We start from the raw sequence: 68,091 nt of genomic DNA on the forward strand, positions 1-68,091 counted from the left end.
AGTGGCAAATCTGTAGCCATAGGAGCTGCCCCAGCGGCTGGTGAGGAGGTGCCCTGGGCACACTTCCTAATTCCAAGAATAGGGTTGAGGTGGGGTGGGGCTTAGGAGGGGGGTTACTTCATCCCTGGCCAGTGCTGTAGGCTGAGGAGGAAAGGGGGATGGGAGAGGCCAGGTGGCGGGAGGCCCCGCCTCTTTTAGACAGCTCTGGGGTTCTCAGAGAGTTAAGGGGCTCTCGGGGACCCCCAGACAGGGCTCCTGCAATGCTAGGTCAGGGGTGGGAAGATGAAAGAGGGAGCAAGAAAGGGAGAGAGGTGTAGAGGACGTGAAGACTTGATCCCTAGTTAAACAAACACAACCCTACCGAGTGATGTCAGCATCGCTGAAAAAAGTCGAGTGCCCCATTGCCATAGGTGTGTGTCAACCAGCCCTGCCTCTCATCAAACAGTGTCAGCCCCTCTCCGCCTCCCATCCCCCATGGGAGCAGGGATAAACAGCAGGTGCCATGTGACAATATTGAGGAACAAAAGGGTGCCCCTGTTGCCTCCCGCTTTGTGGAGGGAAGGAGGGGCAGGTCCTGATTTACTGGAGAGACCTGGTTGGGGGGGGGGGGTGGGGAGGGCAGGAGTGGGGCTTGAGGGAAGTAGAGGGCCAGAAGGGAAGAGCATGCCCAGCGTAGGAGACGTGGGTGTGTGGACAGTTTCCAAGGCTTGGCAGGGAAATGGGGTCACATTTGGGGCAAGGGGGATCCAGGGTTCTTGCAGAGCTAAGGAGCCGGGGAGGGGGCAGGACAAAGGGGAGCTAGACTCTGTGTGTGTGGGGGGAGGGGTTATGGGCTAAGCAGACTTCCTCCAAGGCTCCTTCAGGGCCCCTCATAGAACCCTAATGCCCCCCTCCCGCCCCAGTGAGTTTGTACAACAGAAAGCCCACAGGTATCTCTTCCCAGGCGTATCTCTGCATAGGTCTGTCTCCATCAGCAGAATACTTTGGACAGAGATGGGCTCCAGCGTGGCACCCAAGTTAATGCATAGAGAGGCTCGGAGCGGTGCCTGGCCACGGTGAGCGTGCCACGGATTCTGACCGTGTTATTATTACCATTACTTTGGTTACTCCGGAGGATTCTCTTCCTTGCTCTGCAACCGCAGTCAGGTCACTCTGCCTTTCTTGGCCTTTCTTTTCCTATCCGCCTGCATACGTTCATCCAGTCCGCCCTCCCTCTTCATGCCCTTGTCCCTCCGAAATTTCCCAGGACTGGTTAGAAGAGAAGCAGAGAATCTTTTTAGACGAGGGCGGATGCTCTCGGGAGCAGGTAAGAGCCATCTGTGGGGTTTTGGTTAGGTCTGGAGGTGATCCTGTCATTGTGGCCCAGGCTGACTTCCTCCTCAGCCCTGCTGTGTGTGTGTGTGTGTGTGTGTGTGTGTATGTGTAAGGTGTGTGTGGGGGGGTTCTTTGATGGGCACATGTGCCAGGCACGGGAGCAGCCCCAGCACGGTCGACTCGCCCTGGCATTCTTATCACTTGTCCCTACCGGGGCGGTCGCTGTGTTCTGGGGAAAGGAAAGGTCACTTTGAGGTTTTCTCTTTGCTCTAGCTGCTGGTTCCTTCCCGCCTCATCCAAAGTGGGAGCCACAGGGCAAGAGCCATCTCTGAGCGGCTGGTGGCTGTGGCTGGGGATGGGAGGTGGGGACGGGAGAGGAGGGCTGCCCTCTCAGCTGGGAACTGCGTCCCTGGCAGGTGGAGGGAGGGTAGAGGTTGTAGGTCTCCCTGGCGCTTTATCAATATTCCTTTTATTCCTACTGCCCGCGTGTTTCTTGGGCAAATTTCTCACTCCGTTTTCCCCCTGGTCTGGTTTCCTCATCAGTCACATGGAGAGAAGGATGCGATATCCCTGAGTTGTGTTCCCGCTCTCTGGCAGTTCTAGGGACTGGTACCTTTGCAGGGGAGAGATTCATGGCCATCACCCCCCAAATCCCCTCAGTACACCCACTCTCTCCTCCTTCTCTGCTTTCCCTACTGGGGACAGCAGTTGGGCTGAGGGAATAGGCTCCAGCAAAAGGGATTGAGGTCAGACTTTGCAAAGCACTTTCCCGCAGTGAGCCCAGACCAAGGTCACGGGATCCCTGAAACAGACACTTAAAATAGGCTTAGTCTTACTTGGAAGCGGGCGAGTGGACAAGGAGACCAGTGAAGGGCCCTTCGGTCTGGTTCAAGGACTCCAGAGCTTGGTCAGCACCGAACTGGTATCTCCTTCCTTCAGGGAGCCGGCTGTGGTTATTCAGTTCAGATCAACACACACTCACTCAACACCCACTACTTGTCAATCTCTAGGAAGACTCTGGACATTAAAAGGCAAAAGAAGAGTCCATCTCCGCCCCCAGGGTTTTTTACAAATGGGTATTTAGAACAGTCGCTGGAGTGTGGGAAGTGCTGGGAAGGCCAAGGTGGTGGAGGGGACATGTGTGTTAGTCTCCATGCTGCCCAAGGTCGGGGGGGGGGGGTTGCCAGGTTCTGAACACTAAGACCGTGGGGCTCTGGGCGCGGGGAGGGTGTGGGGGGACATGGGGCTCTGGGTGTGAAAAGGAAGTGGGGGGACTGTGGGTCTCTGGGTGTGGGGAGGGAGTGGGGAGGACTGTGGGGCTCTGGGCTTGAAGAGGGAGTGGGAAGGACCGTGGGGGCTCTGGGAGAGGGTTGTCTCTGTGAGTGAAGCCATCCAGGGGCATGGCCCTCTCTTCATCTGCCCTACTTGGGGCACCATGCCACTCCTAGGGGCACACTCTTAACTCGGGTCTTCCTTCTGGTGGCTCAGATTCAACAGGGCCAAGTATAAGTGGGGGGGTTCATGCTAGAAAGAGAAAAGATTGGCTGGAGACCTCACGGTCTGATTTTGAGGAATGGGGGCATTTTCTGAGGGTGACTTGGAACCCCTCAGAGCTTTAGGATGGGGGGTTAGGAAGCTGGGAGCCGGGGGAGCTGGCCCAAACCACCGTCCTGACCAAAACCCTCTTGTGTGGAAGCTTTCACCTGGGAGCCACGTCCCCTGGGTCCTGTTTCCCCGGTCTGATGGACTGCTCCCTCGCTCGGTCTCTCCTAACCCTCAGTCTCCCTTCCTTCCGCCTCTTCCAGCCCCTCAGGATTAATGGGGATAAATGGGACTCCATGCAGCCCATGTGGGAGCCCCGAGCTGGTGGAGAGATACAGGAGTGCAAGAGAGCATCTAAGGGGCAGAAGGAGAAGGAGACAGCCACACAGCAGGCTGGGGAGCCCAGCATTATGTGCTTTTTGCTTGCAAGACTTGAAAAGAGGGGAGACGTGCAGCCAGCAGCTTCAAAGGCTGGTCCCCCAAGGAAGGCCCAAGATGTTTGTTCTTTCCTTTGCAGAGGAAAGCAGCCCTTGCAAAACAGCCAGCCCTTTCTTTCACCTCACTCTGTTTTGGGGTCTGGCAGGCCTCCTCCACTAGATTCCATCCTGCAAGCTCCCTGCAGCCTCCTGCCCTGCAGCCGAGGTCCTTACACGGGAGTGAGGACCCCGCGGGCTCCTCAGATGTGAAGGGCTGGGGGTGGCTCTCAGACTCAGGGGCCGCAGCGTCTTTCCCACTCGTGCTCAGGTTGGCAGACAGCCCACCCCCGTGGCCGGCTGTCTCCTGTCGCTCCTCCTCTGGGTGCCCCCCGGTGCCCACCCTCTTCAAGGGATGACCCCCAGCCCCGTGGGGTGGGCTGGGTGGGGCTTACCGGTGAGTGAGCAGGGCCGGCTGGGCAGGGCTGCAGGTGTGTCTGGGGAGCAGGGAGCCGAAAGGTGTTCCGAGGTGTGCGAAAGGGCTCTGCTCAAATAATCCAGGGAGGCGTTTATAAATAACTTTACCTCAGGGCCACGGGGTGAGCCCCGGCTTCTGATTGGCTCCGAGGGGAAGTGGTTTTGAACACTACACCATAGCTAAGCCTGAGGAGATAGGAAAAGGAGATAAGGGGAAAAAGTTCCCAAATGAACAGCCCTTTTTTTGTTTTACCTGAGGAGCAGAGCTGCTTGATGGGAGCTTGGCACTTCCTAAATCCACCCCGAAGACAATAGGTCACATTCAGCGGGGCCCCTGGCCCACAGGCTCCCCCAAGGCAGCCAGCAGAGCCCGAGGAGGGGACAAGGCAGACCCCTCTCCGAGCCTGCTGTCCTGCTGCTTGTAGGGCTGGGGTCAAGCCAAAGAGCCTCTTGGACAATGGAACCCATTGAGGCCACCCGAGGGGTGGGGTCCCGGGGCTGCTTGCTTTGAAGGTTGGAGAGCTGGGCGTGCGTTGGAGGGACGGTAGACCTCTGAGCGCCCCTGAGTAAGGGGATGAGCCCTGAGGAAGCCCTGAGCGCCCTTGGGAGGTTTGGGGCTGCAGTGGAGACCCGGTTCCCAGCTCTGTCCCGGCCCTTAAGCCACTCGTAAGCTCCGCGCCTTGGTCTACCCACCAGTGCCACAGGGGAAATATTCCTCGCCCTCCTAACTTCCCAGGTGGGTGCAGGGGGAACATCGGGGTTTGGGATCAGGCAAAGGAGCTCAAGAAACAGGACTTATGGCAACTATATGTAAGGTGACAGGAAGGCTGGCAAGTCTCTAAATCATAGGCCTCTGTCACTTCCAGGAATTAATGTCTGCCTGGTCACGGCTCTGCTCAGGCTGCTACCTGCCTTCTGGATTAGAGCCGCCTGCCCATCCCATGTCCACCGAGTGCTGCGGGAGAACCTCAAAGAGGGTGGGTAGGAGGGTCGGGGGATCTTTCTCCACATATCTCCCGGGAGGGAGAGTCCCCACCTGATGCCAAGAGCTCCTTCTCTGGGACATCTGGAGCAACGCTGCTCTGGTTCTGAATCGTCCTCCCATCTCTCCAGAAGAAAACGGATGCTCGGAGGTGGGCTGAAACCAGTACGGGGTGCTTCGGCAAGGCCTCCCTTGCCAGGGTGAAAGTCCCAGCGGGAAGGCAAAATGAGCTGGTTTCGGCACCTAGTAGGGGCTCAATAAATATGTGTTGAATGAATGAAAGAAGGGATTGTCTGTAAGCCCAACCCAGGGGAGAGTTTACAGATGCATTGCCTGTGGGGGCGAGAGAAATGCCAGAGGTCACTGAGAGTTGTCAGGGTGTAGCCAGGGGCCTGAACATGATGAAAGAGGGCTAGAACGGCAAGCCACCCTGCCACCGGGTAAGGGGCGTGCCCTGCCACCTGCTGAAGGAAGGATGTGTGCGTGGCCACTTCCTCCGGGAGCACTTCCCCAGGCTCCTGCATTGGCTTAGCTGCTAGGTTCCCATGACTCCCTTCGCTTCACCATGGTAACCATACGCTGATCACGACTGATGGTAGTTATGCCTTCCATTGTCAGTGTTTCTCCAAAGGCTTGGTACTCCATAAGAAGGGTGGGGCAGTGCCAGTTTTGTTCGTTTTGGTATCCCTACCACCTCGCCTAGCTCCTGCACTTAGAAGGAGCTTAGGATAGATTTATGGAATAAGTGAAGGCCTGTGTGATGGAGTCTTTAAACAAAGCAGAGCCAGAGGGCAGGGATTTGTCTAGGAATTTCAGCATTGCCCAGTGGCATTGACCTATTCTGAATTTTGGGCAGGCAATTCCTAGAAAGCAGATGAGTCATCTGGTTCTCCCTATAGCCCGGGTGACAGTGGCCATCAAGATCAAACAACTAAGTCCCCTTCCTGGGGTACAATGCCTGACGAGGAAACTTCTGGTCGGAATTTGGTTCCTTCAGAACAGAGAATGCATTGCCCAACTGACTGGAGCATCTGGGGCTGCCTGCAGGTACATTTGTCTCTTAAATGACCTATGGACATTCGGCTCTGCCAATTGGTCTAGTGTGAGTTTTGTTAATGTGAGTCAGTCTCCCTTGAGTGTGATTGACTTTCCGTAGTAACATGTGGCTTCGACACAGATGATCTGGTTTAATTCTCATAACAATCATGTAATGGAGGCATGTTGCTCTCATTTTTCAGATGCAGAAGCTGAGGTTGACTCAAGTGAAATAACTCGCCACTAGGTCAGAAAGATCTGGACGGAAGAGACGGAATCAAACCTGGATATTATAGTTTCCAATCTTATGTTTTGTCCACTATATCACTTTCACATTTGAACCTGAAAAGCTAGGAATGAGGCCCTATACGAGATCCTTTTAGACACTTTCAGTCTCCCTGTTAGGTATATCTCCAAAAGTAACCTCGATGAAGATGGCTGGGGCCTCCAGAACAGATTCTGGGCCTGAGACCTTGTTAGCTCTCCTCTCCAACCCTTCTCCTGCCATTTTGGCAAAATTCGAGATCGGTAGATCTTGTATAATTAGGGGAGGAGGGATTAGATGAGCCCAGAGGTTTCTGTGAAGTCACCAAGGGAGATGGATGGAGGCCTCAGAATCTGGGCCCTGGTCATGGGTGGGAGACCCGGGAAGGAGGAAGCCAGACCAGAGGTTGGATGAGCAGAGGACAGGCAAGGTAGAAGCTCTGACGGCTCAAAAGGGCATGTCAGGGGGATCTTGGGTAGAGTTAAACCACGAGACAGAGTTAGGGCTGGCGGGAAGAACACAAAGACATGGAGGGACAGACAGATGATAGCAGTAGGAGCACAGAGAAAATGGGGGCGCCTGGGTGGCTCAGCCGGTTAAGCTTCCGACTTCAGCTCAGGTCATGATCTCGCCGTCCGTGAGTTCGAGCCCCGCGTCAGGCTCTGTGCTGACAGCTCGGAGCGTGGAGCCTGCTTCGAACTCTGTGTCTCCCTCTCTCTCTGTCCCTTCCCAGCCTGCACTCTGTCTCTCTCTCTCAAAAATCAATGAACATTAGAAAGAAGAAATACGGAGAAAAAAAGACAGACTTGGAAACAAAGAGAGAAAAGCAAAAAACACTACTGTTTTGCTTCCAAAGCAGCTCAGTCTTGAGGTTTGTTCAATCACTGTTTTCACAGTGAAGACTGGTGAGCATCACCGTACCTCTCAGTGGAGCAGCATAGATTGTCCTTTGCTAGCAAAGCTACTTTACCCCACCTCCAGGACTGAAAGCTGTGTTCATTCATTCATTCATTCATTCGCTTAACACCCCTTATCGAGTGCCTGGATCCTGTTCTGGGGATACTGAGATAAATAAGACACAATCTCTTCCCTGAAAAGCTCTCGCTCTGGTGGGTAAGACAGGGGATGAAGAGAACACTGTCCTCTAGAACAAGGAGTGCTACGGGAGAACAGAGCGGAGGCACCCGTCTCAGCCCTTGATGGGGAAGAAAGGAGGTCAGAGAAGACTTCCCCTGGTGTGGGAGGTGTGGGAGCACAGAGGGCCTGCTATGGCTTGTGCCCAGAGACCTGAGCTCTAAACCCCAGGGTGGCCACTTTCACGAGGAAGTATGAACACACACACACACACACACACACACACACACACACTTACGCCAAATAAGTTTTGGGGATTTACTGAGTTATGCCGACAAGGCCGAAGTATTCACAGATTATCCTGCTGACACACGTGACCTTTGAGCTGGTTCCGTTAGGGCACAGCTAGTTTTCAGATGAGCGAACTGAGGCTAACCCCCCAAGAAGGAGGCTAATTCTGCCACCTCTGTCCATCCTTGGGCCTGTCACCTTATCTACACCTGCTGGCTGCTTGCACGTGTGCTCTGTGCGGGGCCTGTGCCAAAGGTGTGGGCAGGATCATGTTTTGGGCAGTGACTTAAGCAAACACCTCAAGGCTGGGGACAGAAAAGTCTCACCACCTTGCCCTGAGGTGGCAAGGTCTGACTTGGCCCTGCGGCTGCCAGTTTCACGAGGGCATGGGAGTGATCGGGGCTGCGGGGATACCAAGGTCAATTCTCACCTTTTCCCCCAGGGAAGCCAGGGGCTTAGTGCCCCAACTGTGAGCATCTTAGACCAGTCAGCGTATGGGAAGCAGGGTGAGTAGGGGGAAGCCAACCTGTGTCTGGCCTTCCAGTTCAGGGAACCTGGGCTCCCGCCATGTGCCCAGTACGGTCCCAGCTTCTGGGGACACAAGACCTCTCAGAGCCAGTCCCTGGAGGTCAAGACTCTGAAAGGAGCAGGTCGAGAGCTTCTCAGAGTACACACAATGACGGCTGGAGTTGGAAGGAACCGAGGAACAGGGTCTGAAGTATGGAGGGTAAAGGCTCTCAGGAGAGAGTCAGATTGGAGCTGGCCAAGACCCCCAGGCATCTGAGGTCAGAGGAAAGGGAGTGTCACAGACCTATTGAACAGGGAGAAGAGGAAGGAGCCTTAGGGTTCATCTGAGTCACCTCCCTGTGTCACAGATGAGAAGCTCGAGGCCCTAGAGATGGGAGGGACCTGCCCAAGGTCACGCAGGGATGCAGTGGCAGGGCTGAGGTCGGTGCTCGCCCCAGGACTCCAGCACAAACCAAGCTTTCCCTCCACAAAGGGAAGAGGAGATTACTTGGGGACCCCCTCCCGGTCCCCATTCAACTGGGTGTCACTCAGTTGTTACCCAGAGACATGATGCTCTTTCAAGGTGGGCACGTGAGGGGCACTGTCCTGTTCACTGAGTTCCAGTTGACTTCGTTAAGGGAGGGGTTTGGGAGAAGCAGAAATTAAGGGAGGGGTTTTGGGGAAAGCAGGCCTGCGTGTTGGGGCTTGAGAGCCCAGGGGATGCGGTTCCTGGGTGGGCCAGTCCTGCGGCTTCCAGACAGAGGAAAAGATTCTGCTCAGAACCAGAAATTGGCAGGCTGGGTGAGGGTGTTCAAGGCAGTTCACACCGCCCTGGACATGCTGAGAATGAGGCTGAAGGTGGGGAGGGGGTGAGTTCCAGTCTATTAATGTTGACTGATGGCCTCCTGGCCGTAAATCTGCTCTGGGGCCTTAAGCCAGGCATACATTAACCTGAGTACAGGGGCTGCCTCTAAGGGTGAGGTATGGAGGGTCGAGACCCACAATTCAGGGAAGAGTGTGGTAGCTGGAGAGACACGGAATTGGGAAGCGTGGGTTCCAGGGCCTAGCCTGGGCTGCAAGAGAATTGGGTCAGAAGGTGTCGTTTTTGTGACCTTGGGAGAGTCATAAGGAAATGAGCCTTCCCATGTCCCCTCTCCCAGTTCTCGTCCTCCAGGAAAGAGCAAGAATGGAAGGTACCTGCCCCCCAATACCCGGTCCAGTGTTTCCAACTCTTCCTCACCCACCATCCCCACCACACAGGCCTCTCTTCTCCCAGGGCCATGGCTGTGCTCTCTGAATCCCACTGCTGGCAGGAGTGGGGGTGTCCTAGGTCCCCGAGGTGTCGTCTCCCTGACAGCTCTTTGTCAGGGACCGTATCGCCTGCCCTCGGGAGGCATCAAGATATACCGGGAAGAACAGAGTCTTCATGGTGAAACCCTGACTCTGGGTCTGCTAGTCGTGCGACCTTGGGCAAAGCGTTAACCTCTCCGAGGCTCGGTTTGTTCATCTGTGAAAGGGGACACACGGCAAAACTGAAGTGCTTTCATAAGGTAAGGTCCTTTCCCTCGGGCACACACACACGCCCCCCCCCCCCCACGACTGTTTCTCTCCATCGGCTCTCCGATGCCCGACTGCTTCAACCTCACCCCGGCGGACACCCTTCTTCCCCCTGCACAACGAGTGCCCCTGCTCCCTTGGCCCAGGGGACCAGGAGTGGTGAGCTCTTCCCACAGGTCTTGACCTCACAGCCTCCCGGGATGCAGCCAGTTGGCAGAAGGGATTCGGGAAAGGCTCTTCTCCCGAGCTGCTGTGGTAAAGCAAGACCATCACCGTATCACCTGCACCTGGGCTTCGGAGCCCCGGCCCCCGCTGTCCCCTTTTGCCTCTGGGACGTGCCCAGGAGAGAGGGCGTGACTGGGAGTGTGAACATCTGTGGTGTGGGTGCTGAACAACAGCAGGGATGCTCTTCCGAGAGGGAGTGGGACTCAGGGCACGTATACACCCTCCCTCGCCCGCATCCTCCCCGATGACCCTCTGCCTGTGGTCCTTCACCGGCTCCTGATGCAGCTGGCCAGCCGGTGGGTTGGGGTGAGCCCACTGACCCCGCAGGTCCTGAGCCCTCCTGCCTGAGGAATAAACTGGACTCTTTAGTGTCAGACTCGCACTAGACTGGCACGAGCCTTTGCAAGAACAGAGCCTTACAGGTGCGGCTACCCTCCGTTCAAGGGAGGTCGTGTCTACCCTGAGTTCTTTCCCAGGGGCTATTTGGGGGACAAGTCTAGGACTCTGTCAGCGCCCCTCTCCCAAATAAGCGTCCTATTGCAGTTTGTTTTTCCATTTCGTTTCATTTTGTTTTTTAACCTTCCAAGGTCAGGGCGCTTAGCACCATGATTCTTCCCTCTCCCTCCTTCCAGCAAACCCCCTGCCCCACGCTATTCATAAAGGGCTAAGACAGGGGTGAGAGCATGCTCAGGGATTAGGTTCTCAGCCCTGGAGAAGGGGCTTGTCCACGCGGGGTGGGGACTGGGACTGGGACCGAGCCTGCGCTGCAGCCGGGGACATACTCAGGGTCCCTTAGGCTGCTCAGCCTGACTGGCCTGAGCCCGCTGTGCACAGAATTTCCTAAGAACGTGGTCCCAGTATGAGGGAATTAGGGGATGGCGCTCTGGGATTTCAGCTTGGGCTGCTTTTCTGGGTCTCAGCAGGCAGGGGTGGGTATGACAGAAGCTGGCTGAGTGGCTCTGGGGTCCAAAGGTTCCAGGAGGGCATTTCCTAACCCCCAGAGTGCAGAGAGCAGGCTCCAGCGTGAGTAGGTCCTGAGGAGTCCTGGGGACGCCTCGGTCGGCTGGGGCTAGTTCCTGTCAGTGCTCCAGGGACGCGCTCCAGCCCCGGCTACTCACAGAGCGGCATTGTTCCCTGGGAGCCTCTTGAGCATTTAGCTTGTCTCGTCCTGCTGGTACATTTGTTGGCTGTGATTCCCACTGAAGACATCTTCAGGGGGCAGGCAGGGCGCCAGGCTTGTGGGCAGAACCCAGGCTTCTCCACTGAGCGGGGAGCTCAGGAGCAGCAGGGGCTCATCAGCCTGTGGTGTGACCGTTAGGGCTGTTTGCCAAGGGCCGCGGCAAGTTTGCCTGGGAGGTTCTGACGCCGCTGCTGGCCCTGGCAAGGAGGCTGAGAGCAGACCCGTCAACCAGAGCAACATGGGATCGGCTCACGCTCCCCGGGAACAAGCTGTGTGCCTACGGGCAGGTTCCTGAACTTTTCTGAGCTCTCAGTTTCCTCCTCTGCAAAATGTGGATCATGACAGCACCCACGTCAGAGCGACACTGGGCAGATAAGACAAGGTAACGCATGAAACACACAGGGAAGCTCCCGAGTACCCACCCCCCCAACACTGTCCTTTCTTTCGTGCCGCCTCCCCGTTCGGCTTGACATGTTCTCCCTTCCCTTCTCAGTTGTCCCAGTCCTTCAGCTCAAGCCACACCTCCTCCATGAAGCCTGCCCTGTTTGCTCTGATTGCATCTATGCTCCTATACTACTCTCCGGTGATAACCGAAGCTAGACGCCTGACCACGGGCTGTTTGGGATTTGGCTCTAATGGTTTACAAAAATCTACCTTCCTGCAGCATAGGATTTGGGTGTTCTGCTTCTATTGTGTCCTTTTCGGACGAAAATGTGCTCGGCATACTAACACAAGTGCTTACCATTGACTGAATGCCCTCATCCTGGGTCCTGTCCCAGGGCAGTTAGAAGAATCATTTCTTTCTTGTGGTTTCAGCCATGCTCTGGGAGGGCCCAAGGGTTCTAGAGTGGGCTTTAGGTACAGCCACACCCTATCAGGTGGTGAGTTCATGGTATTGTGATCTTCCCACAATTTTCTGGCTTGTGTCCCCTGCCTCTGACTCGGAGCCTGAGTCCCTTCCTCGGCTGCAGGTTCCCATGGTCAGCCTTGGGAGGCTCTGGGTGTCTCTGGGGTTTTCTGTTCCAAATGCATTCTTGCTGCCTATTGTCCACCAGTCACGGAGGGAGGGGCCCTCCTTGAGAATTCCGGGCTGTGTCCTAGAGCTCCACCCCTTCAGGGCCCACGGTCTCAGTGCACAATGTAACTGACATCCTCGTCACGTGTCACACAGAAGTGCGGGTGGTGGCTTTTCTCCAGTCTGTGTCACGTTGCGTTGGCCCAGCCCTGGTGGTGCTGTGGTCTGGGGTACTATAGCTGTCTACCATTGGGGACAGTATTACAGCAGGACACATGGAGGCAAGCTGGACTCCATTTCCCAGCTCTCCTTGCGGTGAGGTGTGGCCACATGACGAGCCCTCAGCAGTGGAGTGGAGAATGAGGCGGAGGGGGGGGGGGGCCCGCTTCCGGGTCTGGCCTCAAAGTGTTGGGCACACCTCCCATGCCATGCTGGCGACCCAGCCTCCACTGTGCATGATGACAGTGGCCTGGCAAATGGGAGAGCAACACGTGGAAAGGACCTGAGCCCACCAATGACCTCACGAGGCTGAGGGCTCCATCAGTCTGGACTGTTCACCTTGAGACTGTTTAGGGCTGTTGGAGAAAAACTCCTCTGTTCTGGAATCCGCGGTAGCAGGGTTCTCTCCACTGTATTGGAGTTTAGCTTTCACCACACACACGGGTCTGAGTATGATGAGGACGCAGTCCCCTCCAGCTTCTGCTTGTAGACCCGCACCCAGCACTGTAAGGGCTGGACCGATTCCCAGGGCTCGGCTTGCAAAGGGCCAATGGAGGCCCATCTCCTGGCTTCTCCTTCTCTGTCCCAAAGACTTGACCACAGAGATTCTTTCTCTCCTGCAAAGAGAGGTCTGGAGGGCCTCTGATTCATGGGCTCATCAGACACACCCAGGCTCTGGATCCCAGTTTGGGGTCAGCTGGGATGCCCAGCCCTCCACATCTCTAACAGCAGAATCTTCATGATGGAGGTCCCCAGTGAAGGTGAGCCCTCCTGGGGTGACAGCTCAGCCCTCCTGCTTGAGAAGACAGGGGGAAGAGTTGGGAGTCTTTAGGGTCAGGAAAGCACCCTGTGGGTTGGTAACTTGTAGGCTGTCCTTGATAGTCTCCCTGGGAATGGCAGGCAGGTGACATATGTAGTTGTGCCACTAATGGAGGTTGAGAAAAAATAATGCTTTAATGACTCCTTGCATTTGCAGAATACTTACGGTTAAATTTTTTTTTTTTTTAATGTTTGTTTATTTTTGAGACAATGCAAGAGACAGAGTGCAAGCAGCGGAGGGGCAGACAGAGGGAGACACAGAATCCGAAGCGGGCTCCAGGCTCTGAGCTGTCAGCCCAGAGCCCGACGCGGGGCTCGAACCCACGAACCGTGAGATCATGACCTGAGCCGAAGTCGGACGCCTAACCGACTGAGCCACTCAGGCGCCCCTGAATACTTACGGTTTATAGGGAGCGTGCACATGCGTTATCTAATTGCTGGCCGTGTCCTGTGATGTGGACAGGCTACTCGTCCCCGTCTTACGTATGTGGAAGCTGAGGATGCGTTACTCACAGCTGGGAAATACCCAGGCTTGCACCAGACCTCCAGGTTCCTGCCTTCTAGCCTGTGTCCTCACTTCTGTACCCTGCCAGGCTGAAAAACGACATGTTTTGACTTATGCTCAGGAAGCGTTGGACACTGAGCGCAACGTTGAAAAGAGGGCATTGTGTAAACTTGGGTGGGCCGCTTAACCAGCTGGGGCAGACCTCGCCAGGCTGCCCCTGGGAAGTCCTCAGCCCAGCGAGACTGGTGATGGGGGGGGGGGGGATGGGGACTCGCTCTTTCACCTCGAGTGGGTCAGCCATACCAGGTGCTTGGGTGGAGCTCAGGATAAAGGGCCAGTGGGGAAGAAAGGTTGGTTTAACCCCAGTGCCCCTGTTTTTGCTGCCCCACCAATTATACAAACACACCCTGCACACCCGACATGAGAACACCCACATGCTGAGAGCCACAGACCCAGGCCCCAGGATTCGCTGGCTTCTACAGAAAAGCAGCATGCAAGATTTAAGTTAGACACAAAGGAGAACTTTTTGGGGTGAGAATCTTAAATCAGAGACTGAACAGCGTGGAACCTTCTGAAAGAAGTATGGTAGTTGTCACAAGCGTGAAAGAAAGGCTTAGCTCTCTGGTTGTGGGGATGAAGGTGGGGGTGGGGAGACCCTTAAACTGGACTCGCCCAGAGGCAGCTGGATAAATAAGTCCCTACTGGGGAACATCTTCAAGCCCGGGTGGAAAGAAAAGCAATAAAAGAGCGAAGTAAGAGGTGCAGAGGAGCTATACCCCTTACTGATTTCTGTGCCTGGGAATGGGAGAGAGAGAGAGACTCTGGGCTTGGAATACAGCAGAGAGGGGCTGCTTGCCTGCCGGCCAAACAGTTACCAAGGAAGCAGATTCCTTGGTCCTTAGAACAGGGAAGTGGTGAGGAGTCTGTGAGATGCAGCATTTCCCTGTGCCCAGCGGGCCCACGACATCCGGAGTGGTCAGCAGGTCACTGGGTCTGCCCGGGGAAGTGAACTCAGGTGACAGAGCCGGGGGAGGGGGGGGGAGCCGCGTGACAAGTGCTAAGAGGGGTGCCTTGCCTCTCTGCTCAGTCAGAAGCCACCAAGTTGAATGAAGCAAGACCCTGGGCTTGGAGAGGGCTTGGAGAGGGCTGAGAGGGTCCTGAGGAACTAGGATGATGCCGCGATGATTGGGTTCTCTTTATATCCATGTTCGATCGTGAAAATTGTAAACCTACAGAACAGGTGAAAGATTTCTACAGCGAGCACCGTAGACCCACCATCTAGATTCTACCATGAACATTTTGCCACTTGTGCTTTATCCCTCGTCTGTCCAGCTCTCCATCCCTCTATCCATCCATCCGCCCCTCGTAGTTTTGGATGTATTTTAAAGTAAGGTGCAGGGGCGCCTGGGTGGCGCAGTCGGTTAAGCCTCCGACTTCAGCCAGGTCACGATCTTGCGGTCCGTGAGTTCGAGCCCCGCGTCAGGCTCTGGGCCGATGGCTCGGAGCCTGGAGCCTGTTTCCGATTCTGTGTCTCCCTCTCTCTCTGCCCCTCCCCCGTTCATTCTCTGTCTCTCTCTGTCCCAAAAATAAATAAAAAAAAACGTTGAAAAAAAAAAATTAAAAAATAAAAAAAAAGTAAGGTGCAGACATTAGTACCCATTTGGCCAATACTTCAGCATCATAGCATTAACAAGAATTCAGTATCCTTTGCAGTTACGTCTTTTGAGTTTTACACGTGATGATGCATGAATCTCAAGTGTACCATGTATGAGTGCTGACAAATGCCTACACCTATCAAGATACGGGACTTGGTGACGGCTCCAGAAAGTTCCCTCGTGCCCCCTCCCCATTATTCCCTCCCCACCCCCACCCAACAACTGTCCTGATGTTTTTCTACCACAGATTCATTTTGCCCATTCTATAACTTCATTTGTATAATTGAAATCATACAATAAGTACTCTTGGGAAGCTTTCTTTCCCTCAGCATAATGGCTCCACCTTCTTTGGGAAAGAGTCTATGTTATATAAAGTCAGACTTTTACTTTTTTTAAAGTTTATGTATTTATTTTGAGAGAGAGCAAGGGAGCAGGGGAGGGACAGAGAGAGGGGGAGACAGAGAGAATCCCAAGCAGGCTCTGCCCTGTCATCGCAGAGTTGGATGTGGGGCTCAAACTCACAAACTGTGAGATCATGACCTGAGCCAAAATCAAGAGTCAGACGTCTCACTGACTGAGCCACCCGGGTGCCCCTCAGACCTTTTTTACTTAAACCACCCAAAACCACATCCCCAAATCTAATCTTCATTAAATGCAGGGAAGCTGTGTTTACAAGGGCATGATCAACACCTCAGCACGCCCATTCTGTTTGTCCTTGACCAGCTGAAGGTAAACAGGGCTGAGCCCACCGAGACCTGTGAGGTGCTCGAGGTTTCTCAGCTCCCCGGGCCTCCTCTCTGCTGCAAACTGCCCTTCCGGGCACCCCCGGCCCCCATTTCATAGCTTCTTCCCACTCTGCGCACTTAGGGTTCTGCCCTCTTCATGCCCTCCCCCACCTCCCTACCCCAAACCAGAGGATCTGATAACCAGCCATTTACATTAGATAACTGATAGCCAGTTACACTGTAACTGGACCGCCTTCCGCGGAGCTGCGGCCTCCACTGGGTATTGACTTGTTCTCGCTTTTATCTCCCAACGGGGCCCTGATAGGCTGCCCAGCCCTGTGCCTCTCCGACTCCCATGAGGCTCCCTAAGGACTGGGAGCACTGACCGCGTCCCCACGGGGGCCCGAAGGCCTCACTCGGCAGTGCTCAGTGGGCACGACGTTTCTCGAAAAAGGCATCATAGATTTTTAGTCATTATTAGACTCAACCCATAGATATAGCACTGAAGGCTCAAAACTTTGATGATATACAATAATGTTGTGCCGGCAGGAACAGGGAGGAGGGACGGAATGGTATGTTTTTTGAAAGCCCTAAAGGTAGCTGCCAGAAAACCTCAAATAACAGCAATTAGGGAAGAGAGCAGACCAGATGGGAGCAGCTTCAGAAGAGTCATCGAAGAATTGTGTATTTCCTCAAAAGTGCATGTGAGTGACCTAGCCCACTATGCTCTACGTTCAGGTTCATTCACAGTATGAAAGTACCCCACCGCCCAAACCTTGCCAGATCTCTGAGTAAAAGCAGGCTCTAGGATTGTACCAAGATTTCCCTTGGCTTGGGGTTCTCTGATTTCCCCTGAACCCCCCGCCCTGCCAATCCCCTAGATAGAGAGGCACAAACTTTGGCAAAGGCATTTTAGGCATTGGTAGGACATGGGAAATGGTACATGGAGTCTAAGAGGCCTAGAAAATCGCTCTCAGTCCCTCCTGCTGGACCTGAAGGGAAATCCAAGTTGGTCCTTTCATCAGGAGTTGGTTGTTGGAGGGAGTGCTAAGTGGGCTGGACTCCTCCCCTCATCCCCCTGTCCCCAGGTGCTCCATCCCCTTTCTGAGCCCTGTAAGCAGTGGATAATACCATCTTGGACTGTGATCCCCACAGAGGGAAATATGCACCAACAAACTTGAGTTAAGTTATTGGGATCTAACTCCCATCCTTTCTTTTCCAGGGCATTTGTCATAGGGGAAAAGAAGAAGAAGAAGAAGGAAAAAAAAAAACACCAAAAAAACCCTCTATAGGGAGAGGGTGAGAAGTGCCTAACCCTTAAATAAAATTTCAAACAGCAGTGAAGAAGTTTTTCTGGACTGGGGACATTGTTGGTGTCCCTCAAATTGCAACCATTTCCTACAGTCTCCACTGAATGAAGAAACTGTAAATATGTGTGTGTTTGATTGATTCACCTGAATTATAGTTTGCAAGTTATATATAACTTCCTCCTTCTCTGGCAAAGGACAAATAGAGGAAGCTCTTACTAATACTGAGGGTGTTTAAAAGAAAAGTGATCTCTGTAGAAAACTCCTTTGAAAGGTCAATAAGATCAAAAATATTTTTTTTTTGTAAATGACCTTCAAAGAGCTTCAGGCATTTTGTCCTTCACCAGGTTAACTCAAGTTCAGGCTGGGAGAGTGAGGCGGTAAAACAGAGACAGGGGCAGAGAGAAACCCCAGTTAGGAGCCTGGGACCCGTTGATGCTTACCAGTGAAACCACCCCTCGGCTCACTTCAGCCTGGTCCCAGCCTAACGGAAAGTGGGAGTTTTAGCTGGGGGTGGGGGGGGATGGGCAGCAGCACCCCAGGATCGGTGCGAATACATCAGCTCAAGCTGATGGACATTCCCCCTGGGCTGCCCTACGGCATCCCAGGAAAGGACTCACCAAGTTGAAGAGCACTCCAGCCACTGCCTGGGGCCTACAGTCAGACCCACCGCTTCTCCAGGCCCTGGGGACTTTCGACAGCTCCCTATGTTCCCCCTCCGATTTCATGCTCCTCAAACACCATGCTTCTTAAAGTTCCATCACACACGCAACATTATCTCCTTGTGTATTATTTTTTTCTGCTTATGAAAGTAATTCTTGCTGATCGCGAAAATTTCAAACAAAATAGTAATGTGCAAATAAGAAAGCAAAAGCCTCCACAATCTAATTTTCTTGAGATAACCAGCCTTAGCAGCTAAGCATACACCCTTCCAGATCTTTCTCTAAGCAGGTACAGTTTATTCATGCCCGGCTACTTGTGTCACCACACCTTTGCTCATGCTATCTACTCTTGCTTCTTGGAATGCCCTTTCTTCTCTTTGCTGGGCTTATATTTATACATTCTTCTGAACTCAGCCTACTTTTTCCTTCTGTCATCCACCAGCACAACCAGGTGCCCCTCTCTGGGCTCCTTGAGCCTCTGTACAGCCTTATCATGGCACCTAGCATGATGAACAACAAATTCCTTGTTGACGTGTTTGTCTCTCCAATTCGAATATAGGCTAGTGGTCAATTCAAATATAGGCTAGTGGCCCATCTTTCAAGGGCCAGGGTGGACCCAGCCCGTCTGGCTCTGCTGGGCTGTCCTATTCACTTTGGCATTCTCAGTGTCTAACACACTGCCTGGCACATGACTGGCACTCGGTAGGAGTTTGTTGAATGAATGAGTGAGTAAGTGACTAAGTTCTGGGTCGCGGTAGCTGTCCCCATCATGGGACTTTTATATGAAGGTGGAGGGCTACAGAGAAAGCCAACTGCCTAAGAACAGAAGATCTTCATGTTGGCCTGGTCTCAAGAACTGCCACTAACTTCCAGTAGTTGTATAACCTTGGGAACAGTCCCCTCAGGAGGTTGTGAGGGTAAGAATTTAGGAAGCGAGTTTCCCTCCCACCTCCCACCACGATGCCCACTATTGTATTCCTGCCTGGAAGGCAAGGGGCCCTTTTCCCTTAAGCCCAGATAAACTGGAAGAACTCAAGTCTCTAATAGAGTTTGTCTTAATTGGCTTCGCAGGGACAGAGCTCCAGATACACCAGCTGTGAAACTTTAGGCCAGCGCCCTAACCCCTCTGAGCCCCCTCCCACAAGATTACACCTAAAATGCTACTAAGAACACCTACCTCACAGGTTAGAGAAGATTAAACGAAAGATGATTGCTGAGCACTGTGTACATTTCCTAGCCCCTTGTCCTGTCCCCCTCCCAGTAGGGTTCAGAGTAAGAGCAGGGTGCCAGTAAGTCTGGATTCTAGCTCTGCCCCTCCCTCCCAAGGTGCTTTTGGGTAGGTCACTTCCTGTTTCCTCATCTGTAAAGTGGAGATGTGAAGGGGATGTGGGACGAAACGGTCCCCGAGGCTCCTTCCAGCTCTAACATTCAGCGTGCTCTGGAAAGTAGAAAGTATTGCAAAACACCCCAGTTCCTTGTACTGTCACTGGGCTGTGAGCAGAAAGGTCTTTCCCAGTGGCCAGCACTGCCAGGGAGGGTCTCTTCTTCACCAAAGCTGCTGAATATGAGCAATGAACACTGTCCCTGGCAGGCCATCAATGAGAACGCCCCCTGACCCTGAGTTTCCGTGCTGGGCCACCGTGACCTCACTTGATGTTGTACAACCGTCAGGAGCTTCTAAGGCCCCAGAGCGGGATGAGCTTCAGGATGGTTTGAGTGGTGTATCTTTCATGGCATTTCAATTCTTTGGAACTTGATCATGTGAGGTTGGGCTTAAACAGGAAGGCCTAGAGCCTGCTCTTGGAGGGGGGGGGGGGGGGGGGGGGGGCCTATGCGGGGGGGGGGGGCTGACAGGTGACCTGGTTTGGGCACTGATGGCAGAACTTGGCCTGGGCTGGAGTCTGCAGACTTCGGAGTTGCTTAGGATTGGGGTTTACGGAGGGAGGCTGTCTGAAGGCCAGTGACGAGGCCAGGCCAGCTGTCTAGTCAACAGAGCATGCATTTATTTGATTGGTCAAGCTCTCCCTTTCCAGAGAGTGCCAGCCACCACGCAGAAGGAGCAATGGCGAGGACATCTTTATTTGGAATTCACCTCCTTGAGCACCAGAGAAACTGAATAGGCGTCTCCTTTCATTTTTCTCCCCCAGACATGACCATGGCAGGAGCATGGAGAACATTCGGAGCGAGTGCTTCACACTAGGCTCCTCCTCACAGTGTATCTCATGGTTTGATCCTTACAGACACTCTGGGCTCCCTTTACAGACGAAGAAACCAGAGATCAGAAATGCCAGGAGCCTGCCCCAGCTCACACTGCTTGTTACTGGCACAGCCAGAATTCCCGGGCCAGGCTTCCTGAACCCCATGCTGCCTGGGACCCCCTAGAGCTCCCTGATGTGCGGCTGGGGAGGGCACAGCAAGTTCGCCCGGAGCCTGGTTGAATCTAGGGGTTGGACTGCAGGACTGTGGAAGGGTCCCGTGAAGAGATGGGATGAAGGGGCAACGGGGGAGTGTTCTTTGCTCGCGTTTAGGCTGGGGAAGCTCAAAAGCCTTGAGCTGGGCTGTTGGAATGAGTCCTAAAAGACAGAGGCAGAGACTAGGGGGGCAGCTGCACAACCTTACTCAGGTCACTGAGGGGCCACTCACCCAGTGTAGAAGCGGACCATTGCCCGGCCTTGCCCCCTTATCCAGCCATCAGATGTCCCTGTCAACCAGGCATCCGGTCTCTGCCTGTTTGGTGCCCTGGCACCCAGTGAAACCTTTGTCACTACAGAAGCTGCCCGGCCAGGCCGTGTCATCTCTCTCTTCTCTCGGGCTTATCCGCCTCTCCCTCTCTGACTTCTTGCTTCTCTGGGCCCTGAGTTGGGGGAATGGTGGGAGAGGGTTTCATTTTCCCATGGTGGCTAGTTCCAAGGTCCTGGCTGGTATCCTGCCCCATCCCTCCATCTGCCTCCTGCCTGCCGTGGGCAACAACATCAGGTCTCTGCTTCCTTGCAGGAGCCATCCACCTCTCGTTCCACCCTCTGGTCTCCTGGAGAGGTGGCCCGTGGACAGGGTTCTGGACCATCAGCACCTGGTGTTCTTGTTAAGAACAAGCTGGTTGAGCTTTACCCCAGCCGGGATTTTTGAGGATGGGGCCTGGGAATCCGCATTCTAACGGCCTCCCTAAAGCAGTTCTGAGAAATGATGAAGGTCAGGAGCCAAAAGCTATGGCATGAGATCATCACACTGTACCCTGCCGGGGAGGGACTAATCTCCCAGGATGCCAGGAAGGAGTCTGGGTTGGTGGCGGTAAGATAAGACCGGTTGAATGAGCAGAGTTTCAGAAACCCAGGCAGGAAGGCAGTCTCCTGGCTGGAGGCCCTTGAAGTGGAAAATTGCTCTCACGTCTCAGTCCCCACCCCCACACCACCCCCACCTCAAGCTTCTCCACAGGAGAGCTCTCTTCCCCGGCAGAGCCAGCCAGGAATGCTCAGGTTCAGGTCCAAGGAGGAAATGTGAGGAAGGGCTTGGAGATGGGCCAAGAGGAGAGCCGAGGAAGTGATGAAAGATATTTTTAGGACTGCTTATTCCAGCAAAGGCTGAGGGGACGCCTTATCACCATTCAAGAACTTGGAGAGGCTTATTTATTAGACTCTTGACCTAACAATCAGAGATTAAACAAGAAAGGACCGAGGTGAGACGGCAGGAAGGGACCTGTGAGGTACTGACATGGGTCCAGGAAGAAGGCTGTGGAAGCTTCTACCCTGGTGTTTTCTGAGGACAGTTCATTCAGCTGTTCCTCAGATACAGTTTAGTGTCTACCTGTGCCTCTGTGTGAGGAAGAGAACAATGAACAAGGGCATGACTCTTGCCTTCCTGAGCTGAAGGTCAGGTGGAGAGTCCCTTCTGCCTGGAAAGCCTTTGTCCTTGTGTCCACTGGGGGCCGACATCCACCCTGGCTTTGCAGATGTATGGGTTTTGCCCAAAGACACTCACATGGCTCAGATCCCCGAAGGGGGAGGGGAGAGGAGGGGAGGGGAGGGGAGGGTGTGCAGGGATCCTGGGTGGGCACAGGAAGTGGTGCTCAGAAGGCTGAAATGCCCTTCTATGGAGTCACTCTCCTCCCTGTGGAGATACCCGTTCCCTGTGGGTGCCCATTCCCCGCCACTGCCTCCATGTTTCTGCAGGGAAACATCTAGTGAGTTGGACTGGCTGCCAACTTTCAACATGGCGCCACATTTTCCCAAGAGCCTCCTTCCGTAGGACCACAAGGCCTGTGGGCAAGCTGAGCAGCCCAGCCTCTGGTGGCTGTCCCGTTGGGGAAGCTCCTGCCTCAGAATCAGTGTCCCCAGCCCGACTCGCCAGGCCTGCTAGGTATCTTCCCTGAGCTCCTGTGGCTGCCAGAGTCACCTGGGCGCTGCTCCCCGCTGCTGGATACCTGGACCGCCCAGACACGCCTGTTTGGTGCTGGTGTCCTCAGCTCACTTCGGGTTTCTCTGGGGAGCCCAGAGCAATCAGGGAACTGCTTCTGCCTTGCTGTCTGTCTGCCTTCCCCCTATTTAGGTTTTGAGGGTTTCGACAGCCCAGCACTACCAAGGAGTTAAGAGGGACACGGGAGAAACCTCTGTCGCTGTCTCCTAGGGTGGCCTGGACTTGTACACATGAGGTAATGAGAGAATGATTCAAGTCCAAAACTACAAGGAAATGGGAGTAGAAACTGGGGCACCCTAGGTCTGTCCGACTCCTGTTCCTGAGTCACCGATCACCTGTAGTAAGTTCCGGAACCTCTCTGCGTTCTCCTTCTGTAAAATGGGAGGGTGACCTCTGTGCTTCCCCAAACCAAGGCGAGGCTGAGTCCAGGGACAGACTGGAACAATGGACTGTGTTTGTCGAGCACTTCTTAGGCGCTGGCCGCAGGGCTAAATCTTTTAATCGTCCCATTTAAGCAGCTTAGCAGCCCTCGGAGGCGGCACTGTTATTATTTCTGTTTTATAGGAGAAGAAGATGAGGCAAAGAGGAACGAGTACCTTGTGCACTAAGGGGCCGGATCCAGTGCCCGGTCTGCCCAGGTTTATTGCTTACAGAAACCAGGAGACCGAAAGGGCGGGTGGGGGAGCAGGGCCAGCTGCTCTCAGGCCGGAGGGTTGCCTCCTGGGGTTCGGGGTCACAGAGACGCATACTCTGCCCTCAGACTTAGAAGCAGGACCCCCACATCTCCACCCGGCTCCTGTGATGGGGTGGCAGCTGGGTGCCTGCTGGAGCCTCGGCACCCCGCCCGAAGAACTCCATTTCCTCTCGTGGGGTGGTTCCCCTGCCCCAGGCCAGGGTCCTTTACATCTCCCCATGGAACAGTTCAGGCATTGACTCCTTGGCTGTTTCTGGAGCATTCTCTTCATCTTCCCATTTGCCAGAAAAGGGGACTGAGGCTCAGCGTTTGGGGGATGGATCAGAGACTTGCCCAAAGTCCTGTGGTTGGTAGACTCTCAACCTAGCACTTGTCACTAGACAGGGGTCTCCAGAGAAGGCTGTGAGAGATTCTTGGTCCTTCCCCACCCCAGGCATCTTCGGGACTCAGCATCACTTTGGTCATAATTCTGAGGACTCAAGGCCTAGGTATGGCCCGTACCTGCTGAATTCATTCGACCATTCATTTCTCTGCCACGCTCTAGGCATTGTGCCCCGTGTGGGCCCTGCGGTGAACTGCCCTGGGGACCTCAGAGGCTGGGATACCAGAGGGACAGGGAAGCAGACTCTCAGCAGGCACTTTTATGACCAGGCTCGAGTACTGAGGAGAGAGACCTAAATCTGGGAAGCAAAGATGGCTTCTTGGAGGAGGTGATGAGGCCAAGTTTAAGTTGAGACCAAAGGGATGAATAAAACTAGCCTCAGAAAATTAGGGCTGGTGAACGGAAAGGAGGAAGGTTCCAGGCAGAGGTAACAGCATCTGGGAAGGCCTGAGGGCAGACGAGCCACGGTGCATCTGCTGCTGTGTCTTAGGCTCCCCCTGAGGCTCCCTCACCCCAGATCCTTCCATCTTCCAACCGCCTGTGACTCCCCACCCTCCACCCCGGTGCCCAGCCCCCACTTCCTCTCTGATGGGCAAGTGGGGTGTGGGCACCATTGCATCCGCCTGCCCACTGCCTCGGCATAGAGATGTCTGGTGTGAATGTGGATTATTTCCCTCGGGGGGTAACTGGAGAAGAAGCGGCAGGTGAGGCAGCAGGTACGGTAGCCGGGAACATCCTGGTGCTGGCTCTGTCCTGGAGACCCGTGGAAAGCCTTTGTCCCCACGGCCTGTAATGGGTTTCTGGAGAGAGCTTTAATATTTGCAGCAAACAGAGGCACAAAGGACGTGGAGGGCTATTGTGGGCTCTCCAAAGAGGAGCTAATCCTCAGGCAAGCCACCTTGGCCAGAAAGGGTTCAAGTGCTGGGCGGGCCGCTGGGGGGTGTTGTCATTTATGAGCAATTGTAGGAGATAATAGCGTGGGGGGGGGGGAACAAGCTCTACACAGGTGGAGGGAGGTGGTGAGAGGCACTCCCCATGGAGGGTGGGGGAAGGGAGATAGCACCTGTCCTGAAAGCTCAGGACACAGCAGACACTCCCCCCCACCCCTACCCATCCTGGCTCCGGCTCTGTGCCCGGAATCTGCAGCTCCCTCCAGGCGGCTTGGACTGCCTTGTCAGCTGTCCTTCGCCCACGGGTCAGTTGAGTCTGGGGGTGGGGTGTCCTCCAGGGCTCTCAGCCTCTCTTTCTTCCCTTTCCTTCTCTCTAGTTCTCTCTCTGGGCCTCTTTTCGGTCCACTGCACACAGACAAGTCATTTCTTGGCTCCAGGGGGCCAAAGAAAGAAAAATCAGCTGTATTTGCATATCATTAGCATAAAGAAACTCTATTAGCATGAGTATATTTTCAGCTCCTCCCTTCTCCAAACCTGCCCCAACATCTCTAAGTACTTAAATGTCCTGTCCAGTCACTGGGACAAAGGGAAGTCTTGGGGGTGGCGGGGGTGGGGGTGGGGTGGTGAGGGTCCTGGGGGTGGCAGGGTTTGGGAAAGGGGCCTGTGGCTGGCGAGGAGGGAAGATAGCCCAAGTAAGAACTGTGCCCTCCTGGGAGTGAGAAGTTGGAAAATTCAACTCTGCAAGCTTTGCATTATTAGCCCAGGGGGTCCTGCCAGAATCCCCTCACCCCCAAACAGCTTCAGGGGTACAAAAAGCTGGGGTTGGAAACGATGAGGAGGAAATGGGACCGTGCACTGATTGGCATTACAATTTACATAATGCTTCGTAACTTGCATGAGTGGGATTATTCAATTTTCTAGAAATTTTGAAATACAATCTTTTTGCTTCTTAAAAGTTTCTCTTTCTTGGACTTTTCTTTCCTTTGCTTCTTGTTAGCTTCCTAAGACGTGGATCTGTTTCCCTCTAGGAGGGAGAAGAGGACTGGCTAGGAGCTGTGAAGGGGATGGGAAGGAGAAACCAGGCAGTTAGACACCCAAATTGGAAAAGAGAGACGGTGTAGACATCCTAGGGCTCGGCCAGGACCCAGGACACCCAGAGAACGTGCGGGGTGTGGGATGCCCTCTCAAAGGCCTTGCTCTGCCACTGCTCTGTGGGATCTTGTTTTCACTCATGAATTTGTGGATGGTGGAGCTGAGCTGCGGCTGGGTTTGTCTGTCCACTTCCCACACGGCAACCAAGGCTACACAATAAGAACCCAGAGAAGGCCTGGCTCCTAGGCCACCTTCTGGCAGAGACTGAACTGATCTGGAAATCAAGAGCCTTGCTCCTGGGGAGAAGGGTCTGATCTTAAAGAACCATTCTCCAAACTGCTCAGTAGATACCTCCTCCAGACGGCAGGAGGTGGGTCCCCTCTCCCCCAGGGTTCTGAGTCATCTCTTTCCTCGGAGTGGAAAGAGGAGGCAGAAGAAACCTGATCTCTCTCATAGTGAAACCCTGGACATTGATTTAGTTATTTCCATCTGCAGCCCATTATTATTATATACAAGATGAATGAGGCTTAATTCAGCCGAAGCTAAGGCGAAGGCAAACACTTGCCAAAGTCATTTGCTGGCTGAACGACCTTCTCCACTCCCAACCTACCTCCACCTTTCCTGCCCTCTTTTGTTCACTCTCTCCTCTGAACGCATTAAAAATGTATTGTTATAATTACTATTGGCCATTTCCAATGCTACTTATTTATTCTTTTTATTTTTAAAAATTTTATTTCTTTAAGTAATCTCTACAGTCAGCGTAGGGCTCGAACTTAACAACCCGGAGATCAAGAGCCGTCCGCTCTTCCGAATGAGCCAGCCAGGTGCCCCTCTGATGCTGTTGAAACAGTTAATAATAATATCTCTTCTAAAACACAAATCAGATCACAACTCTCTTCTGCCTGGAAACCTTGCACGCTTCCCCAGTGCTCCTTTTTTGCCGTCTCTGAGGGCCTGCATGGTATGGGTCCAGCTTCTTTTCTTACCTCACGGCTTCCTACCGTCTGTCTTTGTCACGCCTCTGTAGGCTCCCTGGCTGCCCTGTGGCTTGGAGAACATCCCCACCTTGTACCTATGTCAGCTTCGTTGTCTTTGTTGGTTCTTCCTCCACGGTCTGCTGAAGGCCAGCTTCTTTTTCGTTGCTCAGGGCTCGGCCCTGCAGTCCCCCTCTCAAACAGACCCTCCTGTGCCCCACCACCTGGACAGGACACCCAGCATATCAAAGCAGCGCCCGTCTTTTGTATTTGTTAAGTTATCCATTCTGTCTTCCGTGTGGACAGAGACCCCATCTGCCTCATCCATTTCCATGTAAAGCACCTGGAACGTATTAGAGCTCGGGGAATGTTTGTTGCGTGAATGAGTACATGTGGATACAACACCCCACGACAGCACGGGGCTGGTGACCGATTGTGGATTTTAGAGTCGGAGAGATGCAAGTTCCTGTCGTGGTTTTTTCACTCACGGGCAGGTGGCCATGGGCAAGTTACCTCTCTGAACCTCTGTTCCTTCTCTGGGAACAGAGATTATAGTCACTTCTATACTGAAGATTAAATTCAGCATTACTATGAGTGTTTGCCACTAGCATGGGCTCATTAAATAGTGATTACTAATGTGAATAATTCTGCTTCCACTTCATACCTACTCTGCACCAGGATCTGTTCCTGCCCTCAAAAATTCAGCTTGCTGAGAGACACAGAAACCTGAATGGCCAACTACGAAACAACGGCGAACATACCAACTACAGGTAGGAACCCAGTGCTACGGGAGCAAAGAGGCGAAGAACAACACAGGATACAATACCTGCACTGGATTGGCATTTTACAGTATGTGCATCAGGTAGACGTCCTGAGGCAAAGCAGGCCTCGGTATCTTCATTTTACAGGAAGAGAACAGAGGTCCAAAGAGATGACAACATTGGCCCCTGGGCACCCGGTATCCCCTTGCCCTGCTGTTTGTATCTACCCCGCAGTCATGTGTTGGATTCTAATCCCCAACGTGATGATATTGGGAGGTGGGGCCTTTGGAAGGTACTAAGGCATGAGGGTGGTGCCCTCACGAATGGCACCAGTGCTCTTATAAAAGAGATCCTGGAGAGCCAGCTCACTTCTTCCACCGTGTGAAGACACAGTCAGAAGCCGGCAGTCTATAGCCCAGAAGAGCGTTCTTACCAGGACCTGATCACGCTGGCACCCTGATCTGGGACTTGCAGCCTCCAAAGCTGTGACAGCTAAGTTTCTGTTGTTTCTTATTATTTATGCCCAGTCTGTGGTATAAGACTAAGACACCTGCTTTGTTGTTCTTCCACTGAACTTACCTGTCTAGACACCTTACGGGATTCCTTGCGTGTGGCCCGTCTCCCACGCTGGAATGTAAGCACCATGTCAGTCTGTTTAATTTCCTAGGGCAGCACCTGGCACGTAGGAAGCACTTACTAAATACATGGGGAATGAATGAATGGGGGATAGGAGAATTAGTACACGGCAGGGGTAGGCTTCCAAACTCTCAAGTAGCAGGTAGATGAGCTGGTTATCGGCCCCGCTTCTGGAACCTGATGGCCTGGGTTTGGATCTCAGCTTCGCAATACACTAGCGTGCAACTCTGGCAAGTTACGTAACGTCTCTGTGCCCCAGTTACCCCAGCTGTCTGATGGGGATGGTAATACAACTCCTAATTCATAAGATTGTTGTGAAAACTGCAAGAGTTAATATTCATAAAGTGCTCAGAACAGGGCATAGCATATAATAAGCCTCAGTACATAATTGGAAGCTTAAAAACCAACCAACCAACCAACCAACCAACCAGCCAACCAGCCAACCAGCCAACCAGTCAAGGTATCTTAACCCCAAAGGCAGTATTCTTTCTGTACACCATATTGTATAGAGCTGTATAGTTTCCGAATCACCAATATAGTCATGATTTTCTTTTGTCTTCTTTTCACCCTTGTGAAGTAGGCAAGAAATAATCACTACCCCCATTTTATCGAGGAGAAAACTAAGACGATACGAGAAATGGTACTGGTTCAAGGTCGCACAGAGGCTTAAGATGATCTGACTTCAAGTATGCATCTCTGCCCCTGATTCCACAGGTAATTCCCTGCCCCATATGCATAGCCTGCAATGGGGGGAAAACATCAAATCAGAGACTAGCAGGGATTCTCAGAAGGCCTAAGGATATCAGTCTCTCCTCTTTTCAGGGTTTGGAAATCCACTTAAATTTCCTCCGATCATGGGCTGTCATTGTGTGTATGACAAATGTAGCCGAGACTGTAAGGTCGGGGAATCTCCTATGGATTCGAGAGTGATGGCCCAAGGCTGCGAAGGTCTGGGGAGCTCCCTGCAGACCAAAGGCCTCTTTTCCCCCAAAGCAGCTGTCTCGGCGAGCAGCTGTGTGGGCCCAGAACCGTGCCAGGTGCCGTGGGGGCAGGGAGGACACAGTGAGTCCCTCCTGCAGGAATCTTTCCTTCAGTTTGGAGAGTGGAGGCCAAGTCCTTGTGGGGCTAGCTTGCCAGCTGCCTGCTTCTAGAGACTCCGGGTAGGTGTGAGAACTGTATTATAAATTTTGTTTGAAGTGACCACAATGTTAACCAGGCCATTTGGGTCCCAGAGTTTACTCAGGGGAGAAGATGTAGAGATAAGGATAGAATAAATGAGTTCATTTGTTTGCTCATTCATTCATTCATTCATTCATTTTTGTCCTCATTTATTTTGCCCTTAGCCTACAGTAGGGATGCAGAGTCCTATGCCTTTATTCACAAACAGATTTCAAACACCCCTGCAAACCACCGTTTATTGAATATTTACCACGAGTTAGACACAACTTATCCACAGTTTCAGTTACCCACTGTCAAAGGGCAGAGCAGAAGCAGATCTTCCTGACAAATGTCAGAAGGTCAATAGCAGACCAATGCTAAGTCAAAGTGCCTGCCTCTTCCCGGCACTTTGTCTCATCAAGTAGACATTTTGTCATCTCACGTCATCACGAGAAGGGGAGGTACAGTACAATAAGAGATTCGGGGAGAGAAAGAGACCACATTCACACAAGCCTTATTACAGTACATTGTCATAATTGTTCTATTTTATTATTAGTTATTTCTGTTCATCTTACTGTGCCTGATTTATCAATATGTATATTAAACTTTATCATAGGTAGATACGTCTAGGAAAAAACATAGTGTAATATACAGGGTTCAGTACTATCTGTGGGTTCGGGCATCCACTAGGGGTCTTGGAATATATCCCTCGTGGATAAAGGGGGATGACTGTCCATAACTAGTATCCTTCGAGATAAGCGTTATTGTCCCCGCTGTGCAGGTGAGACAATGGAAACTCTGAAGGTCACACAGCTGTGGAGAAGATGGTCAAGGTTCCAACTCGAGCGCGCTTGACCCCAAAGCTCAGGCTGTGGTTGTGATTCTAAAATTTGGATATTTGAGTCGTGAAAAGAACACGGGTGACATACATCTGAGATGCAAAGTGTAATGATCCAGTTACTGCCGGTGGCCCCACGACTCAGCTGGAGGATTGGACTCTCCCAACTCTGTCTAGTTGCCTTGTGTGTCTGGTCCCTACTGCACTTCCCCGCGTCTCCCCAGCCTTGACCCCCATCCAAGGTAACTGCTATCTAAGTTTGGGGCTCATCATTCCCTTGTTTGTATGTTTTTTTTGTTGTTCCATGCTGTTACTAGATGCATCGGTGACAAATATGTGCGAGGATAAACCAGCTAGTTTTGCTTGCTTTTGAACTTTACAGAAATGGCAACCATACGTCTCCGTCTGTGGCTTGCTATCTTCCACGTGCTTTTGAGATTCACCCACTTGGTGTCTGTGGTTTCAGTTTATTCATTCCCACTGCTGTGAAATTCCATTGTTCGAATATCCCATTTTATTTATCCAATTTTCTATAGAAGGGCATCTGGGTCATTTCCAGATTTGTTTTGTTTTCTTTCTTTCCGTTTGCTGATTTTTTTCTCTACTACGAACAATGCTACAAAGAAAATCCTTGATCGTGACCCCTGATGCCCACCCGTAAGGGTTGTCTGTGTGTAAGACTGGAAATGCAGAGTCATAGAGCCTGTTCGTGGTGCCTTTTATTCAATACATCCCCAAAGTAGTCGTACCGGTTCATTTTGGAGCCCATCCTTGGAGGGGGATCTTTTCTGGGGTCAGCGTTGGGCTTAGGAGAGCAGGCTCCAGGGTGTCGAGAAACTGGTTAAGTCTTGATGTTAACCCTGGGGAATACCTACCCTTAAGTGTAGTCATTCACATAGTAATTCACGGAGCAGGGCACAGACTTAATAGTTTATCTCCAGTTCTGAGCCTCTGGGGTTAGAAACACCTGTTCAGTTGTTGACCAGCATCCCAGGTCATAGGATCCTCCTCTGGGATACAGGAGAACCAAAAAACCCCAGCTGACCTTGCCCCACCTGGGAGACTCGGTGTCTTGGCCACAGCATGTGGGCTTGGGGGATTTCTTAGATGCCCATCCTTCTTCTATGGCAGAATCCAAACTTGTCAGCCCTGGATTCGAGGCTGTATGTTGTAACTGACCAAAGGCAGCTAGGTCCTGGTTGGAGTTCCAACCCTCTCCCTGTTTGTTCTTCTCCCCCTTCTGCCTTCCACCAATATTCATTTTCTTTTAAAAAACTTTTTGGTTATGTAATACATTTGAGTTCAAAATACAAAGTAGAAGATTATATAAGCCGAGTCTTACTCCTACATCTGACTCCCACTTGCCCAGTCCTCTCTCTGAAAGGTAACCACTTTCATTAATTTCTTGTGCATCTTTCTAGAGTTTTCTTTATGTACAAGCAAAAAATGAATATAAAGGTTTATTTAAGCCTCTTCTTACCAAAAAGATTGCCTCTTATACACATGATTCTGACATTGCTTTTTCACGTGACAATGATTCTTGGATGTTCTATTCCATTCCATCACACAGAACATTCCATCATTCTTTTTTTTTTAATTTTTTAATGTTTATTTATTTTTGAGAGAGAGAGAGAGAGAGAGACAGAGCATGAGTGGGGGAGGGACAGAGAGAAAGGGAGGCACAGAATCGGAAGCAGGCTCCAGGCTCTGAGCTGTCAGCACAGAGCCCGACGCGGGGCTCGAACTCACAAACTGCGAGATCGTGACCTGAGCCGAAGTCAGACACTTAACCGACTGAGCCACCCAGGCGCCCCTCCACCGTTCTTTTTAATAGCTGTGTGGTATACTCTCACATTCCACGGTATTTATTTATCATCTGCTAGGCACCAATCTCTGTGCTGAGGCTGGGGTTGACAAGATGAATCCAAACAGACCCTGCCTTTAGGGAGCCCACAGTCTGAGGGCATGCAGACAAGCAATTATGATGAAGTATTACAGGAGCTGATTTCCCAAAAGTATTTATTGAACGCTAAGCACTCGTCAGGCATGGCTCGGGTGCAGGGCAGAACGTGGGGAATAAAACTGAGGACACTCCCCGCCATGGCCCTTCCATCGGAGCTGATGTTCTGGCATTGAGCATGGGGAGCGGTGGGGGCCCACGGAGGGCCCCTAACCTGGTCTGGGGGTCCGGGAAAGCTTACTAGAGGAAGCGATGTTTTAGTTGACGACGAACAGCTAAGGAGGAATAGTCGGGTGAAGGGCCAGAGAGCGGCACCTCCGGGGAACTGAGAGAAGTTCCTGTGTGCGGAGCTGAGGGCGGCTGTGGCCCGGGCCGAGGCCTGAGCAGGCAGTGGCCGGCGGTGAGGGGCCTCGTGGGCCACAGACGGATTTTGTCTGTGTGGACGCCACAAGGAGGGCTGACAGGCGGAGTGGCTGGGAAAGGAATAAGAGGGCCGGCGGGAGCCCCACGGGGAGGGTGGTCTGGGCCAAGTCATGCCAGCCGCCTGGACCAGGTGAAGCGGAGGGGTGGGGGGAAGGGAGTGGCTTCCGAGAGGGTGAGGACCTGGTGGGCTGTGAGGGCGACAGGGAGGGAACCGCAGCCACGTCCTTCGAGAATGAGGCTCACCCCTCCTCTGGAGGCTGCTCTGGGGCCTCACTGCCACAAGGCAGGCTTCCCATAGTTACTGTTCCACCCTGAGCCCCGAGCCCCTTCCCCTAATCACTGCTTTCCTCCAATCTTACGGACTTTTTATAATTTTTCTGTATTTCAACAAGGGAAATGCACTGTCTGACTTTCTAAGTCTCTACTCCCCTCCCCACCTCTTACATAAACACCTTCCCCCCACTACACACACACACACACAGACACACACGCACACCCCATATACACACACTCCCCCCCCCAGCGCACATCTTAGAGGGAGACTCGAGGTGTGCTCACAGAGAAGGCAAGTCCTCATGTCCTCAGCCCACTGTCACCGCCGGGCCAGCCACGCACAGCGATCAGTTTTGGGTGTCGCTCCTGGCAGGGCTGTTCTGCGGCCGCCACTGGACTGTGTGCTTCTGGGAACAGGACTGCAGTGTGGGTGCCGGCCACCCACCTGCTTCTGCCGGGAGTTGCCTGTGGCAGGTGACAGGACAGTGAGGGAGCCTCTGCTGAGTGGGAGCAGACAACAGAAAAAGTCAGCTGTTTCATCATATCCTCTTGGGCAGTGTGGCACCCGGCCAGGCCCCGCCCAGGTTTATTTGGTGATAAGATTTGGGTTCGTTTTGGTTTTTCCCAAGCCCCCGGGGTGTGTGCCACCGGGAGCCCTGGCCTGGGTCCTCTCTGTTATTCATTAGCAGCCCGGAGCTGCCCCTTGGGCCAGGGATCAGAGTGGCCTGGACCAGAGCAGTCTGGGGAACTGGGGTCCTCTTTTCTCTGAATGGATGGAGATGAAGGGGCCCCAGCAGGTGCTGGCCACCCCCTCCCCCCCCCACTTCTGGGCTGCAGTGGCTTCTTCGCTTAGCCCGGAGTCACAGCCCCCCGCGTGCTGCCTCCCCTGCCGGCACCTGCCCCTACTGGGTTGGTACCGAGGGCCAGTCTCAGAATCACGAGTGGGGGCACTCTGCCCTCCCACGTGGAAGGTTCTGTCCTCCTCCTGACTCTGGAGAAAACTCAAAATGCTCGGTTTAGGCCTGGGGTGGAATCTCCACGCCGCTCTTGCAAAGATAGAACATTTTATCTTCAAGCTGCAGGGTGTCTGGTGCCCAGGCGGGCCTGGCCAGGGGCTCCAGCATTCCGGAGGGCCCTGAAAACATAGCTACTTCCTCAGGGACAGGCTTCACAGGTATGTGTACCCTGCTCTCCTAAGGACCCTGGGCTAGAATTAACGATCCACTGTTACTGTCTTGAAATCCTTCATCGGTTTTGAACAAGGGCAGGGTATTTTCATTTTGCTCTGGGCCCCTCCTGTTATGTAAGCTGTCCTATTTCATTTTTTGTTGTCTACCCTGAATTTTGCACTATGGAAACATGCTGCTATTTTTTTTTAACTTAATAACAAAATACCAAAAAGGATAAAAAGAAAGGAGGACACATTTATTATTTGTTGCACACGTTTTGAAACAGTTCACACGTCCATTGGTGCCGCATACACAGGATACAGAAGCCCAAACGCCACAAATCCCATCCACGGTCCGATGCACTCCCAGGAGAGCCTGTGTGAGGTGTAGAATGCCACTCCCAGGAAGGACACAGAGACGGCAGCGTGTTCCCAGCCACCTGCTCTCTGCCAGATCCGTGCCGCTGCCCGGGGTGAGCCAGCCCTTACTCCACAGCTGGGTGGGCAGACGAGGCTCCCCAGACTCTCCTGCTGACCCCTTCGCCCCTGCAGGATCCCCTGCCTCTGGGAGTATCTTCGGAGTCAGATGCCATCAGAAGTCCTGGGCTCACATCCCAGCTTTGCTCGGAGCTCAGGGCCAGATACTTCTGTGTAGACAGGAGACTTCCATGGAGGGCATGGATGTGGCTTGGGAGCCTCTGAGTGGTCATTTTGCCCACCCTCTTCAGGCTGGGTCCTGTCTATGCTATCTGTTGCCGGAAGAATCTGCAGGGAGAGGGAGTCCGTGAGTTTTCCAAGTCCCTCAATTCTAGTATTTGTCACTTACGTGGATTTCTTGCCTGAATCATTGATGTTACAGTTTTGGCTCAGTTCTTACTAGCTGTAAGAAATTGGGATTCTCCTGCCCCATAAATCTCGCAGGACCAAACATGCCCCCAGTCTGAGCACAAGCTTTGAGGATCAGCATAGAGAGAAAAGCCCTTCTTCAAGGGTCATGGAGAAGCCACTGGCCACTCGGCACGGGAGGGAAGGAGCACTGCTGCCCTCTGGTGGCCAGTCAGCAGAGCATCAAGGAGCCACTCAGGGGGCAGGATCCCTTTTGCTTGTCTCTGGGACAGCAGCTTTGAGTCCTCAGGTAAATGAAAGTTCTTTCACTGTTCCTGGAACACAGAAAATTTGTCCTCACCTCAGGGCCGTGGCTCTTTCTGCTCCCTTTCCATGGAATGCTCTTTGTCCAGATCTCTAATGAAAGTCATCTGTTCATTCTCTAGTCCTGGGGCCAAATGACACCTCCTCAGGGAAACCCTCCTGGACCACTTTGTCTGAAACAGCACCAACCCCAGTCTTTGTCCCTTTCTATCCCATTACCTCGGTTGCTTTGTCCAAGCACTCATCTGCTATTTGAAAATATCTGTTTAAATTCTGTGCCTATCGCTTCTCTCCCTAATCGGAAAGCCAGCTCCAGGAGAGCAGGGTCCTCGTTTGTTTCATTTGTCACTGGACCTCGGCGCATTGTACATAGCGGATGTTCAACAATACTTGTTGGAGAAATAAATAAATGCATATCAACAAGAGCAACTGAGGTTTAAGCAGAGCTTCTGGTCCTTGAAACCATATACTCTGAGGTCGGCAGGACACAAACCACCCCCATTTGACAGATGAGCCAGCTGAGGCTCGGAGAGATTTACAGGAGTTGTCTGCGCATCCAGCAGAGAGGAATGAGCCCGTCCCGGGTGCCTCTCCTGGGCTCCCTCCATCCTATACCCTGGAGGGGGTGGAGTATCGTTCCAGGCCTGCACAGTGGCCACCAGGGGTTGAGGCAGGCCCTCGCTTTCTGGCGCTGGTAGCCGGGGTGGCCTGAGCTGCACCCTTGTCCAAAGCTGTGCCGTGGCTTTGCGGGTGCGTGGCAGTATGGGCGAGGAAGGCCAGTCCCCAGGAGAACGTAACGGGACTCCAGACACAGTGGCCTGTCTGCAGAGATGTGCGTTCTGGAGCGAGAGTGTGTTTGGGGAGGGCAGGTAGCAGGAAGGCTGGAGCCAGCCAGGGAACAGTGACTCCTCCCGGCCCGAGATTTGGCTGTGACATTCTGGGTTCCATCGGGGCCCCTGAGGGCCCAGCCCTGTCCTTACTACACTCAGCCCGAGGCAGGGGCTGTGCTCTGATCTGGGCCCAGCACAGATATGAGGGTAGTGCCTGGGCTGGGCTTGGGCAGACGGGGTGGGGGTGGGAAGGGGTAGGGAAGGGCTGGTGGGGGCCGGGATGCCCAGGCCGTGGGCAGGCTTTGTCTGGGCATCAGAGCGGGAGTCTGAAAGATCAGCAACATCTACTCCTGGACTGGTCTTCCGGTGAGAGCTTGATGGAGTCTGTGAGGTAATTCTCTAAGATGCTTCGATACTGGGGAAGGAAAAGAGAAGTCAGAGTTCACATCCTGAGAGGCAAAGATGCCCACCTGCCTTCTGTTTCTCACTGGCCAACGGTGGTTGGGCTTTTTTGTCCCCTCCCCATTGCGTTGTTAGGAAACTAACAGCGGGGGTGGGGGTGGGGCACTGGTCTTCCCCACCCTCCTCTGTCCTCACCTCCTCCTCCAGCTTTTTCCCAGGAGCCCAGAGCAGTTGGGTGGCACCAATCTCCTGACCTACAACAAGGTCCCATAACTTTCCATTCTCCAGAAGGAGCATGGAAGTGGCCAGTGTCACCTAATCCTTGAAAGTGTCACCTGAGGTGACATCTGACCTCCGGCAGAGATGATGACAGCCCTCTCCTGATTTCTGCTGGAGACCTCTCCCCGCAAACACCCCCACACCCACCCTTCGTTCACCATGTCTGCCTCCCAGCCTCCCCCACGGCCACCCCTGGCACCTGAGAAGCCCAGTCAATTCTCTGTCCTCCCCCAGATAAACTCAGCCTTTCCACTGGGACTATTTGGCTCTCTGTTACCTTCCCAAACCCCTGTGTCCCAACAAAGCCGGCCACTTCTCTCCCAGGACCTCTTGGCTCAGAGTGAGGCTGAGGTGGGGCAGGGGGCCCTTCCTCCAGGAGATGAATACTAGGGCTAAAGGGTCTCTTCTTAAAGGGACCCCATGTCTTTATTCTGCCCGGCTCTCACCAGTCACTGGGCTTGGCATCCGTGCTCCCCCACAGCTGGTATTGTGTGGGTCAGTGGCCCTCACCGAGCAGCACCCATCACCACTGGTGAATGTCACAACCCTGTCCTAGGAGATGGCGTCAGGCCTCACTTGCTACACCCTGATGATGGTAGCTCCTGAGACACAGGAGACGGTCCCCTGATGCCCCATGACTGAGGGGTCATTTAGCCTCACATGCAGAGGTCATGGTGCGGGGCCTGGGATCCAGCCCTTTTTCATATAGTTTGTTTCCTGAAAGTCCCTGTTTCTCGGTCCTCCCAGGTTGGGTCTCAGGGCCTCCTTAGTCAGCCTCCGTGATGGGCCTTGAGTATCGCTCAGCAAATTATTATATTATTTTTTAATGTTTATTTATTTTTGAGAGCGAGAGAGCCAGAGCATGAGCCGGGGAGGGGCAGAGAGAGAGGGAGACACAGAATCCGAAGCAGGCTCCATGCTCTGAGCTGTCAGCACAGAACCCGACGCGGGGCTCGAACTCACAAACCGTGAGTTCATGACCTGAGCCGAAATCGGCTGCTTCACCGACTGAGCACTCCCCCTCAGCAAATTATTTAGAGTTATTAGAATTTATATATGTTTATTTTAACAGGAAGGATGAGTGCTAGGGGTTGGGGGGCAGTGTATGCCCTCCAAATGAAGGTCTATCTCTCTGGAGATGTCCCCACACCCCAGATTGATCTCCTCCTCTCTTGGGGAGGATCTTAGCCCACCGATTACAGACCTGACCCAGGGCACCCCAGGGCTTCCCCGGCTCTCACCCTGAGAGAGCAGTGTCCCACCCAAGGAGCCTGAGAAGACAAAATGGGGCCAGGTGGCTCCTTGTCCCCAGCACCTCCCAGGCCTGGTGTGTGGGCTCCAGCCTCTGCAGCCCTGGACGTGTCCCGTCCTCCACCTGGACCCTGCCGCTGTGTGCGGGGCCCTCTCACGCCACGGAGCTGATGTGGTTAAAATCCCGACACTTCCGGATCTCCCAGTGAGGGACAAGGGAGGGCAGAGCATCACTGTCTAAGCCCCTTTTACCCTGGTGACCCAACTCTCCCTGAAAGGCAGGTTTGGGAAGCATTCTCTGTTTTGTCCTTTGTGGGTCCCTCTGTCACCATTCAAGCCAGAGACCATGACCAGGATCAGGAACTTCCCTAACTGGGTCTTTGGACCCTGTTGCTTCATCACCCCTGAGTGTGCCCCCCCCACCCCAGGTTCACCCGAGGCCCAGCGGGGGGCCCCAGAGCCCCTCATGAACAGAAACCGTGCCGTTGTCCGCAGCACCAGCCTGCAGGGAAGGGGGTGTGGGGCCTCCCGAGCAGCCACAGAGTTTCCTGAGCTCCTCTGCACTCTTTCTAGATCTTTCTAGATTCGCATGGGGTTCTGCCTCTGGAAGGGGTGAGAAACTTCCTCACTCATTACACTGGAGAAGCCTGAGGCCTTCACGCCGGCCTTCTGAACCCGATAACATTCACACGTCCCCAGGTCCAGATCACCGGAGGGCTTCCCATCTGTGACACCATTGCAGGTAATAACGGCGTCATCTTGCTCCTCGGATTTCCCACAAAACTTCTAAGCAACCAGCGGGCCGTAATTGGGTTTCCTGTGTAGCTCTTTTCTCCAGGCCCCCGTCCTCTTGGCCAGATGTGCATCCCAGTGCAGAGCAAACCGGAAGTGTCCTCACGCGTGCACCTACTGCACCTAAGGGATGTGACTGTGCCGGCCTGTGCCTTCAAGCCTGGTCGCCTCTGTGGACCTGCCTTTAGACCCTGCACCTGGAGGACCTCAGAAAGGTCCTGTGATTCCACCCAGCTTACCCGCTAGCCAGCCCGCTTCCCTCCTGGGCATGGCGATGACGTCCTTCCCCAATTACCCCTCAGGAGCCGGGCCTCCGTGCTGCAGCTCGTGCCACAGGGGCAGGGCCTGACAGCCCCAGCAGGGATGGTATATTACCAGCTTGGCAAGAGCAGAATCTCATCCGTGCCAATCCCCTTAAGTAGGTGGTGTCCCTTCGTATCACATTTTGGAATAACTAAGTATCCTAGTCCTTGAAAGCGGCCAGACTGGGGGGCGTCTGGGGGGCTCGGTCGGTTGAGCGTCCGACTTGGGCTCAGGTCACGATCTCGTGGTTCGTGGGTTCGAGCCCCGCCGTCGGGCTCCGTGCTGACAGCTCGGAGCCCGGAGCCCGCTGCGGATTCTGTGTCTCCCTCTCTCTGTGTCCCTCCCCTGCTCGCATCTCTCTCTCTCTCTCTTTCAAAAATAAATACACATTAAAAAAAGAAAAAGAAAGTGGGCAGAGTGGGACCCTAAAGTAACCACCTACCATTTTTCTTTTCAAAATGTTCCCCGAGTACCTATTCTGGTGCCATGTTCACAAATCACTCCAACCAGAATTCACCGTAGAGCTCAGGCATTTCAGGGAAGTGTGGATGTCCTGTGGCCCGTGGACTGAGTGCATCACCCCCTTCCTCCCGTGATGCTCCTGCTTTCCCCTCTCTTCTCTAGCTTGGTCCCGAGCATTCCGTCCGAGCGATCGTGCATCTGACTGCCAAGCTGAATAGCTCCCGATTCCTTCTCTCCTACATTCAACCATCATGAGCCCCTGAGGCTCTACCTCCAACATCTGTTTAGTTCACCTTGTCCTGCCATCTCCATCCTCTCGGGCTTGGGCTATTGCACTACCTTCCCAACCACCCACTGAGCCCATCTTCCATGAAGCAGAAAACTCCCTTGCTGAAAACCCTTATACACAGCTTCCATTTTGAAACAGCTGCCTTCTATCTATCTATCTATCTATCTGAGAGAGGGTGTGAGTGGGGGAGGGGCAGAGAGAACAGGAGAGAGAACACTGGAAGCAGGCTCCGGGCTGTCAGCGTGGAGCCCAGAGTGGGGATCTAACCCAGGAACCCTGAGACCACGACCTGAGCCGAAACCAAGAGTCCTATGCTTAACCGACTGAGCCACTGAGGCGCCCCCAGCAACTTTTTACTTAATGCTTTCTCTGTACTAGGAATTGTTTGACTTGGTCCTCGCAACAACTCCATTAGGAAGATATTATTTGTACTTTAAAGACAGGGAAGTGGTGGCTTAGGGAGGCCGTGTGACTTGTGAGTCAGAGGGGGAGTCAGGATTTGCAGTCAGATCTCCCCGGCTTCAGAGCCCCAGGTCCTCCCACCCCAGCCTGGGGCTTCCTCCCCTTGCCGCCTCTCACATCTCCCCTCAAACCCTCCAGCACCGTGAGCACGACACCTCCCTGGGGACGAGGGGAGAGGCCCTTGCCGGAAATGTCTTTGAGAACTCATCTGACCTCACGACACAGGTGTGCAAACTCCGGTTTCACTTTAAAAGTGCACGTGCGTTTTACAGTCTATGCTCTAGTAAATAATGGTTGTTCTGTTTTAAGGGGAAAATACTTCTCCTCCACGTTTCTAAGGAAAAGGCACACCCTGTGGGGCTTCAAGGTGCCAGGTGAGCCCCTGTGTGCCTCGGGTCCAGCAGCGCGGTCTGGACACCATGCGCCCGTTGCGTGAAGTCCAGGCGCTTGGTGGGGGCTCTCTAAGCCTTCGTGATCCGTGCTGTTGACCTTGTGGGCCTCATCGCTCGCCCCACACCCCCACTTTCCTGCATGCCACATTTCCTCCTCTTACAGATGGACCCACAGTTGCTTCCTCACATGAGCCCTGTGGCTTGGTGCCTGGGCCTCTGGCCGTGCCCTTCTCTCTCTCCTTCTCCTGTGCCTGCCCCTCCCCCATCCTCCCGTGGCCACCTGCAAACTGTGCTTTGTCTTTCAACACCCAAGTCACATGCCACTTCTCTGGGGACCATCCTTGCCCACCCTCGCCACCAGCCACCACTGAGTCATCTCCATGCCTTGACTTTGCCCCCTCTGTGGCACTTACCTCTGTGACAACCTGTTTGTGAATATCCTACTCCTCTACCTGACCTTAGAGCCCCTGAGGTCCGTATCTCCAGCCCTAGCCTGACAACTCAAGAAGTGTTTACAGGATTGCATTATTTCCATCTTATGGATGAGGAAACTGAGGCTCAGAGGAGTCATATGCCCAGGGGTCCACTCAAAAACACCAGGGCAGGATTCAAATGTAGGTCAGTTTCGCTGTGGATACCACACTTGTGACTTCTAGACTTCTCATCAGTAAGTTTCCCCCATCAACGTGAGGGACTGACCTAGGGTTGCTCAGCCACTCTTTGGCCAAGTAGGATGGATATTAAAAACAACAACAACAGGGGTGCCTGAGTGGCTCAGTCTGTTGAGCGTCTGACTCTTGGTTTCGGCTCAGGTCATGATCTCGTGGCTCATGAGTTCAAGCCCCGCGTTGGGCTCTGTGCTGGTGGCCAGCACAGTGCCTGCTCTCTCTCCCTCTCTCTGCCCTTTCCCTGTGCTCTCAATCTCTCTCTCAAAATAAATGAACAAACGTTACAAAAAATAAAATAACAACAACCAAGCAGACAAGCTTCATAAAGTGGACACAGCAAGAAAGATGTAACTTTAAGAATAAAGGACACTCCAATCGACAGCTGACTGGATAAAGACGTGGTATATACACACACACACACACACACACACACACACACACACAATGGAGTATTACTCGGCAATCAAATAGAATGAAATCTTGCCATTTGCAACAACATGGATGGAACTAGAGGGTATTATGCTAAGCAAAATTAGAGAAAGACAAATATCATATGATTTCACTCATGTGGAATTTAAGAGACAAAACAGATGAACATAAGGGAAGGGAAGCAAAAATAAGATAAAAACAGAGAGGGAGACAAAACACAAGAGACTCTTAAATACAGAGAACTGAGTGTTGCTGGAGGGCTTGTGAGTGGAGGGATGGGCTAAACGGGTGACGGGCATTAAGGAGGACACTTGTTGGAATGAGCACCGGGTGTTATACGTAGGGGATGAGTCACTGGATTCTACTGAAATCATTATTGCACTCTATGCTAACTAACTTGGATGTAAATTTTAAAAATACTAAAAAGAAGAGAACAAAGGACGCTCCTTCTTCAGAAAGGACAGATGCTGACCACACACAGACACTGGCTGTGGGCCGATGGAACTTCTCCGTGACTCAGCATTTGGCAATCACTGTTCTGTGTTGGTGCAGGATCATTTATCATCTATCACCATACAAGGTCAAACAACCTTCTTCAGTTTCCAGGGGAGTGGCATGAGCAGGCACATCTGTGGCTTAAGAGCCAGCGTTACGGCCTGTATCGTAAAGCCACAGCCCTCGGTCATGTGCTAGAGACGGACATCCCCTGCTTCCTTTTAACACGAGACAGTGAGGGCTGGGGGCCGGGAGGGGAAGCATACGAATATAGCCTGTGTCCGGCCAAACCCTGCGATTAAGGCTTCTCCCTGGGCAGCCTCTTGGGGGTGGTTGCTGCCTCTCTCCTTGGTGGACGACCGCAGACGGGGCCACGGAGCACTTCCGTCCAGGGCAGCTGGCAGCACGGGGCCAGGCTGCCGGTCGACCGCAATGACGGCAGGCACTTCCGCGTCGGGGACACCCCCCATCTCCCATCCTCCCTTCTTCAATTCAAAATCATTGCTGTGATGAGCTTTCCCCCTCTCCTGAGAAGCCCACCGTGATTAAATGTGGCAGAAGAATGAGACAAGCTGAGCCCTTCCCTGCGCCAATGACTCGAACCCTTTTCTGAGTTTCCAGACTCCATATTGGAAGGGGAAGAAAACACTGTTACTGCTTCCAGGCAGCCTTCCCTGATCTTCCCCTCGTCCCCCTTCCCTTCCCTCACAGCTGGGCTGCGTGCCTCCCCTCCCCCTGCCGCTGGGGCCACCTCACCAAATCCTTTCACGCCATGCACCTGTACGGTAACCACACATGGGCCTATCGGGCTCCCTTCCAGAGAGCCAGGGTCCCCGAGCCCTACACGCTGCCGGCCACAGAGGACACACTCCACACGGGGGGCCCACCGCTGTCCATCTCTTTGCCTGGAGGATGTCAGCCACTCCTGCAGACCTGATCGTCCATCTGGACAAATGCTTGGCGCTGTGGGGCCTCTCTCGCCAGTCAGGACTGAACTAGACCAGCAGCTCCCAAACCCTCCCTACACTGGAATGTCTCCGGGGGTGGGGGGGGGACAGAAGCGTGTATTTTAGAAACTCCACAAGGGATCATCAGCCGGACCGAGGGACCACTAACTATGTAACCCAAGGTAGGTTTAGACTTCTGGCACTCTGGGGTTCCAGAACCAGAGCACTGCCGAGCCCATTCAGCAACTAATCGAGACGATGAGCCGTCCAGTCCTACCCGCATCCCTACCTGAGTCCAGTGTGTTGTTCTCTGAAGCTCCCCAGTTTCCCATCCTCGGGGCAGCCCTGGAAGATGATACCACCATAGCCACTTACCCTGGACAGAGCCCGGCTGGCCAGCATCTCAAAGGCCTGTACCACGTTGATGTCATTCTTGGCACTGACTTCAAAGTAGGGGATATCTTTCTCTTTACACCAGCCCTGGGCTACCTCCTGGGGCACCTGAGTGAGGGGAAGAAATGATCACTGTATGTATCACCATGGCCACCATCATCGTAGCGCCCACTCTCATTACCACCATCGTGTCTCGCCATCCCCACTACTTCTCCCATTTATTGAGAAACTTCCATGTGTCTGAAATTCCACATGTGTTATTTCTTTTTTTTAATTTTTATTTTTTTACCTTTATTTATTTTTGAGAGACGGAGAGAAACAGGGCACAAGTTGGAGAGGGGCAGAGAGAGAATGGGACATAGAATCCGAAGCGGGTTCCGGGCTCCGAGCTGTCGGCACAGAGCCCGATGCGGGGCTCGAACCCATGAACCGTGAGATCATGACCTGAGCCGAAGTCGGACGCTTAACCGACCCGGGAGCCCCTCACATGCGTATTTCTTAACGTAAATCTAGGAGGTGGGCTTTTGTGAGCTCTGTTTTCCAGATGAGGAAACTGAGGACTGGAGAATATAAACGTGCTCAGAGTGTGTGGGGTTGAGCAGGATTTGAACACAGGCTCGGCAGAACGAGAGCCCAACGTACTATATGCTGCTTTCCTAAGGCTCCTTCTTCAGTCCCTTTATAAGATAAACATGATAGACACTAGCCGGGGTGGAGGGCTTCCTTCCCCTGGGCTGGCTCACCAGGGCCCATGCCCAGGAGGTCTGTTGCTGAGCAGAGACTCAGGTCCTTGCTAACCCTCCTTCCCCAGGGTAGAGTCCGAGGAACAGTTGATAAGCCAGATACTGTGTTAGATATCTTGTCATCTTCACTCATTCAATCCTCCCAATGACCCTGTGAGATGGGTCTTACCGGCTCAATTTAGAGATCGGAACACTGAGGCTCAGAGAGGTTCAGCGATTTGCCTCAGATCACACAGCTGAGAAAGGCAGAGCTGCACTGCCATCCAGCTCAGAGCTCCTGTGGCATGGGCACTGCCCTCTGCAGGGCACTGCAGGAGAACAGTACCCTTTCTCCCTCTCCCACTGGACCATTGATTCCTTGAGCTCAGGCTCACGGTCTCCTCAGCTCTTGGCCTGGCAGTGTGGGCCACTCAGTACAGGCAGAATGAGTACATCTCTACCCGAATGCAAACGGCTGATCAGAGTTTGATCGTGCTGGTTTGGAAAACTCCTGAGAGCCCTGGGAGTTACTTCCAAAGACAATTGGAACCATTGACTTTAATCCCTAATGAATTATTTCAGGGAGGAAGAAATGGCCATATATGGAACATTGGCTGTGTTTGGTACTTTGTAGTCATGATTTCATTGTGCTTAAGGGAGCCAGGGTTTTTTTTATCCTGAAGAAAGGACATTCTGCCCCTCTCCCAGAAGACAGCACAGCCAGGGGGCAATCAGAGAATGCCTCCCTCCTGCAGGTCCTAAGGATGACTATCTCATTGCGATTAAACGCGTGACTGTCTCGGCTCCCTGGTCTCACGAGTGGCAGCACCGGAGGCTCATGGTGGCCTCCCACAGAGCCTCTGTTGACACCAGTATTGCCTGGCATTGGGAGGCTCGCCATGTGAGACTGGAGGGTGCAGCCCCTTAGGTCGACTAAGCAGCCTGCCCTTTGGCGAACTGGCTGACACCTCCATACCCCGTGCCTGGGTTCTGGGGGGAAACCCCAGGCCTTTTAGTCTTGGCCTCTAATCTCCAAGACCTTCCTGCCTTTATGGGGAGGGGTCCAGAATTGGCCAGGACTGCTCCCTTCCATGGAGCACAGATGCCCAAGGCCTGGTGAGCAGGCAAGAAGGTTCACAGCTCAGGAACATTCTGAACTCTTTGGAGGAAGCGTCAAGGGTAACCCACAAATAAATAAGTATTAGAAATTAACACGCTGTACCTTGATGGGGCCTTAGAAATGCAAAGGGCTTCCTATCTTTTAAAGTCCTTAAGTGTGAGGACTGGACTCAGGCTTTTCACTGTGCCTTCCCCCTGCCCACCCTCCACCCCACCAGGTGATGAGCATTTTGCTGAGCACATCACTGATGTTCTGGGGTTGCAGTAAAAACCATAGTCAAGTGAAAAGAAGCCAAAGGACTCTGCTTCTCCAGGATGCAGGGAGATCTTTTATACTTCATGGCACGAGAAGCAGATGCCCGGATTAGTGCCCAAGGTCACCTGGCAACAGAGCTGGGGGGACAAGGCTGCACCTGCAACCCGCTGATCTCCGCTCCCTTTTCTCCCACTGGACAGTGACTGGGCCTGTCTGGTGCCTGGTTGTGACAGATGTTTTATCTCATTTGTCCCCGATCTTTCTCTGTTGGGTTTATATGGAATGATTAAGTCGCGCTCCAAAATGTCAGTTGAGATTATGTTGCAAATTAACATTCTTTTTGGATGCCCCTTCTCCTCTCCCAAACTGAACCCCAGCAAGCGGGCCTGGGAAGAAAGCCACCCAGACAGCGCTTTTCACTATTTGCTTCCAAATCTTGTTACAATTTCATCATTGTCTCAGTCATCTTGTTCTTTATTTATTTATAAAATAATAGCTCTTTATAATTTAGGCTCTGACTGTGGAAATAAACTCAGGGTGCGGTACTTGGGGACTTGGGAAATAGGAAATTTTTGAAAGCTTTCCTTCTGTTAATTTGGCTTTGGGCTGACGATATATACTATTAACATTTTGCTTCTCCTGTTATCTGCTTGTTCATCAGAGGCCAAATGTTTGACAAAACTAGCTCAATTCGCATAATTTTATTTATGATGTTTTTGCATCTCATACGCATTTTAAGCGATCAATTGTATGAATGTTAACATTAGTGTGTCAAATACATCTGAAACCACTACCAAAAATAACTGAGACTTATTTCAGAAAATATAATCCCCATGTTATGAATCAGTGATCAGTCAGAAACTGCTTTCCTGAACATAGAGCAAAGGATTCACATCCTAGTGAATAAATCCCTCATAGCACAGGTATTTGCAGAACTGTTCTTTCTAGCAAACTAGTATTTTTTCACTATTGCCTTCTGTAGAAGGAATAGGGATTTTAAAAAATCAAAGTCAGCAATTTCTTTAAAATCATTCTGGTGAGATATATATATATATTTTATTGTTCTAAAACCTACATAAACACAGGATTTGCCATTTTAACTATGTTTAAGTGCACAGTTTGGTGGCATTAAAGCATATTCCCGTTGCTGTGTCGCCATCATTCCCATCCAACTCCAGAACTTTTTACTCATCCTAAATCTAGCAGTAGACTTTTAAACATTTATCTCCTTTTTATTAGGTGAGAAAAACTCCTGTGTTTTCCCAGCTCATCCCTTGGAGAACGTAAGAGGGAAGGTAACGATGGTTTCTGTGGGCTAAGTTTGCCAAATGCTTCATAGCCATCATTTCTTTTAAGTCCCCAGCCACCTCATGGAATCTGTGTCTGGTCTGCACCTCACAGACGAGGACCCTGGAGCTGGCCCAGGGCAAGCACGGACTTGAGCCCAGAGAAGGCGCTCCTTCAGATAGCTCTCGGCTAGGCTCGTATGCGCTCACCTCTGTTCAAGTGAGCCCAGAGCATGCCTCCCGGTGGGCCTTCTCTGTTCCCCAAGCCCTCTGCTAAGCTGGGGCAAAACAAGGACATTGGAGGGCAGTGGTGTCCCGGCGTCACCTCTCCTCACTCACGGTTCCTCCTGTCTACTTCCCTGCCCTCATTTCATTATTGCTTAGCGTTTTCCCCACCTCTGCTGATGCCTACTCTACCAGTCCCCGTCCCGGGGCTGCCCTGTGGAAAGAAGAACTCCCCTCACTTCCCTCCTCCAGGGTCCTCTGTCACCTCCCTGTCCTGGCTGAGCCCTGGCTTTTCCTGGAGTCTCTGTTCCCCCTGTCGCCCTCTCCCGTGGGGGCTGTGTCTACACCCTGCTCACCGCAGACCCCAGAGATGGCGATGAGCTTGGCTGGGGCCTCCCTGGTGCCTTCAAATCTCTCTTCTTCCTCTCTTTCTGCAGAGCAAAGCTCCTCCCCTGAGGCGTGGATGGTCCCCTCCACCCCTCGTGTTATCACTGGCTCTTTCCATCCTGCTTGTTTCCGTGCTAATCCTGTTGTCTCCACCTCTCAAGGTAGCCTCCTCTGCCCCTCCAACAGAATGCTTCCTTTCTCCACTTCAGTCTCTTCTTCCCAGGGCCTGACCCAGGACCTCTGTCAAATATCAGATCTGGTCTCCCATTCGGTGACACAGTCTCCTTCCCTTCCACCTCCACCTGTCCTCACTCCTTCTGTCCTGCCCTTCTGCCTTGGACACTGCAGCTAGCTGCTGTTCCTCCAAACCTTCCCCTGGCTCTCTTCTTTCCTGGGTGGCTTGTCAGTGCCCTCACACCTCTACTCTTCAGCTACTCTCGTCTGGAAGAACCTTAGTCCCAGGTCCCTTGTTCCTGGCTCTCACCCCATACATGGCTGCTGGGGAAAAACAATCCAGACACCAGCTCCAACTCCTGGTCTCCTCCTTCAGCTGAGCCCCTAGGGTCACCCATCTGTTCTTGTCTTTGTCCTTGATTGCTCTCCAGAGTAAATGGCAGAGCTTCACTATGAGTCTTGAGACTTCTACTTGGTCCTCTTTCCCTTCCTGCTCAACAGAAGATGGTGCCTCTGATTTCACTGAGAAAAAGTCAGAACCTCATGCATGCATGCATCCGTCCGTCCATCCATCCACCCACCCATCCATCCATCCATCATTCCAAATGATACCTCAGTTCTATTTCTTTTCTCTATTTGAACCATTGTGAAAACATAGTTCAAATATGATGGCTCAGTTCCTCATTCCTTTTCTCTATTCGAAACACTAAGACAATCTTGTTCAAATGGTTCTTTTTGGTGTCATTTTAGGTTTGTTCGGCACAAGAGCATCTTTTACAAATTAAGTCTGCCTCTATTGTTTTCTCATTGGTAGGCAATAAGGAAAGAGCTCTAATCAATGCTACTGCAGTGGTAAATAAATACCTACATGAGTGGGGTCCCTGCAGCCATGGAGCAGACTGCTTGCCATTGCATAGCCAGATAATCCAATATATGCCCATGGTAATAAAAAGACATATTACTACTTTCCCAGAAAACTTACAGATTCAAGAATTGATAACTGTGATCCCCTACCTGACCCTGGGAAGAAATACTGTTTTACAGGTAAATTCAAATTCCACCTGCCTACCGCTGATGCCTTAATTCCTCCACTTCCTGTCTCTAGACAAAATTGCTTTCACTTCTCAAGTCACAGCATGCTATTTCTTGCCTTTGCTCATGCTGTTTCTTCAGCCTGGAACCCACCTCCCCTAGGAAGCCCTTCCTATATTCTGGGTTTGAGTAAATGCCCTTTCCCTGTGGTCGCCAAATATCCAAGGTATATCTCCGTCATTTTATTTACCGTAATGTATCATAGGCGTTTTTCAAGTGTCTGTATGCACTACTAGGCTGCAACATTCTTAAAGTAAGGACTGTGCCTGATTCAGCTCCCTATGTGTGGGACCGACCACGGTGCCTGGCACAGAGTAGGTGCTCACGTAATGTTTGGTGGATGAACGAAAGTATGACTGGTACCTGCCGGTCTGCGAGATCAATCTTGTTTCCCAACACCACCATGGGGTAGGACGGTTCCATCGGAATCGTTTTGGCCAGGACGTCACCCCGCCAGGTATCCAGTGCTTCAAAAGACTCTAGGTCGGTGACATCGAAAGCCAGGATGCAGCCATCAGAGCCTTTGTAGAATGTGGACACCATGGAGCGAAACCGCTCCTGTCCACCCGTGTCCCAGATCTGGAGGGGAAGAGCAGCCGCCCCATTGGGCTGTGATGAGTGCCTGGAGGTAGGCCCAGCTGGGTGCCATGATGTCAAAGTGTCCTTTTCTGGGCAGGAAGCAGACAGCCTTGGCACAGGTGCTTGTGGTCCTTTCAAGCACGGGCAACTCAACCCTGTTGCCCGTGTTCGTGACAGTATCTTCGCACTGTCATTTAGCAACCCAAGAGCACTTAACATCTGAGCTCTCATGTTCCCCCTGGGCCATCAAGACAGGCACAGTTATTCTCACCTGATAGATTTGGACCCTGGGAATGACTTGCCCAAGGTCACTTACCAACTTTTCCAGTGAACCTGCGACTAGGAATAAGGCCTCCCAACATCTGGATTAGCCCTTCCTCCCCACCCCCGCCCCCCGCCCCAGATCAGGGATCAGCATTTCTTTTTCCTTGAAGGGTCACGTAGTAAATATTTTAGGCTTTGTAGACCTAACTGTCTGTTGCAACTACTCAACTCTGCCTTTGTAGTGCAAAAACAGTCATAGACCATAAGTAAACAAATGGGCATGGCTGTGTTCTAATAAAACTGTATTTGTAAAAACAGGTCGTGAAGCACATCTCGCCCATGAATTGAAGTTTGCTTATCTCTGCTCTAGACCGTTGTAGTTCCTGGTGCACACGGCTGTGCGAGTGGCCATCTAGGGAATGTGGGATGATTTCAGGTACTCGGGCTGAAGAGGGAGAGGCAGAGCAGCTTACCTGTAGCTTCAAAGTTGTGTCATCCAGTATGATAATCTTGGAGAGGATGCTGGCCCCCAGTGTGGTCTGGTAGTCCTCGTAAAATGTCTTGTGCACATACTGGTGGAGGAGGGAGGTCTTCCCCACACTGAAGAAAAAAACCCAAACACGTGTGAACAACACACACACACACACACACACACACACGCACACCCGGACTGTTCTCAAATCTTGCCATGCGCCTCTCGCTGCCACCTCTCTGTGATTCTGAATTTCTAACATTTGCAGTCCAAGGACCACAGTGAGCAGTAAGGGATCAGGGAATGGACTCTAGAAGTAAGGACCAGTCCGGGACGCCTGGGCGGCTCAGTTGGTTAAGTGTCGGACTTCGGCTCAGGTCATGATCTCACGGTTCGTGGGTTCGAGCCCCATGTTGGGCTCTGTGCTGACAGCTCGGAGCCTGGAGCCTGTTTCAGATTCTGTGTCTCCCTCTCTTCCCTTCCCCCGCTCGTGCTCTGTCTCTGTCTCTGTCTCTCTCTCTCAAAAATGAATAAACATTAGAAGTAGGGACCAGTCCGAATGAGGAGAGAAGTTTGCGGAGAGTGGAGCGTCCCACAGGTCAGGCCTTTCCTATATTTGACAGAGGTGGGAGGACAGACGGATGCCAAGTGGTTTGTCTAATCCACATAGCTAGTCACTGCAGAGTTAGGGCAGACCTGGGACCAGTAACCAGACATCCCGACTCCCAGCCTCTTTTGCCCATCTCTCCTCTCTGATGCCACTCTGAATCAGAGAGAGACCCATGGCCGGTGGGAAATATGCAGGAGGCCTCACTGCCCTTGGGTAGGGGGCTGCTTCCCAATCCCCACACCCTGAGCTGATCTTGGCTTACTCACCCCAGGGCTCCGATGATGATGAGTTTCAGGTCCACCTTCTTCCGGGGATTCATGGAGGGGCTTCAGAGCCTGTAGGGAAACAGAAGTCGTCTGCATGCTGGCCAGAGTCCCGTGTGGCCATTGTCACTGAGGCTGGCCTCTACTTTCCCTTCCTTGATGTGCAGATCACTGCTCTGGGCCCGGGACTCAAGTGGGGCTGTTCTCCAAAGGAGATAGGGGACCAGTAATGCTGACGCCCTCCCTCAGCTTCCCCTCGGGGCCTCCCCAAGGCTGGAAGTGTGGTGGCCCCACAGGACAGGCACATCTCTCACTCTTCAGGATCACCAACCCTGTTCTTGGAGGCAGCCCGGAGCGCCAAGAAGACCGCACGGGGTTGAACAGAGGCCTCGAGGACAGTCAAACCAGCAGCCAGGGGTGGAGAGCAGTGCGGGAAGAGGAGATGGGGGCAGGACAAGGGGTCCATTGTCAGGACTGCCCGAGAGGCTCTGGATGGGAGAGCGCCCCTCCCCCGGCCTGAGGTGTTGCTGCAATCACAGAATCAAAAGGCTCTTCTTTAATGCAGCTGGTGGGGGTATAATTGGTACATGTTTCTGGAAAGCTAGTTGGCAGCAAGTATTGAGAGCCTTAAAAATGTTCCTGCCGTCCACTTCTAGGAATTTGTCCTGGGGAAATAATCTGAGATGCAGGCAAAGATTCTGGTTCAAGAATGTTCTTCACAGTATTATTTATAAACATCCAACAACAAAGAAGTGGTTAAATAAATCATGGCACACAATAGACTATTAACATGGAGTTTTGGAGACTATCATACTAATGTGGGAAAATGCTCATGCCATAGGGTCTAAAAGAAGACAGAAGACACTGCACTGTATATACGATACCATCACATATATGAAAATGAGTTCCTACTTGCATAGAAAAAAGCCTAGGAATAAATATACAACAAACGTAAGTGGTTGATTCTGTGTGGTAGGGAAATTATACAATTTAACATTTGTTCTCTGTGCTTTTTAGCATGTTCCATTTTTAAATAACACACATGTCAAACAAGTATTGTTCCTGTAAGAAATAATATGTTTCTTTCCTATAAGAAAGAAACATGTATATATGCATGTATGCATTTTACATATACATATTGATTATTTAAAAAGTTTTTTTTGATGTTTATTCACTTTTGAGAGAGAGAGAGAATGAGAGTGTGGAAGGGGCAGAGAGAGAGGGAGACACAGAATCTGAAGCAGGGTCCAGGCCCTGAGCTGTCAGCACAGAGCCCGATGCGGGGCTCAAACCCACGAACTGTGAGATCATGACCTGAGCTGAAGTCAGACGCTCAACCAACTGAGCGCCCCATATTATTATTATTTCTCAACAAGCTAAGGCAAAACTGTTGCAGGGGATTGTGCTTAACTGGCTCTTTGGCTCTACCCTTACGTGCACACGTATGTGTATACAGTTCCCAACTCCTGAGTGCTCCAGACTTGGACGGAGCAGGTAGGCATGCTGAGCAAACCTTGATCTGACTCAGCCTGGCTGAGGTGTCAAAAAGGTCAGTTTGAGTTTCCTTAGGGTCCTGGAAAAAGCTCAAAATAAGATGTTCTGAGGCCTTGGTTCTAATTCTCTCATGTTGCCACCGTGTGACGTTGGATCATTTACTTCCCCTCTCTGAGTGTTGGCTTTCCAACTAGAGAATGAGCAAGTTGGGCACCAAAGACTCAAGGTCCCTTCTGGTTGAAAAATACTTTATCAACTGGAGCTCTAACTCACTGGCCACAAGGGCCTTGCCCGGGGGTGCCTAGGCCCCAGGGGCGTAGGGCTGTTAGTGCCCCTCCACGAGCCATGTCGTGGCCCCAGGGTGATTTGAGGCTCGGCTCAGAGCTGTTTGTCCGAAGAGCCAGAGCTGGTGTCACTGGACCTTCTGCGGTAACCCAGGAGGGCTGGCTTGGCATGATGGGCAAGACCTCTTCGTGGTAATCCGCGACAGTCCTTCAAAAAATCCCGACACGGTCACTGCATTCCAAAGCCCTGCACTAGACACAAGCACGAGCACAAAAATGGAGCAAATAGGAAACCACCCTAAGGAGTCATCATGGGAGAAGGCACAGGCTGAGTGATTACACCAAAGACAAAGCATAAAGCGTCCCAACAGAGGCACAGAGAAAGTGCTGGGGGAATTCAGGGGTGGGAGAGAAGCCCTGAAGGAAGGAGACATGTGGTTGTGCGGGAGGTGATATTTCAGAGGGAGGGGATGAAGTAATCAAAACCCTGAGAACAGGTGAATGGAGAGGGTGGATGGTTTGGAAGGGTGAAGCGAAGGGTATGGAGATAGGAAAGCAGGGAGAAGAGGTAAGATTTAAGGTGGGTCCTGGAGGTCCGACCAAGGACTCGGTCCTCTCATTCATTCAGCAACCATTCTCTTTGCTCCAGACAGGCAGAGGAAGATAATTCAAGGTATTATCCAGGGCTGGCATTTTGTCTTGGGTGTCACTGCCCACAGGGAAACCAGCCAAGGGAGAAGTGGCTCAGAAGCTTGTGAAAGGTACCTGTCTTCAAGCATCAGTTACTGCTCAGAAGGGGAGTGGGAGCCATGGTGAGCTCTTTCCTAATGTCTTTGGTACAAGATTCCAACCTAGTTTTAAAAGCCAATGCAGTGCCCTTAGAAAGGGAGTCAGGACCAAAGGGAGGCAGGGACCAGTGGGGAAGGAATCAGCACTGACGGAGTACCTGCAGGGGCTGCTCTGCGTCCTCTGATTGCTTCGAGAACCCTCCCGGTAGCCTTATGAGATGAGTCTTGAGACTCACAGAAGCCAAGTCATTCATATCTCATCCAAGGCCATACAGGTAGTACAGGGATGAGCCAGCGTTTGCATGGAAGGCCAGAGGAGGCTCCTCTGTGCCACGTTGCCTCCTGAACTCTTGAGTTTGAGCCCATGGAATCTGTGTGCATGGGATCTGGGGTGCTGGGCTCCCGTTTGGTGAGCCCCGACAAAACCCTAGCAGAGTTGGAGGAGATGGAGAGAAAGGTGGCCAAAGTGACAAGAGGTGCGAACGGGAGCCGAGGGAACGGGTCTGCGGAACAAGAGCTGTTGTGTGAGGATTGACCACCAAGGTCAAGATTTGGCCAGCCTAGTTGGAGGGGAATGTGTTCACACACAAGCTGCCATGCTGGAGCATAGATGCTCACGCTATCCTCTAACATGTTTTCCGCCCAGCACTGCATAGAGGACTTTGTGAATGTGCAAACAAAACTATGCATATCATTGTGAGGTTAAATGAATGAATACATTATTATAATATGTTTAACGCAGACAATACATTATTATAATATATTTACCGGCCGCAATTAAAGGTTCAAGAGATGTTAGCTCTTGCGGGGGCACTCGCGTGGCTCAGTCGGTTGGGTGTCCGACTTCGGCTCAGATCATGGTCTTGCAGTTCGTGAGTTCCAGTCCCACCTCGAGCTCGCTGCTGTCAGCACAGAGCCGGCTTCAAATCCTCTGTCTCCCTCTCTCTGCCTCTCCCCCACTTGCTCTCTCTCAAAAATGAACAAAAATTAAAAAAAAAAAGAAAGAAATGTTAGCTGTTTTATGACGATTGCTAGCACACAAAACGAGCTTGCCGGACTGACACCATAGGTCTCTATTTTACCACTCAAGAACCAGGTGTCTAGGGGAGTTTAATTGTTCCTGTCTAAAAACACAGCCTAGAAGTGGTAGGACCCGGATTAGGAGCTAGGTTTGGAATCCAGGCCTAACTCCGCAGACCACACCCTCACCTGCTCATTCTACTGTCTCTTCTGTAAAACTAGGACGAAGATCACACACCTGTCACTGGGTGCCCCTGTCAGAGAGGCTCCGGGGCTGGGTGGCGTGGGCTTGACATGGGACAGCGCGGCCAACATGCTTATGAAGGGGAAGTGGGGTGAGGGCGGGGCGGGTAGAGAGTGTGCATATAACAGAGGATCAATATCCACTACCTGGGAAGCTCTCTGCAGATAATCAAAGATAATATACAACATAACAGTGGGCAAGGAATATGAATAAGCAACCAGAAGTCTTATGAATGAAAAGTCATCAGCTTCGAAAAGATACTCAACCTTACTAATTTTTAGAGACATACAAAGTTTAAAAATACCATTTTTTTTTACCTCCAGAGAGTGGCACAAATTAAAAGGACTGATGGTGAAATTAAGTGTTGGCAAGTGTATAGGGGAAGCACTAATATGTATTGTTGATAGGCTATGAATAGCACAGCCTTTTTTGGAGGGAAAGTTGACAGTAGCAAAGTTCGATACGCACGGGCCACAGTCTAATTTTAGACATCTACCCTCAGAACGGACCTATGCTCAAACATACCTTTGTACAAAGACGATTGCTGGAGAACATTGTCGTAACCCGAATGTCCATCAATAGGAGGTTCTCTACATAAATTATGATCCATTCAGATTCTGGGATACCAGGTGGCTTTCAAAAGAGTGAAGTGGGGCGCCTGGGTGGCTCAGTCGTTAAGCATCCAACTCTTGATGTCAGCTCAGGTCATGATCTCATGGTTTGTGAGATGGAGGCTGCACGGGGCTCTGCGCTGACAGCACGGAGCCTGCTGGGGGTTCTTTCTCCCTCCCACACTCTCTCAGCCCCTCCCCCACTCGCTCTTCTTCTCTCTCAAAATAAATAAATAAACATGTAAACGATCAAGAAAAACAAAGAGTGGAGTAATGAAGTAGAAAAAAAGTGATAATAATTTAAGTAAAAGAGAACATCCCTGAACGTTTTGTACAGCATGATCTCGATTGCGTAAAAGCAAACAACAACCTTGCTTGTGTGGCTGCATAGTTAATATCCTATTTGTGCTTGTCCTGCATACACAGAAAGTTGTGGATAGATACACACTAAATGATTAATAGGAGGTAGGGAAAGGTAGATGAGAAGCTAGGGGCTATTGTTTTATTTTATGTATGTCTTGTGTTAATATTTGTCACACAAGGCTTAGTCGTTACATAATGAAACAGTATCAAATGTACTTAAAGAAACTTAACATTTCTTTATTTTTTTTAATGTTTATTTATTTTTGAGAGAGAGAGAGAGACCGAGAGTGAGAGGGGGAACAGGCTCCAGGCTCTGAGCTGTCAGCACAGAGCCCGACGCCGGGCTTGAACTCGTGAACCACGAGATCATGATCTGAGCCAAAGTTGGACGCTGAATCGACTGAGCCACCCGGGCACCCCCTAAAGTTCCTTTAAAAAGAGCACATGGGTGGATGACAACCCCAAGTCATCTGAGTGTGATGTCCTGACAAGACAAATCACTTTGGTGTCTGGGGCAGGAGAGGGAGGTCATCTCGTACCAGGGAGTGATCATGAGTTTTGGAGTCAGCGTTCTTATTCTACCTCCATACATTTGTGACCTTGGGTGAGTTGCTTGACCTTGGTGAGTCGGCTCCCTCATGGGTGAAGTGGGCATCACTTGTGGCTGTGGCTTATTCTGCAGGGGGGCATGTGTCATTTCTGTTAGCACAAAAGGCTCCTCCAATGGGGGAAGACCCAGATGAATGGTTACTAGTTGCATGGGGGCGGGGCAGAGATATGATTGGTAGCACCTGCCACTTTCTGTGGGGTAGATACTCCCACCGTGGTGGATTTCAAGCTACCAGTGTGGAGCCTGCTCCAGCACGCGGTAGGAGGAACCCCAAAGATCATCTTCTCCGATCCCCCACCCGGGGCTTGAGCCATCTCGACCTCGTTCATGGAAAGACGGAGCTGGATCTGCTCCCATAGAGCTTCTTCCCTCCACTAGGGGTGGATTTCTCCTGGGGCCACAGAGAACATGCAATCTTCCTCTGCCACATGCCAGCCCTTCTGAGGTTTGATGTCTTCTCCTTGGTGTTTCTTGACTCTTTCTTCTTCGGATCCTTGTGACTCGCCTTGGCCTTGACTCTGAGCTCCCTTTACCCCACTACCACCCTAGTCCCCTTCCCCTGGATGTGCCCTTCTAGCATGCTGCTGCTGCAGACCCCCTACCCCTACTGCAGACTCTCAGAAGGGGAAGGATTTGCTGAGGCTGCTACTTAAAATAGCCTGGCCCTTGGGTCCCAGGACCCCCTAGGGGTCCCTTGCCCCCTAGCAGCAACAAGGGGGTGTCCAGAACTGTGTCACCGGCGAGGGAAGGCAGCTTGGTGGCAGACACCGGTTGGACTCACCGAGGAGGCATGTGTAGGTTTCAGACGGTGGCTGAAGTCCTTTCCCACGTCTCTGGGCCCTGCCCTTGGCTGGACTTCGGCCATAGCTGTCTTTTTAAGCCTCCTCCCGCCCACCCAGCTACCTCAGATGCTTCAAACCAGGGCATCCTCTTCGAGGCCAGGCTGAGTCACCACCCTCTACTGTTAAATAACAGTGACAAGCAGGCTTGGAACGCAGGGCCCTGCCTTCAGCCAGCCCCGATCCACCCAGACCAGAATCTGCAGGTGACTCAGCCCCCACTGCACGTGACTAACTCCTCTCCCCTTGTTGCCTGGTAGTCCTTCTAAGACTGGAGCCCTGGTCCTGCCCACCTGCCAAAGTTACGGTGTAGCTCAGGCCCTAGGAGCAAGAAAGCCTGGGTTGATGCCCCTGGGCACACACACGTGCGTGCACGCACACACACAGGCACACGCACCAGTGTGCGCATACACACACACCACCCTAGGGTTTGGGGGCCAGTCTTACGCGAGCCCTTGGACTTGGTCTGCTCTCACCATCCTACTTCCCTTCTCTCCCTCCCCCACTGGCCCCAACCAGGACCGAGGTACAATCTTCGGCCTCGCTGGTAAGGCGAGGTGTCATTTCTGCTGACAAGGAAGAAGGATGAGGGAGACCAGTGAGCAGGGCAGATGAGAACCCTGAGGCAGGCAGTCTCCCTGCTTTGCTCCCATCTACCCCACGTTCAGTGCCTCTCCTCCCTGCTACCACGTCTTGGAAAACGACAAATGCATCCACCCTAAAAATAATGGGATTTACAGTCGTGGGAATAAAGTTTGTCTTTGAAAATAAATGATCTATGGAGCACGAAGCTTTATTGCCCTGTGGGAAGGCTCACGACTCTGCCTTGCTCTCCTAAATCCTAGCAGGTCTAGACCTGCTCCCCTCCAGGACGTGTGTCCATAGCTCTGGTTTCAGGAGGCTCAGTGCTCGTGTTCTTTAAGTTCTTTGGAAGTATTAGTCCTGTCTCCCCAAGTAGACTCTCAGTGCCCAGAGGACAAGAAAGTGCCTCCCACCTCTCTATCCCTCCGTAAAGCCTGACCCATGCTGGGAATATTGAATCTTCAATAAACAGTCATTCATTCATCCCCATCTACTCATCCACCTATCCATTCATCCACCTGTCTATCCATCCATGTATCCATCTGTCCATCCATCCATCCATCCAGCATGGGTACTATATGCCTACTATGAGTCCGCACTATGTAGGTCTGAGGGTACAGACAAGTTACTATTTCCATGGGACTTGTGTGGTGGGGCATTGGCTGACGAACTCAGAGAAGTTATTTTTATAAATGCACGCTGCCTGGCAATTCTAGGGCACCCTGCAGGTTATAAAATGCCATCACAGTCCAGTGGATTCCTGAGTCAAGAACAGCTAGCTAGTGGCAAGCTGAGACTAGAACCCAGATCTGTCCAACTCTGTTGACTGGCTTGCCTAGCACAGCAGAGCTGTGCCAGGAGACATATTTATGATTTAGGACAAAAGGACACTTTTCTACTCTAGGAGTTTCTCCTTCCCCAATGAGACGCTTTGGCCAACGGGTTCCACCCAAGGAGGTGCCCTGTCGACGTGGCAAGGCGACCTCGGGTGCTGGCTGGCCTTCCTCTGCTGAGCCAGTGGCAGTGTCCTCCCGCTGAGACTGTTGGCCCGTGCAGAGCCGGGAGCCTGGGCCCCAGCAACCCAGGCTGGGCTGGGCGGGGAAGTCCCTTCCACCTGGCTCGCTGCCATGCCCTGGGAGTTTCCCTGGTGGGCAGTGGGGTGGGGGGGTTTCGGGTTGGATCTAAGCCCGCGGCTGCCAGATTCTAAGCCTCATCCCTGCCTCCATTCCCCACCTCCCTCCCCAAACCCAAATACCTCTAGGGCTTGCTGGAACAGACCAAAGAACTGAGAAAAACTTTCAAGGCACTTACTGCTGTGGCTGCTTAGCATCTGGCCTCCCCTGAGGGCAGGCGGGCGGTTCTCTCTCTCGGAGTCTGGGGGTCTCCTCTTAGAGCAAAGGTCTCAGCCGGTTCAGAGGAAAAAGGCTCTGGAGCAGAAGAGCTTATTGAGGCCAAGCTACTTCCTTCTGTTTTCCTCCTCTCCCTCTCGTGCACAGACTTGGGAAAGTTGCAAAAGAGGCTGGGCCGGGTGAGCTCAGCTGTGTGGGTGGAGGGGGTGGGGTAGAATGGGAAGCTTGGCTTCAGAGCTCACTCGATTAGGCACCCCTGTGAGAATTGGGTTTCCTGGGAATCTGGCCCCAGGGGAACGAGGAGTGGAAGGTTCGAGGTGTGGAAGTGTGTGGGTCACAGCCTGCAAGGGCACCCCTGTGAGAATTGGGTTTCCTGGGAAGCTGGCCCCAGGGGAACGAGGAGTGGAAGGTTCGAGGCGTGGAAGTGTGTGGGTCACAGCCTGCAAGGCGACACGCAGGTTTGGGGGCACCACGCAAAGCCTCCAGCTGGTTTTCGGGACTTCTGCCTGGGCCGCTGGAGCCCACCCAGTGAAGGGAACCTTTTGTTTGTTGAGGCGTTAGACCCACATGTGCATTAGATTCGGTGCCACCACCAGCCTGGTGGGGAGACGGTCCTCATGCCTTGTTCCGACCCTAATACTGTACACACACCACATCATAGCACACTGCCACCAACTCAGACACACACACACACACACACACACACACACCCAGTCTTGTGAGATGGGAGACAAGTCCTGGCATCTCCCCGTCCTCTCGGATGAAAACGTGTGGCTCGGCCTGAAGTTCTTAAGAGACTACAGTGATTGTCAGCAGCGTGAGCATAAGGCTGAGTCTCATATCCCTTTGAGGTGCCTGGAACCATGCCCCGAGTAACAATGGTTGGCAGATAAAAGGGGAATAAAGTGAGGGTTTTTTTTTTTTCTTTTTTGGACATAAAGTGAGTGCAGATGAGCCCGAATGAAATGGGTTACCAGATCCCAAGGGCTCCCCTTAAGGCTTGTAATGCACTGCATTCAGCCCTCCATCCCCATGTTCCTTCTGAGAGGGGCCTTTCCCCCGTGGTGGTCCACTCCCTTAACCACCCTCACTGTCAGCAAGCATTTCCTCATGTTTGAGTCTCTGGTGCTGTCTCACGGCTATCGTCTACGTCTGGCTGGTCAGTGGGACCAGACATCCCTCAAGGGCAGAGCGAGTAACCTTGAACCCCATGCTCGGCCACACGCGGTGCCAGGGACAGACCTCGGTAAGGAGGTGTCAGTGAAACAAAAGCTCCAGTTGACCCTCACTCCCCTGCTCCGATTCGCAGGTGCCCGGAGCGGGGCACGATGATGTCTGTGAGGCGCCCGCTGACCAGGCCGCGCCGAGCTGGAAGAACTCCAGGGCATGTTTTCCTAGAATATTATTCTTTGCTTACTTGGGAGAGGGTGCACCAGCCCACCGTCAGATAACCACTGGTTTGGGACGGCCGATTTGTTTTTAAATTGTCGCCCTTAGAATCGGATCCCCTCCCATATTCTTCTACTTTTCTGAGACCAGGTTCTATTTTATTTATTTTTTTAATGTTTATTTATTCATTTTGAGAGAAAGAGACAGAGACAGAGACAGAGAGAGAATCCCAAGCAAGCTCTGTGCTGTCAGTGAGATCATGAGATTGTGACCTGAGCTGAAATCAAGAGTTGGATGTTTAACTGGCTGAGTCACCCAGGCCCCCCGAGACCAGGTTTTAGATGAATGTGTGTGTGTGTGTGTGTGTGTGAGAGAGAGAGAGAGAGAAGGCGGAATGAGGGAGAGGGAGAGAGAGGGAGAGAATGAATGGGGACAAACCCCTATAGAGCTGTAGAGGCTAACTTGAGCCCCTTGCAGAGAACAGGGAGAAGTCACCAGCCAGGGGTCTGGTGCTGTGGGCACTCTTGGGGAAGGGAAAGGAACTACCCTCGCCTAGTCCTTATAGCCTCTGAACACGGGCCTGAGACTTCTAGTTTTAAGGGGTGTTTGCAGAAGTACCCTTAACACCTTTGAAAGCCCCCCCCCCCACCCCTTGCCCCAGGCTTCAGTCCCCATCTCCTCTGTCTGAATGGGTCAAGAGTCAGCGACTTCCCTTCTCTTCCTCTGACACATGCTTTGTGGAAAGCGGCAGCCAGCCTCTCCCTCGTGGGGGAGGCCCTGACGCGGCATTCGCGGAACTTCCTTCCTTCTTCCCCTCTTGCATGCATTCATCCAATAATCTGAGTGCGTCCCACCCTTTGGGGGACACAAGGTGGACACTTGCATTAATCAGTGAAATAAGACGGTGCCAATAACGATGTGAGAAATGCAGCTACAGGGTTGTGAGGATTTAGAAGATCTGGAGGAGGAAAAGGAGGGATTGGAAAGAAGGGATTTGAATTGGAGCTTGAAGGATGCACAAGAGACAAACGTGCAGATTGTGATAAGCAGAGGAGCAGGAGCGGGTCAAGTTCCATATGAGAAGTGGCCCGAGGGCGGGGCTCACCCTAGATGGGGGAAGAGGTGCTGACGTGCACAAAAGAGGCTCCGAGCCAGGCCTGACCACCCACAGGACTGAGATTTCAATCTGGTTTTTCATGGCACTGTGTCCACTATCTCTTCACTACAAACTCTACCTGTCATGTTCATGCTTCTGTCCCAGACCACAGCCGTCGTGCCTGGCGCATGCTCGGTGCTTGGCCCTGACCCCCATCACTCCACCCAGCCCCAGCCCCTCATCTTACTTCGGGCTTCAGCAATCCTGGCGAAGGCTCGTGCTGTTTTCCTGGTCTCACATCCAAGAGCGCTACCACCAGGGGTCAGGGCACCTGCAAGCAGGGCACCAGCGGAGAAGAAGCTGGCACCGGGGCTGGTGGATTCGCAGAGGTTCTGGCTCCCCAGCAGCCTCCTGGAGAGGCCAGGAACATACATGGGAAGTGCAGGGGCTCAGTGCCCACGGGCAAGACTCTGACCGACAGAGCAGGAGAAAGAAGAAATCGGCAGACAGTTCACACTCACCTGCCGCCCACCACCTTGTCATGGGACCATTCTGAGCTGTCCCCGGCGCACACGGCCTTGCTCAAGGAGGTTCCCTGGGGAGCCCAGCAACCGCTGCGCTGGCCGCAAATCTGTATCAATTTGGAAAGTCACCTCCTTGCATTTATTTCCCTTCTCTCTCTTCCTCACTTCCCTTTTCCCTCTCTTGCTTCCTTTGAACTGAACTTTCCAATAACATGTTAAAAACAAGCTTCAGACTCAGGAATTTTTAAAAAATTCCCCCTTAGGGAAGGGAACCTAGGCCAAGATAGGGCTCCATAAATATTTGCCGGGTGCATGGATGCATTGTCGGGCTACTGCTCTGGGTGGACAGGGCAGGATGAGAAACAAAGATAGAAAGAAGTGTTCATTGGAAGAGGTTGGAGATTTGCAAACTGTCTACCTGAAAAGGTCGACATGGGGGTTGTCTCCATACCATGCAGAGGCTCCTCACGTCCTAGGTGAAGGGGATAGAGAGAGGAGAGAGAAGAAGGCTGGAAACAGGACCACATTTAAGACGCAGGAGGGAGAAGAAGATCCCAGGGGGAGGCCTGGCGAGGCAGAGCTGACTTATGTTCACGGAAGCCCCCTAACACCTCCAGGCCACCGCTACAAGGCGCTTCCAGCCCCTGTAGATAGGTGTCGTCATGGAGTACGGTTTAGCCAATGGATAGAACGGTGAACCAGACAGAGTTCCCACCCTCGTGGAACTCAAGTTAAACAGATGAAGAGGAAATGTCCTGCTGGTGCCTTAGCCGCTTTCAGATCCGGCCTGTTGAGTCGTCTCGCAGGATCTGCCTGTCTGGGGACAGAAAGAATGGCCCCGAGGTCCTATGGGCTGTGGGAACCCCGTGTTCTTGAATCGTGCTTCTCTCCCCCTGGGCTCTTCATGTGAGAATTAAACGTTGACGGAAGACACTGCGATTCAGGGGTTGATCTGTTACAGTGGGTGGTGTTACGTCATAAGCTGGCCAAGTGGTGAAAAAGCAAGAGGCGATGTTGAGGAGTGGAAGCGTGTTATGGTCCTGAGGCCTGGGCCTGTGTGTCTTTTACACACCCAAGGCTGGTGGTCCCGGAGTGAGCTCTCACGTGTCTCCTTACCCTTACTGTCCTCCTGAGCACACGTTCTTCTGGATGAGCGCCCGGCCAAGGCTGCAGAGCCGCGCTCTTGAACTTCACTTAGAGAAGGGATCAGCCTTCCAGGCCCCCGAGACCTCTGACCCACAGGGCAAGGAAGATGCTCATCTGGTCGCCCTCCTGGAGGGAGACGCGTGTGCCGCACGCACGTGTCCTCAGTTGAGAAAACCGAAGCTGTTGCAAGAGATACACATACCTGGACATCAGGCAGCACAGAGGCAGGGTAGCCGTGGCGGTCTTGAGGACCGAGGACTTGGGGGCTAGCTCTCTGTGAGCCTGCCATGCTCCCAACGTCCGTCTTCCCTGTGGGCCACTCCACACTCAGATTCCCAGGGAAGACAGTCTGATGGGTGCGACTGAGGCCTTCGTGCTCCCCTGGAATGCGGGTGGTGATGACAGGAACTCAGATATGCCAGCCCGCCAGGCTCCTGTAGAACAGGGGAGGGACGCTCCTCAGAGGAGGTGATGCCCAGTACAAAAATAGCAGGTTCTCTGGAATCCTCTTAGCAGGGCGTCATTTCCATAGAGGGGCAGACAGGAGGAAGCTGCAATCTTGGACTCGGCAACCACTCACTCTTAGGCAGCAAATGTGTTTCAATTAAAAAAAAAATTTTTGTTTAACGTTTATTTATTTTGAGAGACAGACACAGAGTGTGAGAGGGAGTGGGGCAGAGAGAGAGGGAGACATCGAATCCGAAGCAGGATCCAGGCCTGCTGTCGGCACAGAGCCCGACGCGGGGCTCGAACTCATGAACCACAAGATCATGACCTGAGCTGAAGTTGGACGCTTAACCAATGGAGCCACCCAGGCTCTCCGATGTATTTTAATTTTAAAAGGTAAATATTACCGGGGTGGAGGGGGACTGAGTAGATTCTACCTTTTGTCCTCACCCTTGCAACATCCTAAACTGACAAATACCTGGGCTTGGGGGAGGGGCATAATTTAGAAGCAGGGGATGAGAGGCGGGAGACAAGGATCCCACTGTCACTACTACGTTTGACAAACTGTTTCATTATTTTATACTCCAATTTCCCCATTTAGGAAACAGGGCAATAAAACCTTCTCTGTCTCATGTACAGATTTTTCGCAAGGGTGGAAAACAAAGAGAAGAAAGGGAAGAAAGACGAAAATACCAAAAGCTCCTGGAAGGACCTTAATAAGCCCCAAGTCAAATAGGAAAACATGGGTTACAGGTTGAATTGTGTTCGCCCCAAATATATGTTGAAGTCTTAACCCCCGGTGCCTCGGAATGACCTTGTTTGGAAATGGGGTTGTGGAAAATGCAATCAGTTCAGTTGAGATGAGCTCACAGTGGAGTAGGTGGGCTCTTAGGCAATACATCTGGGGTCCTTAGAAGAGACGCAGAGACAGAGGCACACAGGAAGAATGCCGGGGGGCGACGGGCAGAGACTGAAGTGTCACCGCTCTGAGACAAAGAACCCCACGGATTGCCAGCCATCACTTGAAGCCAGGAAGAGATGAGGCAGATTCTCCCTTACAGGCTTCAGAGGGAGACTGGCCTTGTTGACGCCTCGATTTTGGATTTCTAGCTTCCAGAACTGCGAGACAATAAATGTCTGTGTTTTAAGCCTCCCAGTTTGTGGTGCTTGCTTATGGCAGCCCCAGTGACCCTTTAACAATTCCCAGGGCACGGTGAAGCTTGGCCAGAGCCCTTGGCCCATCGCTGAGAGGTTTGTGACCTAGTATCGGATATGGGGCATGACACGAGGACCTGAGTTTCAGGGGATAACACTGCTGATGTGACAAGCACAAGGAGCAGAGGTCCGTTTTGGAAAATCCTCTGCAGCTGACAGGGCAAGTAGGTGCATGGCCAGCAGAGTTCAGTCCACACAGACTGAAAGTGTCACTTCTGTCTTGAGAGACAGAACTGTCCCCCTGAGACAGCTCTGTGTGCTCAGAGCAGAACTAGCTTGGGCAGTCTCCGGACTGCTCTCCCTTTCTGCAGGCACAGATTATGCACCATATTCATACTCCAGGCCTCCGGCACGCAGGCTCCTGGACCCACAGTACCCGGCTGGCACAGGCACGTGCAATACTTTGGGGTAGCCCACTGCACAGACATCACCCTTAAGGAGACAGCCTGCAGGAATGCTGCCTGCCAGTTGGTCTTTACACGGCCCTTGGGTGCTTTGTTTTAAGAGGAGAAGTCATAAAACCTTTTTACTCTAGGCCCTTCTGCCCTGCCTGAGATTTGCCTCTGTCGAGTGTGGGCCTGGTCCCTGTGTGACGAGCACAGGCGCACAAGCTAGTTAAGTGTTTCTGTATAAGCATTATGCCATTGGAGCCTCACAACGAACCCATGAGATAGTTACTGTCACCATGTCCGTTTTACAGATGAAGAAACTGAGGTGCAGAGGTCCCACAACTGGAGTCAAGAATCAAGTCCAGGCCTGTGTGACTCCAAGCCTGTGATGTTCACTGCTCTTTTATCCTGCTTGGATAGTTTACTTGGATCAGGCTGTTCTGAATTAATTCTGAAAGCAATAATTTAGGAAAGAAAGAGAGAAAGAAAGAAAGAAAGAAAGAGAGAGAGAGAAAGAAAGAAAGAAAGAAAAAGATAAAAGAAAAACAAAACCAAAAAAGTGTGTGTGTGTGTGTGTGTGTGTGTGCATGTGTGTGTGTAGCTGTGATCTACTTTGACCTCATGCTCACAGGGGAAGGAGAGCTAACATTGTGAGCTAAGTGCTTCCATCCAGGTAAACTCATTGACTCTTCCCCATAGCACTATGAGGTGGGCATCTCAGAGATACAAAGTGACCAGCCAAGGTCACCAAATTGATCCAGGGCAGGGCACAAATGTGAATCCGGAGTATCTGACTGTAGGCCTGGTGTGTTTTCCATGACCTCTGTGCCAAAAGCGACAGCCGGGATCTGTCCCACTTATCTTGAGGATCTTCGAGTGTCTCACTTAACACCTGGCACAAAATAAATATTTATGGGATTGGATTGAATTAAACCCAAATGAACCCAATGTTCATTAAGGGAGGATTTGATCATTAAGTGGACACTATGCAGATGTTACAAGGAAAGAGCTGACTACGTAGAATCTGTTAAAGGAGCAGTTTAGGCACAAGTGTATTCAGAGTGATTCCTTTTTTTTGTAGGAAAAAAAATTCCTTCCCTATGGCTATCTCTGTTGTAAATACAAAGGAAAAGTCTGCATCAGACAGCTTCAGATAAAAAATATTACTTATCTTTGAGGGGAAGGGTCACGGAGGACTTTCACATCATTTACAATAAAGGAAACCCTGAAGATACTTGCATTTTGAGAAAAAAAAAAGAACAAAAGGAAGGAAAAGAAAGACATGTTGTTTTTGGTGACAATAGATCCCACTGAAGTGGGGATGCAGCCAGGATTCACCCTGTCAGCTCCCTCAGCATGGGCCCTGGGGGGAGATGAAAAGGGTTCATTCAGAGCCCCCCCCCCCAATATCCTCTCCTTGTACCCTGAAATATTTTCTTTTGCAACAAACGTATGAGCACATGACCAGGAACGAGGAATCCTTGGGAAAATAGACCCGGAACATCGCTTTGTGCTGGGGTCAAGTGAAAATTCACAGAAACTAATTTGAAGGGGTACCTGCTGGCCAAGGGTAACATGCTTGGAATATATAAAAAAAAATGCAGTAAGTTGAAACACATTCACTATTCTGAAAGCCAGTAAACAAGGGGAAAAAGCCAAGTCAGCTTGCCTTTCCTATAGGAGCTGTACCTGATGGTAAGCAAATGGTTGTTTTTGTTTTTTTTTTTTAAGTGTGGTTTGCTTAGTGTTTTAAATAGAAGAATGCTAGCTAACAAATACAGGAGGAAAAATAGAATTAGAAAAAAAAATCTGTTTGGCAGCCCTGATGATAGATAGCGTGGATCTAAGCAATGATCGTCAGTGGTTGCCGAAGCCTTTAGGTAAAATGCTGAAGGAAATCGGTGGTGGGTAGATGAGGCTAACGGCCCCAGAGCCAACTCGTCCATCCAAACATGGTGAACACAGAGGCACCGGGCATTATCTGCCTCCTGCTGGGCGACAACGGGATGTACCCAGCACTATCCATGAAACACTCTCGCCACAAAACCAGGCCTCTAGAGCGAACTGCCATTTTATAGGAAAGGTGGGCTCAGAGAACCATGTTGGGCGACACTTCCCGATTTCACCCCGCACAGTTCAGAGTGTGGTCAACCCTGCACATGAAAAGAGACATAGAGTTCAAATAAATGCCGTTGGTGAACTTTATTTGCATCCTGATACAGACAAATCAGCCATGAAAATGACCCAACATTTCCTAGACAATAGACGACATTTGAACACTGATTGTGTATTTGAGAATAGCAGAAGGATTTATGGGTGAATCGTTGCAGTGATGATTTACGATATGATACCAAGAATTTGCCTCAGAATAATGCAGGTGTGTGGGCTGGAGAGAGGAGGAGAGGCGCTCCAGATACATCAGGCCTGGCTACGTGCTGGTGGGTTATGAAAAGTGGCTGGGGTCCACGGGGATTTATCGTGCTATAATCTCTGTTTGGGTACATGTTTGGAGATTTCCAAAAGAAAATGTTAGCAAAAAGCAATACAAAGTATGGGCATACCACTTAATTCTTCCATCATGACGGTGGTGGAGGAGGTGTGGACGTGGGTGTGTGTGAAATGTGTGAAGCGTGTGAGTGGGTGTGTATGTTCTCATGCTCTATTTGGTCCTAATTCAAGCTGCGGCTTTGGAACAATTGCAATGACTTTCTGACAGCTGTGAAGAATGCCCCAACCTCCCAGGCACAGCTGAATTTCTGAAGGGCATTGGGCAAGCAGGCAGGCAGACACATGGGCAAGGCCACTCCTTAGGGGACTGCCGGGGCCAGCCCAACACGGTTATTCCCACGATCAAAGACTGAATAAAACTGTCTAATGAAGACATCACCCAGGATCCAGAGGGGCCCAGCTGGGGGCTGGATGTCAAGACCTTGAAAGCCACTGCTGCAAAACTCCATTCCATCCACAAAGTCCTGGGGTTGGAAAAAAAGATGTAAGTGACTTGTAGGGAGAAAGGGAAGTAGTGCTGCCCGGAGGCTGTACTGTGTGGTAGTGGGGGCGACTGGCCCCGGACCGTTCCATGCGGTCACCGCTTTGGCTGGTTGGTTCTTCCTCCTGCTTCATGCGTCTCTACTTGTTTACTCCGCAAAGTGCCTGCATAGTTTCATACATGTGGGCCTGGGCTTCTAAGCTCTACAATTTTGTCAACTGTTCACCTGTTATACACGTCTCCCGCTTCCCCCCCCCCCCCCCCCCCCCCCCCCCCCCCCCCCCCCCCCCCC

The 68,091-nt window shown here is 52.2% G+C and overlaps 2 protein-coding genes across 4 annotated transcripts in view; both read right to left on the minus strand.

The window, feature by feature from the left end:
- Window positions 1–33,382: 33,382 nt before the first annotated feature.
- Window positions 33,383–58,772, minus strand: RAB7B (RAB7B, member RAS oncogene family). Of its 2 annotated transcripts, XM_049634508.1 has the most exons (7): window positions 58,567–58,769; window positions 53,755–53,955; window positions 50,424–50,492; window positions 49,549–49,675; window positions 48,596–48,811; window positions 42,954–43,079; window positions 33,383–35,822 (listed from the first exon to the last, which is right to left on the minus strand). In XM_049634508.1, exons 3-7 carry the CDS (start codon window positions 50,474–50,476, stop codon window positions 35,742–35,744), a joined length of 603 nt encoding a protein of 200 aa, XP_049490465.1. In that variant the 5' UTR covers window positions 50,477–50,492; window positions 53,755–53,955; window positions 58,567–58,769; the 3' UTR covers window positions 33,383–35,741. The 2 variants fall into 2 exon arrangements, with proteins under 2 accessions (XP_049490465.1, XP_049490464.1); XM_049634507.1 differs by lacking the exon at window positions 33,383–35,822 and having other exon boundaries at window positions 42,708–43,079; window positions 58,567–58,772.
- Window positions 58,773–67,000: 8,228 nt separating this feature from the next.
- The window catches only part of CTSE (cathepsin E), a 13,468-nt gene continuing 12,377 nt past the window's right edge, over window positions 67,001–68,091 (minus strand). Inside the window, exon 8 of one of the 2 annotated variants that reach the window (XM_049634511.1) lies at window positions 67,001–67,782. In XM_049634511.1, coding sequence (XP_049490468.1) covers window positions 67,485–67,782 — 298 coding nt within the window. In that variant the 3' untranslated portion in view covers window positions 67,001–67,484. The remainder of the gene's footprint in view (window positions 67,783–68,091) is intronic. The other variant, XM_049634510.1, reaches the window with a different exon arrangement.

The sequence above is a fragment of the Panthera uncia genome, chromosome F1 (genome assembly GCF_023721935.1).
Source record: "Panthera uncia isolate 11264 chromosome F1, Puncia_PCG_1.0, whole genome shotgun sequence".
NCBI classification, from domain to species: Eukaryota; Metazoa; Chordata; class Mammalia; order Carnivora; family Felidae; genus Panthera; species Panthera uncia.

Excerpts from the sequence above, each read along its gene's own strand:
- RAB7B (XM_049634507.1), bottom strand. The coding sequence starts at position 50,476 with ATGAATCCCCGGAAGAAGGTGGACCTGAAACTCATCATCATCGGAGCC. Across the intron at positions 48,812-49,548 it reads ACACAACTTTGAAGCTACAG|ATCTGGGACACGGGTGGACA; the intron begins GTAAGCTGCTCT and ends CTTCCCCTCCAG. Across the intron at positions 43,080-48,595 it reads TTGATCTCGCAGACCGGCAG|GTGCCCCAGGAGGTAGCCCA; the intron begins GTACCAGTCATA and ends CCCCTCACTCAG.